Below are 66,595 nucleotides of genomic sequence, written 5' to 3'. Positions count from 1 at the left end.
CCCCCCCCCCCCCCCCCCTCTTGCATGCCTAGAACAATCGACTAAAGATTGACAATATAATATAAATTTCAAATATCAGATAAACTAAGAATTAGAATATGATTGACTCTAATATCATGAAGCACCCATAATCATAAAAAAAAAAAAAAACTTGTATATTAGTTCTCTACCAATATAAGATACTTTAATGTTGTCACACGTCCAAATCTCTAGAGTGTGAATAACATATATTTTGAGAGCTCAATATTGAAAAACTCAATAATGGAAGGATCTCTCTTTGATATTGTGTGAAAATATGGACTTGATGCTAACTCAAATTAAAGTTAGCTCATGAAGCGAGAATTATCTAATGTCATATAAATAAGAAAATTAACAATTATGATCCCTCATTTATTTATAAAATCAAATGTTGATCCTTTAGATATATGACTGACACATTTATCCTTCAAATAATTAAAATATAACAGTAGAAAGTAAAATCAAATATTCAGTAATTCTTCCCACTTAATCACACCATCATTGTATCTTCCAAATTAAGTTTCTAGTTTTTAATAAAATTGATTATTTATGATGATGAATTAATTAATTTTGATTACCAATCCATAGAATAATCATAAAGAAACATACCAGAATGTCTACATTATTAACGAAGAACAAATAATTGTTTACTGATAACTAAATTTTCCTTTTCAACAACTTTTTAATAATTTGTAAGTTCTTGTAAATGCAAAGCTAGATAATTAGCACTTTATAATTACCTTGGTAAATATTAAAAGGACTAATAAATAAAAAAAATTGTCCCTTTTCTTATGAAAAAAAAAACATATCAATAATTAATTTGGAGCTATAAAAGTTTTAAATAAAATTTGATAATTTAAGTTTCTTGAAGGTTCTCAATTGGGCTATGTCACTATGGGCCGGATAGGAAATTGGCTCGAACCCGACAGTTCAACATATTTCGCAGAAAATCTCAAGTTGGCTACATCACGTCTACGCTTACTATTTTTCGGGTTTGGAAACTCAAGAAGGAATTAGGACAATAACAATAAATATCTATCTTCTGATTTTACTGCCAAAATCATTCAAAAAGCCCATGTTTTATGTTATTAATGTACAATGAACCCATAGCAAAAGAACAACAAATTGCCAATTTGTTCTTTTGTCCAAAAAAAGACTAGGCTTGTTGTCCACAATTTGTAAGATCAAGACATATCATATGTAATGTGACTTTCAGTTAATAAAGTGGGATTTTTGTCCCCTTTCTTGATAGGCCTATTTGTCAATATATTCACCCTCATGGTATCCGTGACATTCATGACGAAGGGTGGGCCGATAAGGAATAAGTTAAAAAGAAGGATAGATCGACTTTTAAGTTGAAAAGCTTTTGAAGAAGGGGTTCACAATGCATGCACGTTTTTGAACTTAATAATGACGTAAGTCAAGGGATATTTCATGAGTTTTTTTAACTAGAAAGGGCAATATGTGTTATGGACTTGAATCGTGACAATATCATTTCAGTTTGTGCCATATGCTAAAAATATGATTCAAATCTCTAATAAAAATTATGTAATTTTAGAGTTTTTTTTTAGGTATGAAACTTTAGGTTAAAAGGCACATTGGAAAACATTTGGTCCAAAACCATGATTGTTAATGGCTCAAAACTTACCTATTAACCATTTTAATGATTGAATATAACTTGAAATTTAAAATTGTACTTTCCCTAAAAATGAAAAATATGTTTTTCCTTTTTGGTCAAAAGGGCAAAATGTCATCACGCAAAGGAAAGTAAAAATTTTCCTTTTGCTTTTAAACTTGAAAGAGTAAATGAGGAATTTGACCAATATATATATATATATATATATAAATGAGGAATTTGACCAATATATATATTACTATATAAGAAGAGGGAATAAGTATTCACCACAAGTCAACATGTGTTTCAATAAGAAGAGGGAATAACCAATATATTTATAAAAAGAAATGACATATAAAATAAAATGGAGAGAAATTTACAATAAATAATAACTTAAAATATCTACAAGACAACAAAAAAAAGACTAATTTTTGTACTGCTTGTGTCACATAAATTAGGATTGGGATGATTTTAAAATTTTAATTTTGGTTATACATTATAAAATAGCCGAAAAATTGAATGATATAATTTTTTTAAAAAAAACCAAATGAATCGTCCTATCGATAACCCTAATGTTACTTCTACTCTGTTTATTTTTACTTAAATTTAGAAAGATATGCTTCATTTCTACCCTTAATCTTATCGCTACATTTATTTGCTATTTAAAATTGAAATTAAAAAGACAAATGACAAATAAGTTTCTATATTAGCTCACTTATGAGCAAAATATATTATAACAATCTTTACTAATTTTATAACAATACATAAATTATACTCCCTCCGTCCCGTATTAGATGGGCACTTCCAACTTTACACGGTGATTAAGAAATCATTAATAAATTGGAAGACTTCACCATTTTGCCCTTTATTTATATCAATGCACATTGAAATGAGTTACAAAAAATACACATACAATATAGGAATGGTCATATTAATTGTAGGGGTAAAATGGAAAAGAATTAATTAATTCTATCCTAATTTAATAAGTGCTCAAATAATATGAAAAAAAATACTTTTAGTAAGATTCTCATCTAATATGGGACGGAGAGAGTATTAGTTTTTGAAAATGGAAAAGGACAAAACACATATAAAATTAAAAGACATATAAAAAAAAGTTGGTTTAACTCTCAAACATAAAAAGTAACATATGTTATTAAAAACTTTAATAAAAAGTACTATAATTTACAATAAATAATAACTTAAAATATCTACAAGACAACAAAAAAAAGACTAATTTTTGTACTGCTTGTGTCACATAAATTAGGATTGGGATGATTTTAAAATTTTAATTTTGGTTATACATTATAAAATAGCCGAAAAATCGAATGATATAATTTTTTTTAAAAAAACCAAATGAATCGTCCTATCGATAACCCTAATGTTACTTCTACTCTGTTTATTTTTACTTAAATTTAGAAAGATATGCTTCATTTCTACCCTCAATCTTATCGCTACATTTATTTGCTATTTAAAATTGAAATTAAAAAGACAAATGACAAATAAGTTTCTATATTAGCTCACTTATGAGCAAAATATATTATAAAAATCTTTACTAATTTTATAACAATACATAAACTATACTCCCTCCGTTCTATATTAGATGGGCACTTCCAACTTTACACGGTGATTAAGAAATCATTAATACATTGAAAGACTTCACCATTTTGCCATTTGTTTATATCAATGCACATTGAAATGAGTTACAAAAAATACACATACAATATAGGAATGGTCATATTAATTGTAAGGGTAAAATGGAAAAGAATTAATTAATTCTATCCTAATTTAATAAGTGCTCAAATAATATGAAAAACATATTTTTAGTAAGATTCTCATTTAATATAGGACGGAAAGAGCAACAATATAACTTTATTAATGTTGGGCCCGGACAGCGCCCGGGCTTTCTTTACTAGTATATATATATATATACACTATATAATGTTGTCCGTGCTATGCACGGTCCCAATAATATAAATGATATGTTTTGGGGCTAATAACCGAGGTTTTGAAGCGATTGTTTGCGTGGATAAAGGAATAAGTTTTTTTTATTACAAACCTGTACTTTCTTTGACGCTATTTAAGGCATAATAAGACTACCCATATACAACATTTTTGAAATATTTTATGTTGTCAATAGATTCACTTCAAGAACCAGTGGAATTTTTTATATTTTTTTGAAAACATATTTTATATTGTCAATTATCATGATTTATAGTATTTTTACGCAATTTTTAAATATAAAAAAAAATAAGACAAATAAATTAAAATGGACCCAATATATGTTATTTTTGTTGTCTTAATTTATGTGACACAAATGAAATTTGGAGAGTCATCCAAATTTTCAGATTTTAAAAAAAAATGTTTTAAGTTATTAATTATTGTGATTTGTAGTATTTTTATGTAACTTTCAAATAACGTACATTACTGGTCACTTTGTCCTAATTTATGTGATATGGATAAAATTACAAAATTAACCCTTTTAAAATGTCTTTCAGATATTTTAAGTTGTTTATTATTATTATTTATAATACTTTTTTGGTAATTTTAAAATGTTGTGTTATTTTTTCTGTCCCAATATATGTGAGCCTGATAGAATTTTGAGAGTCAACGTATTTTATTATATAGCTTTTAAATATTTTAATTGGTAATTATTGTAATTTTTAATGCTTTTTAAGTCATTTGTAAACGATATATGTTGCTTCCTTGATTGGGACTTTTCCATTTGTGATATATATATATATATATATATATATATTTGGTGCCCGTGCCAGCACAGACTCAATAAATATTTTTTTTTTGTTTTAATTTATGTGATATAAATGGAATTTGAAGATCAATCGATTTTTTATATGTTTTCTTAAAAATATATTTGAAGTTATTAAATTGTTGTGATTTATAGTATTTTTGCGTTAGTTTTGAATAATATAGGTTACTCGTGTTTCAATTCACGTGAATAATCATAAATATTTTAAGTTGTTAATTTATTGTGAATTCTAGAAATTTTGACATTATTTTCAAATAGTACATGTTACTTATTCTATTCCAATTAGTCAACCAAATTTCTTATATGATTTAAAAATATTTTTAATTGCTAATTATTGTTATTTATAGCATCTTTTATGTAACTTTTAATAATATATAATTTGTTCAAATTCATATGACAATGATAAGATTTCAAGAGTCAACGCAATAAAAAATTAATTTTTTTAAAAAGTTGTACCTCTAATATATTTTGTAGCTAAAATATACTCTCTCTGTCCACTTGTATTTGTCATGTTGCACTTTTTGAAAGTCCATTTGACTAATTTTCAAAGTTAAATCAGATTGTATTAGTTCGATATTTTAAACAAAAAATTTAAATATGCAAAATCTATACAAAAAGTACTATAAATTGTACTTTTTTGCCTATGAATATGATGAAAAAACACATTGTAAAATATTAGTTAAAATTCTTATAGTTTGACTCTAAAAAGGAAATCATAACAATTAAAAGTCCATAGAGAGAGAGTAATAAATAGGTAATTAAATTTCAAGACGTTTAAAATAAAAGGTTGAAAAAAAGAATTAGATAGACAACATATATTGAAAATTGAAAACATATAAATAATAAATGGGCCCAAATGAGGTCAAACTTTTCAGCTAATAAAGTAGTAGGCAATTAATGGTGTTAAATTGTCCAATAATATAAATTTTAAAGGTACAACAATAAAAGAGGAATGTACAACACTATCTAAGCACATATATAGTAACACTTGTCATGTGCTAAGTATTAGATATTCTCACTTATTATATATTGTAATAATATAAATTTTAAAGGTACAACCATAAAAGAAGAATGTACAACACTATCTAAGCACATATATAGTAACACTTGTCATGTGCTAAGTAGTAGATATTCCCACTTATTATATATAGTAATATATTTATAAAAGAATAGTCGAATCGGTGCATCAGATTGTATCCCATAAAGAAAATTAGAAATCAGTCAAATTTATCATGTTGAACTTACCTAGTATAATTTACATATGTAATTTGCGAGCTATTATACATAACTAAGGCGCACCAAAAAAATAGCATTTGTAGTTTCTTTTGGGTGTCCTATTTTATTCAATTACTTTACAAGATTGCTAAGGATGTGTGAACTACTATAACAATAACATTATATAAGAAGTATTTGAAAAGGGCTATGTATACGTAATATTACTTTTAATTTTAAAAGGTAGATAGTCTATTTCTGATAGACCCTCAACTAAAGTAAATAATTTGAGATATACAACAATAATAACAATAGCATATCAGTCCAATCCCATAAGTAGAGTCTTAAAAGAGTAACGTGTACACAACTTTACCCATATTTTAAAAAGATAAATAGATTATTTTTGATGTTAGAAAAATGATTAGTCAACTAATAAATGATGTTAATAGTCAGTGAGTTCAACAAACATTGAATTGATTTTGTCCAAATTTAGAATTGGTAAAATGTCATAATGTTTTAAGTAACAAAATGATCTTTAATCCAAAAAGGGAAAATGAGTTGATAAGAATTTCCCTATAAGAAAAAAAGAAAGATCTTTAAACCAAAAGAGGAAAATAATTTTAATTTTCAACCCACTATAAATATGTTTGAAAAAAAAGTTTCAGAAAAGAACTCAAAATTATTTGAGAAAAAAATGATGTCCATCACTAAGCATTTGATTTTCTTCACTTTACTTATTTTTGTCATCTTTCCTGCTCATGAATGTAAGTATGATTAAAAAAAGTTAATTCTTCATTATGCCTTTTGAAATTAGAATTAGCTATGAATCTCGTTGTTAAATTGCTAGTTAGTTGCAGACATAATTATGTTATGATAATATGTTGCTAAATAGGATTAGCAACAAACTTTACTGTTTAGCCACAAAATTTGTCTCATGCTACTTCCTGTCTTTCTAGTAGGATTGCCTAATATATAACAAGATAAAATTAGTGTTTTATTTTATTTTTTCACTCGATATCTGGTATTAGTATTGTAGCTCTCATCAGGCCCATTAAAAGGAACAAATAACAATACTCCTTACTAGACTTATTTCATATTTATATATACAAAGTTAAATCTTTTGGCTTCTTGATTTCTTTACTTCTTTGTATTTTGAATTTTTTAAATGAAAATTTCGGTTCTACCACCAATAACCTAATTAAAGCTCGAACCCATTTCCGATTGAGATTAGTAGAGGAATTTTGTTCGTCTCACCATAATCCTCGATAGTAAATAAAATGAAATTAACTCTGATTTAATTATGTTGGCTTGTTTTTTTATTTGTCTCTCATCTTAATAATCATTTTTTTTTGTTTTAATTAATTTTATCTTATTTTTTAATGTAGGTGAAGAAGTATTTGATAAATTGAGTATCAAATATGGGAGAAAAGATGGGAGACTTATTAATCTTGGCAAGTGTTTCCAATTCACAATTAATCAATGGTGTTGTGATTCAACTACACCAGTAAAGTGTTATGATTCAATGGATCATTGCAAACAAAATTGTCCCCCATGGCCTACTACTCATATTTAGGATTAATTAATTAACAAATCCTCTTCAAGAGTTTTGTTAAACATCTTATGAAGCTTCATATATGAAATAAATAAGTTCTTGAGTTATTGCATAATTTCATTTTTGGTTCTTGTGCTATTCGATTAAGTATATCTAGCTTTTAATTAATCAATTGTTTTGTATTGATCCCTAAACTAATCGTACTAACGAAATTAAATAAAACTTGATAGAATTTTTAAGTGGAAAATTGAAAAACTTTGTCATACCATTTAGGCATAAAATTGTCCATATGGAAGCATACGAGAGCTAACCTTAGCGGAAGATTCTAGAGTTATGAAGAGATTTTGAGAAGATTCTAGAATATCCAAGAGAGTTCTTAGAAGGCCTAGAAGACTCTAGGCCTCTATAGAATTTTAGAAGTAGGGGGCGTATTTGTAAATATGTATGGACTTGTGTTACAATTTTTATTTACATCTTAGCCCCTAGGTGTGTAGTATAAATAGAGGAGCATTCATTTGTAACTCAACCAAAAAGAAGCAAACAAATTTTCAAGCAATACAAAAACCTTCTTACAAATTTTCTTGTGTCTTTCTTCATTCTCTTATCGGTTTAATTTGAAGAAACTTATTAGAGCTTACAAAATTGTGAAAGAATCGTGAGAATCATGGTAAAGTGATATCCCGTTAAAATCTCTTCGAAGCTTTTCCCTTAAATAGACAAATAATATGAAGTTGCACACCATTGTGTTGTCATTTTGCCGAAAGAAACATACACGACCTTTTTAATGACATATACATATACCTCTTGTACAAAAATGATCTCGGAAATTCATTACCTCGTCTAATAAGATATTTTGTGATTTAAGATTAACCACACAACCGCACATGCATGTGTACGACAAATGTAACACATATGTTGTTGATTTTTTTGATCTAACTCAAATTTAAATGTGGAGCAAAGAAAATACAACTGGCAAGCAAACAAACATTCATAAAGTCTAGACAACATAAATCATGTAAGAAATACCTTCCATTCTGTGTACAAACTTCCTCATGATATCCATTTCATAACAAAGAAACACGTTTTTGTATTGATGAGTTCTGCAGTACTTTTATGATGTTCTCATATGATGTGTTTACCAAAACATTCACGTTGCTCTGCACAAAGAAATTTTCACTTTGATATTACTGTAGCCACTTAAAGATACAAAAGAAATTATTGTATTACCGTGTTTCTGTCCGTTGACAATCCTTTGGAAACTTTAAATGTGCAACCATTGATGTTCAAGCCCAAACACTTTGTACACATCTCATTGAGATCCCGAAACTTGGACTCCTTTTGTTTCTTCCGTGAAAGTTATAATTAACAATCCCGGATTTTGAACGAGTGTGGCAGTAAAATTTAGGGCTAATCAAAATTTAGAGCTATTAGTACGAGTATAATATTCTCTGTAGCTAACGGATATAGTATAAAAATAAAATGGGTATTACAATAAAGTTAAAGAACTCAATCAAAATGTTAAGTTTATCTTCACATTACAATGGGTATTACCTTTGAAAAAGCTGATAGTATGGCGATTCTTTAAGAAAAAATTCACAAACACGCTTAATGTGGAGGAATGTTGAAAAAAAGAAGAAGAGTAAATCGCTCATTAGGCAGCGAGAAAAAAGAAGAAAAAATCTGGATCGTGTAGTGAGATGATAATTATTTTTTTTTTTAAAAAATGTTGTTTAACAATAGTTAAATCACAACGAAATATCCCTTTTGGTTAAACCAAAATTTAAATGGCCCTTTATACATTTTAAAGGAAAAAAATGGCCCTTTTATGTCCAAACTCCGCAATAAAGGGTCTAAACTTGAATCACAACACCATTTGTTTATTGTGTACTGGAAACACTTGCCAAGATCAATAAGTCTACCATCTTTGGTACTCAATTTATCAATTACTCAATTTAAAATATAAGAAAAGTGATTATTAAGATGAGAGACAGAAAATAAACAAACCAATTAAATCGGAGTTAATTTCGTTTTAATTACTACCAAAGATTATGGTGAGATAGTTCAGTCGTGTTATTAAAGACACCTCGTTGCATGATTTTGGAAATCATGGAGTTACTCTTTGATACTATACTTCCCCGTCCAACAAGAGTTGCCCACTATACTAAAAATAGTTGTCCAACAATACTTGTCCAACTTAGAAAATTAAAACATAATTTACCTTTTATGTCTATTTTACCCTTACTATTAAATATTATTTATCATCCAATACATTTTTCAAAGCATTAAATTTAATAAAGTCAAAGGATAATATAGCAATATTACTCTATTATTTCTTGATTCTTAAGGGGTGTGCTAAGTCGATAGTGGACAACTATTGTTAGACAGAGGGAGTATTTAATTTGGGGATGACACAATGAAAATTTCAGAAATTAAAACTTGACTTGGCTGATGTCATCTAGCATCGCCTTTCCATCTATTCTAACCTTAACAGACAGATTTACCAAATACTTATTACTGGTGGGGTGGCAAATATCCCGCGAAATAAGCCGAGATGTGTGCAAGCTAGTCCGAGAACCACAATTTGTATAAAAAAAAAAGACAGATAAAAGTAGAGGATATCTTCAATAGTTAGATTTAGAACATCTTCATAGGGTGGTATATTCAGTCAAATACATTCTTCTCTACAAGTACCTTAGAGTTCAGTTCATACAAGTGAAAGCAGCTAAGAGGCTAGTGCTTATTCTGTTCTGCCTCATTTCATCTCTTTTTCGTTTCTTCATCCTCTCTTGCATCAATTTCAAAGCATATACAACGTCCTTCATAGTTGGCCTCTTGTCTGGATGATCGAGATTCAAGCAGAGGAATGCCAGAAGTGTGATCTCAAATGCATTTGAATAATCAACTTCTTCGAAGCACTCATGAACCAAATATCTTTCACCATGTTTAGCCTCATCTATAACAATCCAATCCAGCTGATAAGGACCTCGACAGATAAACTCATTCTTGGCTATCAGCTTTAGCAGTAGAACGCCAAATATATAAACATCAGATTTCATTGATCGTTTACCTGTATCCATCCAGAAAATATAAGTACAGAACTGCATTTAGTAGAGAAATTACAACAATAACAGCATATCCAATGTAATCCCACGAGTGGGGTATAAGGGAGGATAGAGTGTAAGCAGACACTACCCCTACTCCGACGAGATAGAGAGGTTGTTTATGATAAACCTTCGGCTCAAGTAAAGCAGTTCAATATGTAAAAAATACAATGCCATATATAACAACAAATATGATGAAAATTCTCCACAAAGGGAAAGCTCAAGAAGCCATAATTCTTAATTTGGACGTATCCACACTAGCTCTTTCCTGTTTCAGCCAAATACATAAAAATATGAGGGTCATTGCACCTCACTAGCTCTTAAGTTATCTCGTCGTATCTAAACCAGTGAGACATCAAAGTTCGACATATACATTCTTATTCCCCACCTCCAGGTGAAGGTCAAGAAAAATCATCAAATGAATGAGGTGTCCAAAGGAGGGCTCAATTAATAGAAATCACAGAAGAAAGTAGTATCTTTTGGCATCAGAAATCAACAGGGGCGGCTCAACGTAATTTGAGGCCTAAAACAAAATTTAAGTGAGGCCTAAAATCTATATAAATATCAAATATAGTTGTTTATTTTTTAAAACTTTTTAAGTGCAAATTATTACTTGATATCTTTTCTTAAAATGATTTTTTTAATATCGTTTTTAATTATTAATTTTAAGTAATATTTTATCAATTCAATATTGAAAAATATTCTTTTACTGAGGCAATCATTATATAAATTGTTAACATAATACTATAAGTAATAAGTTGACAAACTTTACATAAAAGATAAGAATTAGAACCATAAAATCTGATACAAGAAATTGATAACTTGGTATAACCCTACTTTAATATGTTTATGTAATACTTGAATATTTAAGAAGAAACAAACAAAAGAAAAATTGTAAGTCACTTTGTTGAATTTTTTCGACTATTAATTTATATTTTTGATAGTGTATTACTCTAACTTATCAAAAAAAATTTAAAAGAAAGTGCAAAAGAATTTTAAAAAGATAAATAATACAAGTGTTAGCGAAGAGAATGTAAACATACAAAATAATGTTTTCTTAATTTCTTCTATTTGATTGGCGTTAAAAATAATAAAATAATATATATTTGTTTAAAATTATACTTTTTAAGCAAAAATAATTATTTTTTAATTAAAAAAATTAACACATAATTTTTTCTTGATGAAAATTTGAGGCCCCCAAAAATTGGGAGGCCTAAGGCATGTGCCTTAAATTTATCAAGCAAGAGCCGGCCCTGGAAATCAATAATGCACAAAAGCAGGTACAAGAAAATAGCAAAGAATGGAAGATGGCCTCTCTTTTTCCCTCTTGGAAACATGTTCACAGTTTCTTTTCTTTTTTCCCAACGACCTCCCTATCAGACCCTCCAAGTCCATTTTCAGTCCTAACAAACATATCCTAATATTCTTCTTTAGTAACTTACTTTTCCGATAGTGGGTTTCTGTTTCTTCACATGTGCAGCATCTCTTTAAATCCTCTACTATTTGCATGATATCCCCTGTGCTTCTTCAGCTTCTCCAACGAGAGCCAACTGTTTGACTTGGAGAGTAACTTATGCCTAGGATACAGTGACTGGACACGTAAGACAAGCTATCAGTCGGATACTGAAGACACAAGTTCAGAAAATTCTCAGTGATACAGATTGGTCAAAAGAAGGAAGAGCTTTATCACTCGGATAAGTGGCAGCACAAACATTTTGGCTTCAGATATGATTTCGGCTTTGATTATTCCCACGGGCTATTGAGGCTTAAGGAAATCAATCAATCCCTAATTACAATAGAAGCAAATTACGCTACCTACTATACATACATATAGTCTAGAATATTCACAATAATTCTAACACTCCCCTCAAGCTGGTGCATAAAAATTCTATGTACCAAGCTTGCTACATATATAACTTGTACTCCGAGTCATTTGACTATTTGGGTTTATCTCAATCATATAGGTCTTCTATCATAGTTTCATAACTAACCATGGTCTCTATCTGGCATATATTCCAATTAGAGAATAACAAAGAGAAGAACGCAAAGAAATGGAAAAAAGTTGTGAGTTTTAATTGATGAAACCTAGACCTCAAACAAACAGTGTTGCATCATGTAATACAGAGAAAACTATACGAAAAAACTTAAATCTAGAGCATGAAATTATCAGAGGTCAGAGCAAACATGCCTTTCCAAATCTCTGGAGCATCCGAGCCAACACGAACTTTTACAGGAATATTAGTATCTTCGTTCACATGATTTGATACGTACCCAAAGTCAAATACTTTTATGTTTACTTCCTGCAAATCAAACCAATGTGATAATAACACATGAAAATCTTGAGATATCTAAAGGATATAAAAGTCAAGATGACGACCAACTGTTCATCAAACTCACCTCATCTATCATAATGCATGAAGCAGTAACACAACCAACTGCAGTCCCCTTATCATGCAACCATGAGAAGAGATCTGCAAGTTGGGTTGCCACTTTCATCCGATCATTCCACCCAAAGTCATCTGAGACGAGAAAAAGAAAATATAAAGAATGTGCTAAAAAGCACACAAAAGTCGGAGAGAAGCACACAATAGTACCCGATAGAAGCACATCCGACAACAGTACACTGGTGAATTTTGCATCGTAGACAACTGCAAGCCTCGTATCAAAACAATACCTATACAACTTCACCAAATTTGGATGTGTATTTGCTCTTTCATCTGTTAATAACTCAATCTCATCCTACAAAAGAACCTCTGACATCATTTAACCAACAAAAAAATCAGACAAGAAATCAAATTCAGACCTATCTCGCAAACATACACAAAATTTATCTAGACGTGGAGCATTCCCAGGTTTCATAGGAAGGAGATAATCCCATGTCTTTACAATAGCCGGTCTTGTTACAGATCCTTCAACAATAATGCCACGGAACAGTCTTCCTGTAAAAGTTTTTTGAATTTCTGCAGGATTCTTGAAATTAGTCATCTTGTCCAACTCAGAGTAGCTGCAATGCTTCGCCTCACCAACCATCGTAGGCTCAATGGAGAAGTCGAAGCTGCATTTTGGCAACCAGAGAAGATCAGTGAGACAAGAAATAATAATATCGCGGATGTCTAGCTTGTGAAATAGGACATCTCAAGGTCAGGGAGAAATTTGGAGCAGGTACCATTTAATCCCAATCAAAAGGTACCAAGGTCGTCAGTGCTTGAACCAATTGTGCTTTAGTGAGAAAGGTGCAAACAAAAAACGAAAACATATGATGCAAGAAAAATAACTATAATTGTATGAGATAGGAATTAGAAGTGCATCTAATTGAAAGAAGAGAGAAATTGACATAAACAACAACAACATGCCCAGAGAAGTCCCACAAGTGGGGTTTGGTAAGAGTAGAGTGTACACAGACCTCAACACTAGCTCAAGACATGGGCTCAAGTGCAAGCAACAAATCCAAGTAAAAGAAGTGGGAAATATAGCAAGGAACAATAATAACAACTATAAAATAGTGTGATAATCAAAACATAGCAAACAATTTATACAATACGAGACCTCCATACCTTCCTATCTAAAGTCACTCAGTCATGTGTTAGTATCTAATCATCTAAAGTCATGTATGTTAGTATTTAATCACACCGACAAAAGAATAACACCAACCAGAACCCTATATTCCATACGAAAACTTGAAACTCAATCAAATATCCATCAATAAAACCTAAAAAGAATTCAAACCCTTGGTAACGCTTGCATTCTTCATAAAAACCATCATCATCATCCATTAAAACTTCACGGCTGGAACTCATGGACAAAGGGTAAGGCAAACGGGAAATATCTCTAAATCCCTCGTGTAAGTTGTACATTTGGTACTGATAAGGCCAACACCCCCATTCTGAAAACTTCTTTCGGATTGCCTCAATTGACACACTCTTCTTCTCCTCGTTTCTCATCCCGCCGTTGTCTCGTCGTCGTTGAGTAATTTATACCTTTATTAATATACGAACATACATTACATCCTTGCAAATAAAACGGTTTGAAATTGGAGATTAAATTGACTTTAATTAACGATTCTCTTAAATGAGTTAGAACTTGAATGAGTTAAAATTAAGGGTAAGCTACATAAATCCCGCTACTTTAGATCCTAATTACTAGGAATCCCACTAGTTTTCAATATTACTTCTTATACCATTTTTCATTTATAAGATACATGTTTAATAAGTCGTAAGATACATGACTCTATTAGAATTCAAAGGACGTGATACATGTTTTAATTAATTTGAATTAATAATTGTAACTTAATCCCTTAATTACAGGAGTAAGTTATGGAAACTCAACAACCAAAACGTAATTAATGGATCCATTGTATCAACTGACATCATAAAAAATAGTAATCTAAAAGTGAGAACTTCATCTTCTTCATCAATTCATTTTTTGAATCTTAAAATTTTCGAGATCTCTTTTTGCAAATTTGTTGAGACATTCGGGTTCTTGGGCCTCTGAAATTGAATATGAAAATTATAGAATTGATGGAATACTTTTGAGAGCTAATGCAAACTACAACGATCTAGTGGATGGTATTTCAAAACAAATTGTACTCGAAAAAGGATAGAGATCAGATACACGAAGGTAATCTAACTCCAATGAAAATCTAAAACGAGATGGACATGAGGTTTCATATGGAATTGAAAAGAAGTCAAACAAATTTCGGGCTGTATCCATTGTGCATAACAATAAAAGATCACAATTTTGGATGTAGCATTAATGATGAAATTTAATAGCTGGAATAGTTGCTCCAAAATATGAGAATCATAAAGAAAGCATACTCCAAAGGACATTCAGGAAGATGTTAAACGTGACTTCGGAGTAGACATTAATTACATGAATGCATTCAAGAGGAGGCTTAGCAAGTTCAAGAAAGGGGAAATCTAAAAAAAGAACTTCAGATGACTAATATATATTAATGTTTTCAATGTCATCTGAAAGAACAAACGTGCTCATTGGCTTAGGAGGTCTTCGTTATCGCTAATTGAACCAGATGAGGCTTTTGATTCTCATAATTCCATAAAAGTGCACCGTATCTCGAACAATGTAGATCAACATCAAAATTTGCTGATGGTATCTGTTGTCCATCAGTCAGATAATCAGCATATGCAGCTGTATATAATCTATAGTCCCTGACAAATGAACATTAAATTAGTAATATGAAAAATCATAACTAATAAGTAAAGATATTTTAAAGGTGCAGAAATGAATACATTGATTCCAACTCTGATTCAGATACATGATACGGTTGAAACAAATATACAATAGGAATAATCTTACTTTGTTGCTTTAACTAATGTTGATTATGTAGAGTTGGATATGAATTTAGTACATTCAAAATGTGTATTGAGATGGTTAATGAAGAAGGAGTAATGGGGGATGTGTGAGAATTACGTGGGGGAGTGGGAACAAGATACAAACATGTTATGGGATTGGGGATGAGGGAAACGGCAGAATTGGAGAGAGAAATTAATTTTAATTGTTAATGTCCCACTAATTAAGGAGATGTAATTTTAAGATAATTATTAAATACCATATTTAAATGGATTGTGTATCTGATTTAACTTTTTAAAATATATGGTATAGTTATTAAAAATTGGTATTATATGAAATATTTTTAAAGTAGAGATAAAATATGTATATATGGTAGTAAAGTATGTCTTAATAGGTAGTTTTTCTAAAATTAAACCCAATTCAAATTATCTTGAGTCCAACCCATAAAATTATGGACGGATTGGACGGGTTACCTACAATTTGGCTCAATTTTGACACCTCTAAAAGGAAGTATTACAATTATACTCCCTCCGTCCCAATTTATATTAGTTTGTTTGATTTAGTAAAGAAAGAAATATAAATTGACACATGTATTCTAAGAGTCCGGTATGCTATAGGAAAAACGGGCACAATACAATTACAATTTCATAATTCAATCCAAACTAATTCAGCAAATACCTATTCTTCCAAAATAAAGTACACTTCATGCCCACTTTATCTATATCTATATCTATAATATTTTATATATTATCTTACAAGCATAAATTTCTAACTTGAATGTTAAATTACTATAATATCTCTAACTTAGGTTGTGACTTTTTTGATGAGTTGTGATTTTTCTGATAAGTTGTGACTTTTTTCAAAGGGTTGTAATTTTTTAATGAGTTTTGACTTTTCCGAAGAGTTGTGACTTCTCGAAAAGGTCAAGACGTTTCAAATAAGACACAAAAAACACTTGTTCATACTATCATTTGTTGACTATAAATAAAGGGATTTCCTCTCATTTTTCAGCCACAATTTTTTTTAAAAAATCTTCTACTCTTCTTCTTCTTTCACTTTAAAAAATTTCGTGTTATTATTGTCGTTGCTAAGTTCGAAGTTTAGCGGAATATGAGGTACCACTATTCTGATGAAGTAAATTGTTCTATAGAGGGTATATTCAATAACCTCGAGTACTTGACGAAAATAATTTTGATGATATAATTATTATTTTTTGCTTAATATATACATTAGTACGTAATGTTCAAATATGTGAAGTTAACATTATATAGTCTAAATTCATTTGTTTTTGTTAAAAATTTCTCTTGTGATGTAGATATATGCTTTTGAATATTTTTTTTGAAAATTATTAAACTTCTCAGGATTTAGAGAATTGTCACGGTTTTTTTTTTTTTTTTCAAGACAATAATGACTTTATATATCAATGTTACTTATGTGATTTTGATTGTCATGAAGTTTGCTTCAAAATAATTATTATATAAACTTTGCCCTTTTGTTTTACTAATTTACTATATCTTAATATTTCAATATTTTGGATGAAGAAAAATTCATATGACTTGTAATAACGCCAGCTGAACTTTCTATTAGTTTAATTTTTATTATTTATTTAATAGATAATTTATATGAGATAAATATTTTCATTAATGCAAATATATATATATATATATATATATATATATATATTTGGGTAGGTATTTGTATTTAAATTAAAGTATTATGTATGCCACGAATGTGTTATCAAATTAACAAGATCTTCTAACTTCAAAATATATTATTTTAAAATGTTCCGAGTTCTTTTTTAAATAAAAAAACTAACAAAAAATATGAAAATATGTATTCATATATGAATTATTTAAAATTAATCATTTACAAAAAAAAATTATATTTAGTAATATGGAATAAACATTTTCATTTTGTCCCTACATAAAATTAAAATCTAATAAGTAATAACTATAAAAAAAAAATAGTAACATTAATTAAAAGTCCTATTTATTTATGGAAGTATAAAATTTATTAGAAATTCAACTATTGCACATTAATTCTTTGGTTATAACATTATCAATTCGCTTCATTATGACTTATTATTGCAAATATTATTCACACTCTTTTACATTCTTTAGTTATAATATTATGAATTCTCATACTTATTACATTAATTATTTCTATCTTTCATCTTTCATTATATTAACTTTTGACCAATAATTTTTCATACTATTATACCGTGTCTATATATGTAATAACACGGTATTGTTATTTTTCCTTAGACGAATCATGCTTAGTTGAATAAATTGAAAATCGATTACAAGTATATGAACTATATCTTTGTTGGGTGTCAGATAAACATGCTATTATATATATTATTTCTCATATAGAATATATTCTTTAATTTTAATTTTTAGTTTTTTTATAAAAAAAAAAAGAGAAGGAAACCTTTATCAGTTAACTATGAATAGTCAGATAACTATATTTGATTTATGTACACAGTCAATCGATAAGTCAAATATGAAAGCCAACAACAAGAACGTCATCTATTATGTTATAACTTACAAAATAAAATTAATATACAAAAGATAGTTCTAAAAAAATAAAATGAAGTTGTTCTCTTCACATGTTCATATGACATCTAAACAGTTTAATGTGGAATACACGTGCAAAGCACATCTGGTTAGATGAGAAAAAAAATACACAATAAATATCATCTATAAGGTAATATTAGTGAGATACGATTAATTACATGATTTAACCTCATCAAATTGAAATAAATATATACATTATTGCATATAACTAATAAAAATTTTCACTAACCATCTTCATAGGTTCGCGTGAATAAGAGATATATATGACGATCCACATCGAACATTCACTAAAGAATCTGCAATAGTATTTTGTGCAAAGATAATTATTCAAATCTTCGCTTAAATAATCAAATACTATTTACTATGGCATATATTTTATGAATTGATAATCACACGTAACACACGTGTCGAAAAACTAATTTATTCAAAATGGTCCAATTCGCAACTAATTGGTTATGCAGATGCAGGATATTTGCCTGACCCATACAGAGGTCGATCTTAAACTCGATGGAAAATGAAATAAATCCTGGTAGTAGTTCCAAGTTCAACAGAAAATGGGTTAGTTGGTGGTCCTGAGGGGGTGCTGTATCCTCCTATACTAGTTAGGAGTACAAGCAAGTCATCAGTTCGTTTAATGGGTGAATTTGGTGATGTGACCATTGAGCGATTTCAGCAAGAGCGGTCAGACAGACTACTGTAGTGAGTCTATAATAGTCAAATTTCTCTACAATAGCGTCATTCGTCTGGATATATTTTGACTACTATTGTAGTGAGATGCTGTTATAGAAAACATATAAATAACATAATATGGAAGTTGGTTTCAAAGGAAATTTGACGGTTATAATGAAATGTTGTTATAGAGATGAGTGATGAACCTGTAGAAGTATTTTGATAGATTTTGACTATTCTATTCTGCCTCATTTTCATCTCTTTTTCGTTTCTTCACCCCCCTTTGCATCATTTTCAAAGCATATACAACGTCCTTCATGGTTGGCCTCTTGTCTGGATGATCGGGATTCAAGCAGAGGAATGCCAGACGTGTGATCTCAAATGCATTTGAATAATCAACTTCTTTGAAGCACTCATGAACCAAATATTTTTTACCAAGTTTAGCCTCATCTATAGCGCACAGATCCAGCTGATAAGGACCAGCACAGATAAACGCATTCTTGGCTATCAGCTTTAGCAGTAGAATGCCAAATATATAAACATCAGTTTTCATCGTCCGTTTACCTGTATCTCCATCCAGAAAATATAAGAACATAACCGCATACAGAAATTACAACAACAACAACATAACCAATGTAATCCCACGAGTAGGGAATGGGGACGATAGACTGTACAAAGACCTTACCCCTACTCCGAGGAGATAGAGAGACTATTTCTGATAAACCCTTGGCTCAAGTAAAACATTTCAAAAGGAGAATGTACTAGTAAAGTAGACAGCAGATAAACTATGTAAAAGTTACTATGCCATATAGAACAGCAAACATGATGAATATTCTCCACAACGGGAAAGCTCAAGGAGAAGTTAGAGAAAAGGTTGGCATCACGGCAGATGCAATATTTGTCAATGGGTGGGAGATCGATACTAATTAACAGCGCGTTAGACAGCATTCCAACTTACTACATGAAACTATTTCCTAGATCCAGCAAGATATATACTGAAGCAGATTGATAAGGATCAGGAGGAATTGCCTATGGGAGGGTAACAACAATTTTCACAGGCCAAAACAATCGGGAGAATTGGGCATAAAAGATTTGGTTCTTCACAACTAATGCTTACTCATGAAATGGTTATGGAGGTACACTCAGATGGGACAAACTCTATGGAAGGAAGTAATCAAGGCAAAACATGGAGTCCAAAATCATTGGTGCTCCAAGCTGTCCAGATCCCCTCATGGTGTAGTGTAGGCCTATGGAAGAGTTCAGATGGAGGAATCCCAAGTCTATTTCAAATAGCACGTGAACCAAATTCTTCCATCTCTCGGAACAAGGCAGACAGCACCTGGAATTACTATTCAGACTGGGAAATTGAAGAAGTGATCAACCTGTTCTCTAGGCTAGAAGGCCAGGTGATAAATGTCCAGGAAGCAGACAAGTTAAAGTGGGGCAGTGACACGGATGGTAAATACTCAGTGAAAGCAGGCTATGCAAACTCATATGCTCCTAATGAATTGCTTTGTAACCGGTCACGGAGTTGATATGGAACAAAGATCATATGCTTCAGCTGGATAGCCCTTCATGAAGCCTGCCTCACTCAAGACGAAGCTTAAGAAAAGAAAACTTCAAACTGCCAATAGATGTTACATGTGCCAACAAAACCTTGAGTCTAACAACCATCTATTTTACATTGTACAGTCGCTGCTGACTTATGGAGTCTGTTTTTGTCTATATTTGGTATTAATTGGGTAATGCCACATAGCATCAAAGAGGCCTTCGAATGCTGGTGCATAAAAATTCTATGTACCAAGCTTGCTACATATATAATTTGTTCTGGGACCGGCTAGGGACTTTTCAAGGCTAGGCATTTGACTATTTAGGTTTATCTTAATCATAAAGGTCTTCTATCATAATTTCACAACTAACCATGGCCTCTATCTGGCATATATTCCAATTAGAGAACAACAAAAAGAAGAACACAAAGAAATGGAAAAAAGTGATGAAACCTAGACCTCAAAAACAAACAGTGTTGCATCATGTGATACAGAGAAAACTACACGAAAAAACTTAAATCAATAGCATGAAATTATCAGAGGTCAGAGAAAACATGCCATTCTGAATATCTGGACCTTCCCAGCCAACACGAACTTCTACAGGAATTTCAGTATCTTCATTCACATTATTTGATACAAACCCAAAGTCAAATACTTTTATGTTTACTTCCTGCAATCCAAAACCAATGTAATAATAACGCGTAAAAATCTTGAGATATCTAAAGGGTATAAAAAGTCAAAACGACGATCAAGTGTTCATCAAACTCACCTCATCTATCATAATGCATGAATCACTAACATAACCAAATGCAATCCCCTTCTCATGCAACCATGAGAAGAGATCAGCAAGTTGCGTTGCCACTTTCATCCGATCATCCCACCCAAAGTCGTCTGCAGACGAGAAAAAGAAAATATAAAGAATGCGCTAAAAAGTCGGACAAAACAGTCATTCAACATAATATTCAAAGAAGTAAGTACCAGCCAGAAGCACATTCGACAACACTCCGGTGAATTTTGCATCGTAGACAACTGCAAGCCTCGTATCAAAACAGTACCTATATAACTTCACCAAATTTGGATGCTTATTTGCTCTTTCATCCGTTAATAACTTGATTTCATCCTACAAAAGAACCTCTGACATCATTTAACCAACAAAAAAAATAGACAAGAAATCAAATTTAGACCTATCTCACAAACATACACAAAATTTATATAGACGTGGAGCACACTCAGGTTTCATAGGAAAGAGATAATCCCATGTCTTTACAATAGCCGGTCGTGTTACAGTTCCTTCAACAATGGTGCCATGGAACAGTCTTCCTGTAAGAGTCTTTTGAATTTCTCCACGATTCTTGTAATTAGTCATCTTGTCCAACTCGGAGTAGCTGCAATGCTTCACCTCACCAACGATCATTGGCTCGATGGAGAAGTCGAAGCTGCATTTTGGCAACCAAAGAAGACGGATGACTCAGAGAAATCCCACAAGTGTGGTCTGGGGAGGGTAGAGAGGTTGTTTCCAAATGAAACTCCGCTCAAGTGCAACAAATCCAATCCAAGTAAAAAGACAAGGAAAATATAGCAATCAATAAAGTGCAGAGCCTACAAGAAAGTAGTGCAAATTTATCTCCTTATCATACAACAAGACAACACTCCCCTACCTGCTTAACCACCTTTTGCATGCCCTAATATGAGACCTCCCTATCTAAAGTCATGTCATGTATGTCGTATCCCCAAATACTAGACAAAAGAGCAACAACAGAACAGAACAGAACCCTATATCCCATACCAATACTTGAAACTCAAATCAAATAACTATTCAAACCTTTCGTAACGCTTGCATTCTTTAAGAAAATAATTCATATAAAGGTCAGGGTTGGGACGCTTGTTGAGAGGGTGAGGAAAACTGGGCAGAACTAAAGATCCCTCGTCCAAGTTGTACATTTGGAACGCATAAGGTGAAAACCCCCATTCTGTAAACTTCTTTCGGATCGCCTCAATTGACACACTCTTCTTCTCCTCTTCATCTCTCATCTCACCGTCCGTCGTCATATCCATTGTTTTTTATAGCACACACGGTTCAAATTCGAGATCTCGTGAAAGGGTTATGTTTATGTATTATTATGCCTATGAATGGGAGTACGGAAAGGAAAATTGAGAGGTTGAAAATCGAACCATCACAAAGGTGAAAAAGTTTAATTTTGGCTTAATCATTATTGGATGTGTATGGTTGTTACGTATCGTATCCTTTCATAATGTATCGTATTATTTTAATGAATACAACATCTTATTTAAGGGTCATGACCTCTTTCCATGACTTCATTTTATGATCGTAAGGATCCATTCATATTTCACCATCTCAAGACAATATAGAGATGGATTACATCATTTCCGTTTATTACATAATGGCCACACATCAACAACATGAAGAATGAGTTTACAGCGGTTGCTACATCAACAACATAGACCACATTCATTTAGAACCTACTTTGACTATTATAAATCTTGAATTCGCCTCTGATTGTGACTAACTATATGTTGACACCAAATTTTGTCCCTCCTTTCTTCTACTTTATTTCGTTGAACTTCTAAATTACTAATAAGTTGAATATTTTATAATTTACTATTATTTGTCATTTATCACTATCGTTGTCGTAATTATCTATATTACTTTAACTTTTATTATTTTTTATGATTATCATCTTTAGTATCATTTTCACTATTTCAAAATTATATTTTTTATCAATGTTACTATTAGTACTTTATTGTCGTTTTCTTTAAAATAGATTGTCGTTACATTATTTCAAATTTTTTACTTACTAAATTTTTTACGTAATATATATTATACTAATTATTGAATTAGAAGCTCAATTGAATTAATTTAAAGGAGAAAAAAGGCCCAAAATGCTCCAACAATTCAGTAAATTCGGCAATATTCCAGTCCATTTACAAGTCTAAAATATTCAACAATTTGGCTATACTCTACTTCAGCCCAACGCAGCAGCCCAACTAAAAGAACAAGTCCATTACACTTGACATCTTAATATAGCCCTATTTTTTAATACTACAGATCAGCCGCTACAAGTTACATACGTCATTTTTCTCCCTCTTCTATTTTGGTGAGGAAACGCATACAACTTTCAACAATGGCAGACTTCAACCATTCCTTTTTCGTGCAAGTCTCGACAACTTCCTCTCCTTCAAAGATTCAGTCAAACATGAGTCCAAAGAACTTTTAAAACTTCTGATTTTCCTACAGAGAAGGCAGATTCAACAGCCTTTTCTTTCAAATTTCAAACGGGTCTTTTGACTCAACCAAACCTTTCAAATCCCGCCCAAAATTTCAGCTTTCATCTCCAATAAATACGACCTCATATCTTCAACAAAAGGGGGACAGAAATACTCACAAGAACATCACCATACAAGGTCGAACTTATACATAACATTTAGCTATCATCATCCCTGAAACTCTGGCATTTTCTGTTTACTTTCTTTAAAACTCATTTAGTTTGAAGTTCCGAATTTGTTCATAACGAGAGAGTAGATTCAAAGCCGATGGCCTAGGTTCACTGCCCCGCAACAGGTGATATTCACCTTCCCATTCTCTCTGTTTCTTCATTACCGTGTTAAAATGTCTGCTCTCTTTGCTTCTTCATTACTGTATTACATGTGATGCTTATTTGGAAAAGGTTATGTATGTAAAAAATGATCTCTGCTGGCTTTAGTCATAATAATAGTGTTGTTGGTTTTAGGATTACATATTTACATGAATTTAGTTGTTGCTGTTGTTTTTAATATTTATCTGGTGACTTTATAAGAATAAGGAATTTGTAGTTTATTTTATTTTTTCCTAAACAGAAGCTTGTTTTAAAAGGATTTTCTTATTTTTCTTAGTTATAGATCACGTCTTTTGATATCATTTTAGCTTTGTTTCATGTTTGTGAGAACACTATTTTAGACCTTCGGTGTATATTCGGTTAGCATAAGCTTGTGCATAAGTTGTCATTTTTAAGAGAATCCCATAATATTCTGCCAAGACTCATGCATCGTATTCCATTGTTCATGCTTAATAGAAATGATATTTCGTTTAAAGTTAAAATCTAATATATTTGAGATTTAGCTTGTACTAAAAATAGTTTTCTTTTTATGATATAGCCATTGTTAGTTGGAGAAATCATCAATGCTAATTGAGTGTCTTGTTCAGATGCTTGTATATTTCTTGTTCTAAATAGTATCTTTGATATATAGTTTTACTTGATCTTATATCTAATTTATTTAAAGTCGAATTGCTTTACTAATCTCTTCATTCTCGTTTTATTTGCATGAACATTTCCAGAGCAAAAATAGAGTCTTCACTCGGGACTCTAGCAAATTCGAGTCTCATGACTCGATACCATCATACACGCACATGGAGTCTATGATATTTCATACTGTCCAAATAGCAAACCAAGCAAATTTACTTGGGATTGTCTTCTATAGTTTATATTTTAGCATTATTCATTTTTATGTTTTTTTTTTTTTTTTACATGTTTAACTTGTGTGATTTGAATATGTTTGGTTTTGGTTTTTTTTTTCATGGATAACTAACGTAGAAGAAATGAGCATGTTAGACATAATCACCTAGCTATTCATAAATTAGTTATCAATATATTATTCTATGTAACCATAGCTTTCCACTTCCAAAAGATTTTAAGAGGGAATCAACTTTTGTTTTCAAATTGATTTTTAAGACATTTTTTAAAATATACAAATATCTGTAAGTACAAATTAGATTTTGTATTCCATTTTTAAGTCATAGACTTTGGAGGCTAGTAAAGTTTGTTTTATGCTAATGGTTATTTCCTCTTCTTTTTTTTTGTTTTTTTTTACTTCTGTCATTTATTTCAAATCCATAGAGTTCGTTCAAGTTTGCAAAAATGTGATTAAACAAATGTTTTCTAGCCAATTTCTTTGAGTCTTTTTAATTCCTACTTTTTTACACTTAGCCTAATTAAATAATTTAAGTTCGGCCGGTTAACCATTTTTAATGGATCTTAAAGGATGTCTAACCCCTTCCCTTTAGATTAGTTAAACCCTTACCTAGAATCTTAAGTTTAGTAGACCTTAAAATGAAGTTAACTTTAGAAAATAACTTTAATCAATTTAGGTGTCCTAATTCACCGTAATAATTAGGTGGCGACTTCTTGACTTAGTTATTAACTTTAGAAATCTCCAAAATGTTGTACACTATTTTAACCCGGTTAAAATGGAGTATAACACTATATATGCAAAATTGCTAGATCAACAATGAGCAGCCTATGATTTACACAATATAGTGAAAGCAAAACTAGATATAATTGTGTCAATATTTTGCAACTCCAGCACTCTGAGCCTTCCCTAAAATCGACTCGATGCTGCCATGAAAAAGACCTAAGCTTTTCGCTAAAGCAAAACCGCTATACATGCCATCAACAGCTGCACTTACTATCCCGCCAGCATAACCTGCTCCTTCTCCGATAGGGTAAAGCCCTCTTAAGGACGTGCACTCGTAAGTGTCAGCACTTCGCGAGATCTGGACAGGGGAACTAGTTCTTGTCTGTAATGAGGAAGAAATGAAAAGTTACCACTTTGGTTCAAGAAGCAAGAAATGTGCAAGTTATTAACTCCAATGCTTTGTTTAAAAATCGAGTTCATCGCTTAAATGGTCATCAAACTATTGGAAATAGGTGAACAAAGTTACTTTTTGTATCAGAAAAGTTATTAATCTTTTGTTATAAACTCGAAAAGTCATATTTCTTTCTTTTGTATCGAAAAAGTGGCTTAGTTTTTATTTTTCACACAAAAGGTCAGTCTCAATCCGGAAAGTGATATATCTGGACACTTTTAAAAAGAAAAAAAGAAGAAAAAAGCAACCTTTTGAGTGAAATCGCAAAAGGTACTAGCTTTCCAGATACAAAAGAAAGAAAAAAAGACCTTTCGAGTGAAATAACAAAAGATAAGTGACTTTTCTGATACAAAAAGAAATAAAAGGGACTTTGTTCACCTATTTCCTATAGTTCTGTTTAAGCAATGAACTCTCCGAAAATCCATATGTAAGAATCGATTATATGCTTAATGAATTTAGAAGCATGTAATTTCCGAAACATAGAGCAAGTAAGTATATGATTAAATAAGTTGGGTATCACAAAGAAAGGTATGCATTACATTACCTCTACTCCATGAAGAAGAGCACTACTTGAAATAAATCCTGGTAACTGTAGTTCCAAGTTCAACAGAAATGATGTTAATTTTCCGAGACGAACATTTAGTGATAATGATATATCATATTCTCAAGACAGGAAAATACCTCTTTGTCAAACTTCAAAAGTGATTGTTGTAAAGAGCTGGTTATGTGACTAGGGAATAGTTCATGGAGATTTGTTGCCTTTACTCCTAATCTATAACTGGACGATGGCACTGACGTACCTGTAAAATGAATTTTAAGCCAGATAAGTATTTCTTGTCCGCTTCCTGCTCTTCCAATTCAAACGGACTTGTCGTAAAAAGTGTGTAGTTAGTAGTCCCAACAGGGGTGCAGCATCCTCCTATAATAGTTAGCAAGAGCAGCCAGACGGACTACTACAGTGAGTCTAGTATAGTCAAACCTCTCTACAACGATGTCATTTGTCTGGATATATTCCAACTGTTGTAGTGAGATGCTGTTATAGGAAACATATAATGTAACATAATATGTAAGCCGGTTACAAAGAAAACTTGACCGTTATACTGATATGTTGTTATAGAGGATGGATGTGATAGAGGGGTCTAACTGTAACTAAATGAGTGATGAACCAATAGAAGTGGTAGCCATGGGTATTTACTCCGAATATTTAACCCCCAATAATGCCACCAACCCCAACAAAGAGGTTTACCTGACAATTTCTTGTCGAGAAAATCGGTCACCGTTTGAACAGGTACCACGAAATTGCCTCCGCCCATTGCAGCTGCCCTTCGCTCGAACATCCTCTAAAATCATATAGTCGAGATGTAAATACTTGCAAGTAATTTATTAGCAAATGATAAATGTCTTTAGTTTTTACTCGTTTTTCCATATAATGTTATGGCTTCTATCTTCTGCCATCAAGATAATGCCAATTTTTCCAAGATAAATTGACTTTATTTCTCTTTCAATGTTAGAAATTACTCAAATCTTCAGATCTCGTTCTATTTGATGCATGCCAATCAAATCAAAGTACACGAAGTAAATAAGCAATCAGCTCAACCGTTTCTCTTTGAGGCAAAGACGAATTCTTATAAATTGATTGTTCTTCCCAAAATGTTGGTAATTATCTGCTTAATTTTCATTAATTCTCAAGAAGTTTGATGTGAACCTCAGAATTCCAAAACGAGTTCATGATTACATGTTTATTTCTAAGCGACCAGTATGGACAGTTAAGGAGTACCTGAAATTCAACACCAGCGAGAGGTCCGCGCAAGTCCAAAGCAGCAAAATCCTTTGACGAGACTGTAACAACAAGTGCAGCATTTGCCCATTTAGATGACCGTCGGGAAAAGGACATTCCATTGATACAGAGCTCCGATGGATTAGTACTTGTTAAAACTACCTGCCAAAATCTTGCCAAGTAAATTATATCGAAATCGACACTACATGTCTTTCGGATATCACCAACTTAACATAGGCATATAAACATTTCTAGTTGTTGTCATCACTAATCTACATTGTCTGTAAGTTGGGTCTGGAGAGGGTAGGATGCACGCAGACGTTTTCAATAAACCTCAGCTCAAGTGCAGCAAATCATAGTTATGAAAAAGGAAACACGGCAGTGAATAAAAACATGACAACTAATAAAGAAAGCAGGTTGGATTTATGTAGCACGAGACGGAATAATATAATTAGAAAGTTGGAAAAGCATAAGCAAATGACGAATCATTATATGTCATCAGCAATTATGAACAAAAGCAATTGTTGTACCTGGCCACCAGGACACATGCAAAAGGAGTAACAACTGCGATTTCTTGGTGCAGAATTTGAAGGCAAAGCAATATCATTTGTATTAACATATTCAACAACCTTGTAATCAGCAACAGGAACTTTTCCGCGTCCACTTTGAACTTCATTGGCCAATCCAGAATACTGAATATTATTGGACCAAAAACACGAATTGTTTTCATGTTAAATGCCACAATATAATTGAACTTAGAGAGGAAAATAACAAATACTTGCTCACAGATAATGAAATAGCTTAGGAAGTCGAAGGACAAGTCTGAAGTGCCAGAGGGAAAAAGTTAATATACTATCACAAATAAATTAAAGATTGATTGTGTTCAGTAACAAACCTGTATGCTGTTTATTAATTCTTGAGGATGCTCAACCCGCAGGCCGACCTGCAATTAATACGATTTATTAGGAGAATGATTGTATCTTTGCCGATGATGGAATACCAACGAGATTATAGCAAAAATCAGAAACACGAGAGTCAATACTAATGAACCAAAGACATCAAGGAAAAAATAACGGACAAGCTCACACACAACACAAAGACAGGATTGCAACCCCAGCATGCGCTACCAAGTAGTCCAAGGAATTATGATATCTCAAAAATAAAGGAAAAAAGAAAACAAATTGTTGATAAAAGTGAGGTTTCGATAACAATATAAAGATGAATACAAATCAGACATTTCCTTACTTCCGCTAACCATATTTTGGATTAAACTCCACAAGTGAAGTTTCTTTTGACAATTGGTAAGTAGTATTCTTCAGCATTAAGGAAATGTTGGCCAGTACCAAGGCATAAAGCTATAAGCATATGTACACTTTAGATAAAACACAAAAATTATAAATGGAAAGAAAAGAGATATAAACTAAACATATATATTAATTATGGACAGGAGCTCACAGCAAAATCCTTTTCAACAAGGCTGACCCCATGAGAAAGAAGCATCTGATAGGTATCGCGTGCAGAATGCCCAACTGCGAGAACCACTGCATCGTACCCCAACTGCTGGTTCATGGAGTGCGAGCTGTTCTCTCTTGCATCAGAAACTTTGACACCCACCACATGCTTATCCTTGACAAGTAAATCATCTACCCTTGTTCCAAACATGATGGTGACCTGACCATATCAGCAATAAACAAAAATTCTTACAAGTCTAGAACTTTCACATTTCTTTCCTAAGAGGCATAAGTTAAAAATTACTTACACCCAACTTTTCAAGGTATCGACGGAAATTTTGAAGAAGTGGAACCAGTTTATCAGTTCCTAGATGAGGTTTTCCATCGACCAAAATTTTCTGTGGAGCTCCAAAGTGGACCAATGTTTCCAAAACCTGGAAAACAAGAGCAAGGTTGAATGATAAGGATAATTGACAGAATAAACACATGTTAATGAGCACATAGAGAAGACTGCATATGTAAACAATCAAAAGTGAAATTTTCCAGGATTAAGCAACTTACTGCTAAAACACTACCACTGTTTCTTCCAATTCTAGTAACTAGCTTCCCGTCGCTCCAAGTACCTGCACCACCCTGTCACACATAAGTCCTTCGTAAATAAGTAGCTAATGAGAGCCAATGTCTGTAACACCATACAATCTATTTGACATCACAAACCAGAGGTGAAAACCAGTAAGGTGCTGAAATTGCATACATATCTAAATCACTGAGAGCAGTTACTCGATCCAACCTCTAAAACATCTCTTTTCAAATCTCACAGTGCAAGTACAGAAATACAGATTTGATTAGAATCTGATTTGACATCAATCTATTTCAAAGTAAAAAAAAATTGTTCAAAATTTAATATATGGCCTGTACAACATCATGTACATCTTAAGAGCAAGGAGAAGATGAAGTATGGAAGAAACACTGAACCAGAAATATTATCAATTTAAGGGCAGCCCAGTACACTAAGTTCCCACTATGCGCGAGGTCCAGGGAAGGGACGGACCACAGGGGTCTATTGTATGCAGCCTTACCCTGCATTTCTACAAGATGTTGTTACACCAAGCTCCCCTTCAAATATGTCTATTTATACAAGAGTTTAAAGAATAAACAGAAAAATTATTTTCATTTGTTTGAGGGCAGTCCTGCTAGTTTTCACATCAATGGGCAATGTACTGGTTAATAGCATAATAATGAGTCAAACATCTTATCCTATAACTTAAACAACCAATTTGCTACATATTTTACTCCAATAGTTGAAGGTGATGAAAATCTAAGTGCAGCACAAGACATGTTAGTCCTGTTACAATTAAAGGAGATCCTATAGAATTTTAATCAGGTCTAACAGGAAGGACTATGGCAGTTAAAGTCTGGTATTATTCGGAATACAATGAAACCCCAAAAGAATTCTACTTCGGCCAAAAAGTTTTGCGTCCAGATCTAGTGAGTGTCAGCTTTCACATTGAGTGTCCATGTTTTGGCATTGCAACGACGAAAATTAGTTCTTGAAAAGTATTTCGAAATCATTAAGATCAAAATCAGTCATTTATTCGGTATTCTTGCCTAAAAATATTTGCCCATTATATATTTGTAATGTCATGAATACTTTCATGTGCTGCAACAATATAAGTCAAGGATAGTTGCACAAAACAAACAGAGGCAAATTGCAGAAATTAATCTCAAGAAGCTGGAAAAACCTTTGAAGGAAATAAGTGAATCGGGATATAACCTCCCCAAAGCAAAAGTTGCTCTCCTCTTGCAATATCCGTCGAACAACCAGAGCACCAATGTCACAGCCCCTTTTCTCAACGGCTTCTCCCCTTTCCATCAGTGTAACATCTGCACCAAATTCAGCAAGCACAAGAGAAGCAAACAACCCTGCAGGCCCACTTCCAACAACTGCAACTTTTGGTTTTCTATGACTTGCATTCGTATGTGATCCATTGCAGAGATTTCTATCTCCGTGTTCTGAAGTAGTTGCATCCTGACCCGATTTTACGCAAGCATGTACTATGCTCATTATGTCACCAGAAGTCCTGTCTTGAGGCAAATGCTCAATTAAGCCAACCTTGGGTTCCAATTCAGAGATGAATTCCCAAGTACGAGGCTCTAAATTTAGTAGTTTATGGACATCCACGTCAACTGTATAAACAAACTTCTGTTCCTTTTGCAACTGCAATAAGGTTAATGTAGAAGTTAAGTATATCACCAACTGTACCTATTACATATTTTGTTTCAAGCAATTCAATGCTAATGCTACAAATCACTAGCATCATCGTCCCTACAGTCCTACACTATAATCAAGGATACATCACATAATAAGCTCAATTACATGAGCATCCTAAAATAGTAGAAATAAGTATACGGAAATCATTGATAGAATATGCTCTAGGTCTGAATATGGTCTCTTATTTTCCTACCATCTTTCCTTCAATTCAATACATTATAGCGGAATTAACTTAGGACGGTCAATGTTCATTGACAACTGGAAGGAAATAAAGCAAAGAGCTAATGATGGAGAAAAGAGAACCTGGAAAGCATATACTAAGGAGCTACCTCATCCTCATGTATACACTTAAATATCTTAATTAGATCACAATAAACAAGATCCTGTCAAGTTTTTGCTTGGAAACATGCAATTGATTGAAACATTTTTTTTATAAGGACAATTGATTGAAACATTTGAATCTATTGAACCACTTTAGTGCTTGGTCCAAGAAGTTCTAAATTCGGTTCTCCTAAGTTCTAATGGAAGGATGCAAAGATGTATCTTGCATCTCAGCTTAAAGAGCTTGAACTGCTATAAATAAATGAAACTATAGATGGTGGGGTATTTGGATAACTTTTTTCTGGTCAATGTGATCATGATCTTTTCGGTTTTCACCTATGCCAAATCATATTCTGGATTAAGCACATTTTTACAATGGACAGAATGACCCTACAGATTCATAGTCTAGATTTTTCACTTAAACATGGTCTTAGAGCACCATATGGTGGTTATATTGGAATGTAAGATGGTTAAATATATAATATTAGAAAAAACAACGTGTTACTTGATACAGAAGCAAGAAAACACAAGCTGATATATAAAACAAACTCAGCCTTGATATAGAGGGAATATTTCAAAAGAATGCTTTGAGGGAAACGAACCTTGCGAGCATCAAAAGATTTTCTAACAATTTTAAATGCCTCCTGTGGCAACATTGAAGCAACCTACAAAATAGATAAGAAGAGCACTTTTTGACATCAAATGCAAAAATAATCTAAAGCTGACTGAATCTACCAGAAATCCAAAATTTAAAATACAAAAACTCCCTCTGCCTAATGTTGACTTTTGAAGTCAAAACAATAAATTTGACTATCAATTGATCTTATATGTATCCTTTCTAACTAAATACATACTATTGACAGTTTAGACTTCAAATATTTCTATAATGAGTGAGTAAACGGACCACCAAAATCAAATTATGTTATTTAATATGAAACTAATTGAACACAAACTCAACAACCAATTCTCATTTTGCAATTTCTATTACTTTCACTCAACAGAAAACTCAAGTATATTCTAATGCTCACTGAATTTATTTCTACAAAAAATTGCTCAAATGGGAGACCAAAATCAAATTAGGCTACTAAGTGAGACTAACTAAACACAAACTAAAAACACAATTTTCATTTTGCAATTTCTACTACTTTCACTCAACAAGAAAAAATTCAAATATATATTCTAAAGTCAACTTTTAACGGAAATTCAAGAACTTTAGCAATTTCTACTACTTCCATTCAACAAAAAGAAACTCAAATATATTCCTAAGTTAACCTTTTTACCGGAAATTCAAGAACTTTAGCAATTTCTACTACTTCCACTCAACAAAAAACTCAGATATATTCTAAAGTTAACTATTTAACCAGAACAACAACTGTAGCAATTTCTACTTCTTTCACTCAATAAAAAAACCTCAAATATATTCCAAGTTAACCTTTTAAACAAAATTTCAAGAACTTCAGCAATTTCTACTACTTCAACTCAACAAGAAAACCTCAAATATATTCTAAAGTTAACATTTTTACCATAAATTCAAGAACTTTAGCAATTTCTACTACTTTCACTCAACAAAAGAAAAACTCAAATATATTCTAAAGATAACATTTTTATCTGAAATTCAAGAACTTTAGCAATGTGTACTACTTCCGCTCAATGAAAAACTCAGATACATTCTAAAGTTAACCTTTTTACCAGAAATTCAAGAACTTTAGCAATCTCTACCACTTTCACCAAACAAAAAAAGCTAAATATATTCTAAAGTTAAATTTTTTACCGGAAATTCAAGAACTTTAGCAATTTCTTGGAGTAAAGCATCTGAAACACCTAAGAAATCTTTTCCAGGGTCTTTATGAACTGAAACACTAAGCTTTGAGAGCCTCCAAATCCCTTCAAATTTGTTTTCAACATCAACTTGAGCTTCTTGTTGCTGTTTTAGCTTCTTTTTCTCAGATGGGTACCTCAATTTTCCTCTTCTTTTTACCTTCTTTGAACATGTAATGCAAAAGGGGTTTGAGTATAATGAAAAAGATTGAGTTTTTGGGAATGTGAATTTGGGATTTGAATTCAAGAATGAAAAATGAGAAGGGACTAAATTCTTGGTAGAAGCCATGGACATGGTTGAAAATTTGGAGATAAGATTTTAGTTGGGATGTGGGAGGTTTTAGAAGGGGTTTTGGTTATTGATACAAAATATGTAAATTTCTAAAAGTGGGTGAATTATTATAAATAATTATTCCAGATTAGTTATTAACTAGTAAAATTATTTGCACGAAAAATTTAATATTATGAAATTTATAAAATAATACATAAAACATATAGTCATTAAAACTTAAACACTATATTATCTTACATACAAGATTACGTAGTAACAAACATTAATAATGTAAAGAAAAATGAAAATTATTACATCTTATCATTTATCTTTAATAACATAAACATAAATTAATGACCGTAAAAATACATACCAGGATATGTAACATAAGCAAAGGTGTCAGTGAGTCACTCAACAGGAGAAAAATACACAAATATTTAATTGTGAAAAAGAAGAAAGAATTTTCGTTGTTTTAAAATAAGAGAAAATCTCTCTATTTATATACAACAAAATGTAGTTTGAACAAATATTTATTGTGCCTTATCAGAAATGTTACAACTATTTGAAAAAGTTGCAACCCTTCAGAAAGGTCACAACCTTTCATAAAAGTCACAATTTTTCATAAATTTCACAACTTTTCATGAAAAAGGAACGCTAATTTTGTAAATAAATAAATTAAAAGGGAATTCTAATTTGTGGTGGCGCTATGTTATTTAAAAGAGTATAATAATCATGAATTAAAAATCGTTGTTCGCCTTTTGAAAACAAGTATATTATTTAATAGATCGTCGCGACTGATATTTCAATGATATTTAAGATTTGAGCTTGAACAAAGTTAGACACATATTTCAATGATATTTAAAAAATTATTATAACATATAATTACAAACATTTATAAAAGAAAACATATAGGTACATATTTTATTGTTTGAAACGCCATAAGATATTCAGATATCTTTTTTATAAACTATAATTTGCTCATTCAGAAAGATCATATCATACGAGGATTGAGAAAGTTTAGATAGTTTTCATAAATTATAAGATATTCATGTTTATTAAGAAAAAGTACTAACTTTGTTTAAGACAATTTAAGCTTCAAAACATGATTTTTTTAAGCCAAAACAACCCTTAATTTGATGTTGGCATTACCATAAGAAATACTTAGCTATATTGCCACATCCCACAGCAAATGAAGAGTTATAGTGATAGTAAAACAGAATGAACATGACAATGGCAATAGAAGCCAAAATTTGAGAATCAAACCAAAACTATTAACAGAAAATAAGCATTCATCAATTTCAAGTAGAATATACATAAATCAACTTAGGAACCTCTCTTTTTTACACAAACAGCTAAAACAAGTTTCCTAAATGCTTCTTTTCCCAAGGAAGAAGACCGGGGAAACTGCAGCTTCCGATGATTGTAACCGACAAAATTAGGTCAGGGAGATGTTTTCAGCTTTCACCTCTTTCTCTTGGCAGCAGCTCCAGAACCCCGGCCACCTCTCTTACCTGAGGATTCAGCGCTTGCACTGCTAATAGAACTTCCTCTTCCTCTTCCTCTCCCTGCAGACGGCTTCTTGCCACCTGAACTCCCGGCACCCTTCAAGTCCATGTTTACTTGGATCCCTGTTGTAAAGGAAAAACAGATCAAGAGAAAGACGAAAAAGTGTGTTAAATAATTGCAGAAGAACACAGAAGAAGATGGAATTGTTCTAGAATGTCACTAACCTCTCGAACTGAGACTCTGAAGATCCGACTGCAATTTTTTCCCAACATCTGCTGAGTTAACCGAAACATGCAATAACATCATTAAATACAACTCCCAGTTATGGTAAAAGAATTACACTCTTCTTCTATATTAGAGAAATATCATGACCTACAAATGTTCTGAAAAAAACCGGTATCCCTAATGAGAAGTACAAACCTCATTGAAATATGAAATGCTTACTGCAAAGACACTAGGGAAGAAAACTATAATGTACATGATTCTTCGCAACTGCTATTTTCTTAACTATAAGATACAACTCATACCGAAGGAATTATCTTATCTTTAAGAATCTTCAGTCAACAGTAATGGTAAAATTATTGAATGGTACATTATCACACGTCCTGTTAATGGGCAAGCTGAGTAGGGGGTATACCTATGTCTTCTGTCTCTGATGAATTCTCTTCATCTTCAGCCAGTGTTTCATCATTTTCTTCAGCTACACCTTCATCTAGTGGCTCCAGCATTGCAGCAACGCGCTTTTTTGGAGCTTTTTTAATTCCAGGAAGGGTAATTAAATCTGCTGTGCGAATTACACGTGATTTGCTTCCTTTGTTGTATGCCTTTGTCAGCGCCGCTTTCACAGCAGGCTGTACACCATCCAGAAGATTCAGATGTCCCTGGTGCAAATGCAGTCAACACATGAGCAGATTTCCAAAGTGCATCACAAAAATTAGGAGAAGACTGAAAACAATGGTATACCTTGAATTTTGATATCTCCACAATATTATCAAAGTCCTCCTGGCTTATAGAGTATGAATCCATAAAAGCAACAACATTCTCTACAGCTTCATCCTGGATATTACATTCATATATAACTACGCAAACAAATATACACAACGAGATTCAGGTTAAGCATGAATAATCCACCTTAGGCAGCACTTTTAATGGATCTGTCAACTTCTTTCCAAGAAGAGAAAAGTAGTCAAGTCTCAGGTTTGCCCTGAAATGTATGAGAAGATATAGTAAGCAACTGCCACGGATGCATAAAGACTATTTCTGCCTGTGCAGGAAGAAATGACTGGAAGGAACTTTGACTGACTTCCAAATTTTGGAAGAGAAGTGTACACAAAACATGAAAATCCTGCCATAGGTAATACTTCAAAAGTTATTTAGTCAATCATTAATTCTTCAACAATCGATTAACACTATCACCCATGCAGAAGAGGAGTAGGACAAGACAATGCATCATGGAAACCCCATTCGCTTAAGAAGATTATCTATACAGTTCTAACTTCAACTACACTTATGTAGGCATTGAAAAAGAATTTCAACAAGTTCTCAATCTAGAACAATTGTCTGAAAGAAGGATGTGCTTGTGTACCAGATCTTAATATTTGTATTTTGGGAAATTAGAAAGAACTAGAAACAAAATTAAATTCACCATAAGATGGAGAAAATTAGGAAACAGTGATAACAATAAAAGAGAACATGTGCTCTGATAGATCAGATTATTGAAAGCACTCAAAGCACAGATCGAATGAGATGACATGTATCAGGTTAGAAGACAAGTGAGAAGAAAACTAATATGTTTTAAACTAAATACAGAAGAAAGTACCTTCCCAGATATGATTCACGAGATGCGAGTAGGTGAACATGCAATTCCTCCAGGATCCGGTAATTCTTTCCCATTGTAGAGTTCTTTCCTAGCCAGCCACCAAATCTGTTAAAGTTGCGCTCTCCCTGCAACATTTAACACCCACTGAAATTTAGAAGGCCTCAAACAAGTCCGGATTGGATCACAATTAAATTATATTCAAGTGAAAACTCTGGCAAAGCTGAAAAATGGCAGGCAAAGATTATCATAGAAGAAATCATAGGATCATACTGAGACAACACCTTTGAAATACAACTCAACTTTTCGGCATTAAATACCAATACCGAAGCACCTGTAATTATCTAAGAAAGCTAATAGTATAACAGTATCTCTAGACCAACTTAAATTCAGCCATCAGAATTAAGAGAAAGGAGCAAATCAGAAATTAGAGATGGAGAACAAGAAGCAACAATCACCTGCTCAAGAGTCTGCCTCTGTCCGTGCAACAAAGAAGCACTAAAATGAGGGAGAAAAAAAAGAAGAAAGGAACGATGAAAGAGGCCACCAACATAATAAGATAAAGTCAACTTACAATGCAACTAAACACAAGAATCTTAAAATATGTCTTACGGAATTATGCAAGACGAAAGGCAACCAGCTGGAGAAAGTTGCCACTGCTGGTATCTTCGAATCTGTACATTTATTAAGTCACTATTTGCAATAGAGTCAGCAGCATGCGCAATTAGGCTCATCCGCTTTAAATCATTATCATCTTTGCCAGCAGAACTTGGTTTGTAGTTGAGATAGTTCTCCTGCCATCACATTCAGAAACAGTTATACAAAAACATATGGAGGTCTACTCATAAAATATTTTAAAACCATATTGACACTTACTCCGAAGCTTTGAAATCCCAATATACCAATGACAAACCTATACCATTTAAATATTAGCTTTATGTTGTCTACGACTCGTTTATAAGGCAATTGATACAGGATAGATGATACAAATGAAAATCAAGAACAATAGCGAGTAACAAAAGGAGGAGGTACACCAATACTGCAGAGAAGAATGGGCATGGAAAAGAAAAAAGTAAAGTGAACCATCTGAAGCATACAGTCAGCTTTATAGTATAGAACCTAATACAACACTGCCCAAACATCTTGCAGGAACAAAGCCCTTCAGCACTTCTACAGACAACTGTCTTCTCTCAAACACAACGAAGTTATCAATATGTGGAAATAAAGCAATCTAAAGGACACAATTAAGTATGCAAGACAAATTAAGGATGGAAGCAAGACTTAAAGTTAACACATATTTTCATAGCTATCATATAACAGCAGTAGTGTCTTAGAGAATAGGAACAACTAACAAAGAGGGCCTAATTATACTAGCTTAATATAAGATACAAGAAAACTGCCAAATTGTTTGCTCAGGCCATGTCATTTTAAGATGAATGATCAGGTAACAAACTGGGAAAATTCATCCAATAAGAGAAATTAATTAGGACAGACAAGATGGAATACGAAAACTTAAAAAGAGAAAAAAGATAGCAACAAAGTGGCCAGTTTCGACTGATTATATTATTCCTACTTAAATGAATACTCAAAGTTCTACAAGGTCTCAAAGTGATATACAGAAAACTAAGCAGGGACATTTTAAAAAAATTAACTTAAATAACAGTAAATTTCAAGAAGAACTAGTAACCTTATGGAGTCTAAAGTACCTGGACAAGAAGCGGGACAAGATCTGGGTCGCTCATACTTAGGTCAATTCTTTGATCTATTTTCAAGTTCTTGGCATTAAAATCAAACAGCCTATCAACACAGAAACAAACACAACTGGTCAGTTAAGAAATAAAATTTATGCCAAGACCTGAGTGTGAAAGTACGATGCAATAGAAATGCATGCTGTAGTCACATGAAAGTACTAAAGTGAGATCTTTCACCAGGAAATTGCAAGCTATTTATGGCAGAATTCGAAGTAAATGCAATTAAATAGAGGCCATATCTCAAGAAAATGTAAATTTGTAACAAACTGCAATATCCAAAGCAAGTGACAAAATATACCAATCCTATCAGAGTACAATGTCCATAGAACATGTTATGGATACTCCCACAGGACATGTTAATAGGGAATTTCTGCTTAGTTTCAAGCAATATTGGTATGCTGAGTGATGTGAAACATCAAGAACGTACTTCGTATTCAAAGCCATTGAACTGAGCTTTAGAATTTAGTCAACAGGTCAGGTTGTATTATAGGGCTATTACAAATACCACAGTAACCCTTCGGGGTGGCCCAGTGGTTTGGGCTTGGGACTTCCTTGTTGGAGGTCTCAAGTTTGAAACCCCTTGCCAGCGAAAGTAAGGGATTTGCCTTCTAGGTCGAGCTCGTCGCACCGGGCTTGCCTAGTGCAGGTTACCTCTCCTATGTGGTTCGCGAGCTATTGCATAGGAGCGGGGGTTTTACCCTGTGCGCACCCAAAGGGTAGCGGCTGCGGGTTTCCCTAGTCATCAAAAAAAAAAAATACCACAGTATATGGTTATGAAAACAGAGCTGTTTTATTGTTGTTACCTATTGTATTGTATTGTGTTGTTAGTTTAAATACAATTGCTACTTAAATTTATTGTATTATATCGTTGAATTCATCATTCTGTTACGACGAAAAGTTCCATTTTGTGTAACGACCGATTTGGTGCGATAGTGGTGTTACCTTTTGTTTTACTTATTATTTAATAATCATATTTTATCCTTTATCCTACCTTTTTATAGTAGCTCTACCCCATTACCCCATACCCCATTTTAGTATGAATCTCCCGTGAATGAAATATGGATAATTAGAGGAGGTAGATATTTGTTTAAGTGCTTTATTCCAAATATTACTAATTATTGTTTAATCTGTTCAATAGCACACAAGGTAGTGGAGATGGTGATTCCCACATATATTTGCACACAGCACTGAGAGAACCCAACATAGCAATGCATATGTGGGAAAAAGCTTAGCGATTATATGGCAAAATACTAGAAACGGAAGTTGAATCTAATACATGCATACTTTTCTACAGCTTTGAACGGTGAGATGTCTTCATCCTTTGAACTGCTTAGAAGGCGGCGTCTTATATCATCGTATTGGATGACAGACTTGGAGAGACTCATGTATTGCAATTGATTTAGAGCCATACGCATATCTCCTCCAACACGTTCTGCCAATTCCTCAAGAGCAATCTAGAAAGGCAGAAGAAGAAAAACAATCATGAATCTCAGAAAGTTGATGGGTATCTGTCCAGACAACAAAAAAGGAATTTCTTTTCCCAATGTTTTGTAGTAGCACCACCAAATTATATATGCTATAACACATTTATGCAGGAAAGATCTCAACCAGGTCATCTTGTCACCAATACATGTCGCGGTTCCCACCACATGCATAAATAGAAAAAGGTTTTAACTGTTCAACTATTATTGGACATTGCTTACTTGATTATTTTTTTTTAAAAAAAAAGATCTCTTATTATTTTCTCCGTAAAAATTCATAGGTCTCCATCTGGGTGTTTCAGACCTGGATTACTTTATCATGCACTTCAACAAACCAACAATATCAAACCAAAGTATAACAGTTCACAAATGTGAACAAGTGAAAACAACATTTTATCAGGGATGATGGCTTTTGAACTCAACAAGACAGTTCCAAATATTTACTATCAACATTTTCTTCAACATGTACTAATAAAAACTTGTACAAGTTGGTGAAAGAGAATAAACCTCATTGACTTGAATGCCTTCAGCATTTGCCACTTGCTTTAACCTCTTTGCCATCTGTCAAAGAATACTCTCACTATTAGCCATCAAATTTTCAACCAATATTTTCACCTCATGTCTATCATAAAAGATCCAGAAAGGAACACCAGAAACATCGTTGATAGAGCACATTACGGGAGCAAGGATGGTTTGGATTTTGTCCATAACGAGGCAATATGTGGAAGGTAAACTGACTAGCATAGAATAGCACACAATTTGGCAAAAATTTAGTACTAAAATTCAAATCAAGTAAAGATAACAAACTGTCAGAAGAATGAATATATCATCCAACACTACTACTTATACCATCTTATTATTGCTCTTGTGCATTATATTTTTCTCACGAGGATAACCAGTTCCATACGAACATCCACAAGAAAATATTAAAAGGAATAAATGTTATACATAACCTGCTGCTTAGTTGGTTTACGGAAGACAATCGGTAGGCAATAATTGACAAGGCTCTTCAATTTCTGACTGTAGCGATCATTGCAAATGCAGATAATAGGAATTTTCGAGATCTTGATGCTAGCAATAAGATCAGCAACACCACCTCTATCTCCAGCAGACATGCCATCAACCTCGTCCATAATCAGAACAGTCTTCTCATGGTGTGATCTGCAATTATCAACATGGATTGTGGCATATCATACTTTTGATTTTGAACATCCAAGAGAGTAGAGGTATACCTGCCAATATTAGCACTTAGAGATTCATTGCTAACAAGTTCTTTTATGGAATTAGCAGTACTTCCACTAATTCCTTTCTCAATTTTTGAGTCAGCCTTTCCACGACTATCACTAGCATTTACCTAAACAAAGGAAGGTGCTGTTATATTAATCCAACAGAAATGGAAGTGCAAGTAAAAACTGACTAAATTACAGTCTGCAAATTTTCACCATTTAGAAGGAAGATACCTCGATGGTTTGAAAACCCAGCATCTGACTAACCACTTTTGCTGATGTAGTCTTCCCTATACCCGGCATACCACTCAACAGAACTGCTTTTTTAGCACCAGAGTCATTCTGTTTTTTCCCCTTACCCTTACTAGCTGCCTTTAGAAAATGCCCATCCCAGCTCTCTAGCCAACGCTGAATCTGCTCCACCTGAACATGTACCACATAGAAGGTAAAGTTACTCCAGGTGATATCTTTTAATTTAAAAGTATAGCCATTAAAGAAAGAAAGCAACGTAGAAGAATACCAGTGACTTGTTTCCTATTATGTCTACAATAGCTTTGGGCCTGTATTTTTCTGTCCATGGTAGTAAAGACTCTTTAGCTTGGGTTTTCCTCTTGGCAGGAGATGCACAACTTTTGGCAGGAGATCCACTACTTTTGGCAGGAGATGCACTAGGTGCCAATTGTTTGGCAGCTAGAATCTTTGTGGCAGTGCTTCCAGTTCCATCACCTAAAAAACCAACATTGTCGATTTTAGACCATGAAATCCCAAAGTCAAGAATGTGAAACTATCACCTCAGTATAAGAGGCACCAGAAAGGCAGTAACACAGTGCTCTATTGGGTGCGCCCATGGGCGCAAAACCCCTGCTCCTATGCAATAGCTCGCAAACCACATAGGAGGTAACCCGCACTAGGCAAGCCCGATGCCGACCCAAAAGGCAAACCCCTTGCTTTCGCTAGCAAGGGGTTTCGAACTTGAGACCTCCAACATGGAAGTCCCAAGCCCAAACCACTGGGCCACCCCGAAGGGTATGGAGAGCCTATTTTTGTTGTGTCGCTATCTTAGTGTCTTAACTTTCAAGCATTGTCTTTTATTAGAATCAATTCAAAGTCTTAACTCGTAACAGACAAAATTTGAAATGTAAATGATGGTTTCTTATAGTCCCAATCATTTAAATGGCTACGGGAATTGATGATATTCTTTTCTTTTTCTTTCTTTTTTTGGATGAAGAAAAAATGGATGCTATCTTTTTCTTTCAGTAAACCATTAAGACTTTTTGGTATTCCCAAGTAATTCTTGTTTTCAAGAGTTCGGTCCGACATTTATACTCTAACATTCTCCTGCTTTCTTTTCTTTTTGAAATGCCTACTGAACTTTAGAGGACACTGTTCAAAAAAATCATAAACCAATTCATCTCTTATTTAAGACTGTCTATATCATCACTAGAAATAAACAAGTCATTAACAAAATAAAAACGGAAAGCAAAAGAGACTTGGAATTACTTGTATTTTGTGAATTTCTCTTTCCAGAAGAAACAATGATGTCCGCAGATTTCTTTGATTCGGGTTGTGTAGCTGATTTTGATTTTTTCGATGACCGGATCAATTCAAACAAACCATCCTCAGTGAGAAATGCAGTTCTAGTGGCAAAAGTATAGGATATCAATATTAGTGCAGTAACAAATGAATAAATTAGAATATGCATTGACATTGGACAAACCCGAGCTCCTTGGCTTTAGAGGATTTCCGCCCCTCGACGTCTTCATCACATAAAAGATAAGTCTACAACAGAACCATATGAAGAACACCGTAAAACACTTAGGCTTAGCAAACAAAGAACCATTAGGTTTAGCAAAATTTGTAAGCAAAGACAATACCGTTTTCTTGCTAACAGATCCTGTGACACGACCACCATGGCGTTTAATCAAATCCTCAGCTTCTTCTCTTTCTAAACTGAAAGAATGAGAAAGAAATGCATGTCAAGCTTTATGTCATTCACATATCAAATCCCGAGATAAGTTAAAAAAGTAACACAGACGAAAAGACTTGACCCACTACATAGTGCACTCTTGCAGTGGGTTCTACATGCTTATAAGCAATAAAGAAATTTATGCAAAAATTCGTGTGCAGTGCTTATCCCCAGACTATCGCTCAACAATATACAACCAGACTAATGAGGTACCTGTCGAGAGTTCCACTAATTACAAAAGTCAAACCAGCTAAACAGTCTGGGGCACCTTCAGGAACTTCCTGCGAAGCAGAAAGACCACATTTTTATTAACTCAGACAACTTCTTACCAAAAGAAGTTAGCTTCTGCAATGATTCTACCTTTTCCCCCTTGTGAGGAGGGTCTTTTCTTTCACCAAAGTTCATGAAACCTCCCCGTCCTCCACCACCTCTACCTCGTCCACTGCTTGGTGCTGCAGATGGTCCTTTACCACCACGCCCTCGTCCACCAGATTTGTTGTCCTTGACAGCTGAGGCATCATCTTCACTTTCATCAAGAGGGACACCCTTTCCACTGGTCTTAGCTGCCCGTCCTCCCCGCCCTCTTCCACCAGGTTTGAGATCAGATTTTTTGTTCTTAAGATCATCGTCACTATCATCACTGATCACATTTTTCTGCGCAGATCCCCTTCCAGAGCCACTTACCGACTTTTTGCTGGGAGTGACATCTCTGGATCCCATTGCAGATACCAATGGTACAAAGTCATCATCATCCTCAGCTTTGTGAATTTTTTTTGCAGCTGGTGGCTTCTCATTAGCTGATGAACTTCCAGCAGCACTTTGAGCTTTTCTTTTTGCTGACACTTCCTCAACTTTTTCTTCTTTTGCCTTCACCTTGTCTGTAGCAAAATATTTACTAGTTTTCCTTCTGTTGGTAGTCTCTTGTCCTTCTTGTACCTGGTGTCCATTAAATGGAAGAAAAAAAATAAGATTAACAAAAAAAACAAAAAAGAGGCTGATGTCTATCATAGGTTCTCAAATTTAGAAAATTGTATTTGATGATTCCAGTAGAAACATTCCACCATCTCAAAAGCTCTACCTACTATCTAAAAAACCCAACAATGAGATAATTAAAAAATTTAAAGATCAATCATATTCTTTATTTGTTGTTGTTGTATTTAGAAAGATAAATTCATATATTGATGTGTTCTAAATCAACAAAGATCAATCATATTCTACAGGACTAATTGATGGTGACCACTTTTTAATTTACTGCAAAAAAGATAGAAACAAGGAGTTAATGTCAGAAGTTTAAGATTCTTAGTGCAGAAAACACTAAGTTCTCATGGAAGTTCCAAATTATATTAAACTAGTAAAATTACCCGTGCTTCGCGCGGGAATTTAATATCACAGAATATATAAAATAATACTTAAAACCTAGCCACTAAAACTAAAACACTATATTATCTAATATTAAAAATTCATAATGTAAAGGAAAATGAAAATTACTACCTTATCATTTATCCTTAATAACATAAGCATAAAATAATGACTGTAAAAATACATACCAGGATATGTAACATAAGCAATGGTGTCACTGAGCCACTCAACATGAGTAAAGTACACAAATATTTAATTGTGAAGAAGAAGAAGAAGAAGAAGAGGTTCAGAATTTTCGTTGTTTCAAAATAAGAGGAAATCTCTCTATTTATAGACAACAAATGATAGTGTGAATAAATATTTATTCTGCCTTATCGGAAAGGTTACAACTATTTGGAAAGTTGCAACCCTTCAGAAAGACCACAACCTTGCATAAAAGTCGCAACTTTTCATAAAAGTCGCAACTTTTATAAAAAGTTGCAGCTCTTCATTAAAGTCGCAACTTTTCATAAATGTCACAACTTTTCATGAAAGGGGAGGCTAGTTTTGGAAATAAATAAATTAAAAGTGAATTCTGGTTTGTGGTGGCACCACGTAGGCGGGCCTAAGGTTCTGTTTTATATATATATATATGATATATGATATATGATATATGAAATAAATAAATTAAAAGTGAATTATGATTTGTGGTGGCACCACNAAAGTTGCAGCTCTTCATTAAAGTCGCAATTTTCATTAAAGTCGCAACTTTTCATAAATGTCACAACTTTTCATGAAAGGGGGAGGCTAGTTTTGGAAATAAATAAATTAAAAGTGAATTATGGTTTGTGGTGGCGCCACGTAGGCGGGCCTAAGGTTCTGTTATATATATATATATGATATATGAAATAAATAAATTAAAAGTGAATTATGGTTTGTGGTGGCACCACGTAGGCAGGCCTAAGGTTCTCTTTTATATATATATATATATGATTAGTTAAATTTCCCCTTCCTAATCTTCTACCATAATTTCTAATACTCTGATACTCCATTCCATTTCATTCTTTCTGTTTCTCCTTAAATAACTCATGTAGAACCCTAGGGTCAAGGCAATCATAGAAAATAATTTTGTCCCAAGAAATCTCAAAACGAAGCAACAAGCCAGCCCCGCCATTCCAGGCAGTCAGAAAAGTTTCCAAGAAACAGAATAAGAAACAAACCAGTAACAACATTATCAAACACTTAAGTCATACAACCATACCAGAGTAAATATAAAAGCAAGTGAACTCGGAAAAATGATCCACATTCAAAATACTTACCAGGTTTTCTGGCTTTGGACTAGTGGGAGAAGGCTTTTCTGCTGCACTATTCTTGGACATACTCCCATTACCCGTGCCTTTGTCATGCTGCTTCATGAACCATTTCCTGATATCTGACTGTATTACATAGAACTATACCATCAAACTCTCAAACCATGCATCTCAATTTCTAAATATTTTTAATTTTATTTTTGTTTTTATGCCCGTGGTGTTCGGGCCAGATTTCGCGCACCTCGACTAATTCCACAGGATACCTACGACCTCCCACCATCAACATATATTGGGTAACTCTATCCACCCAGGCTAGAACAGATGGGAAAAATCACCTACTGTTTTTGACTTTTTGTCACTGCTGGGTATTGAACTTGAGACCTCATGTTGCTCAACCCACGTCAATGACCTCAAATTCTAAATATTCGAAGAACACATCTTTAACCCACATACATCAATCTGAAAATCCCAGCAACCACAACTTAATACTTGCTATCTGTTAAAGGTACATTCTATAGGTGTGCAACTGTATGTGTTTGAAAAGGTATAGTGGAAAAAGTGAATTGCACAAAGTACCCAAATATGATTTGTTATGAAGTTTAAGATACTAGCATTTCTAATACACAAGTAGTTTATGAAAATGTCAAAAAAAAACCTAATAGTTTGTTTGGCCAAACTTCTAAAATCAACTTATTATGAAAAGTGGTTTTTCCAAATGTGCTTTTCAAGAAAGTACTTTTGGTGAGAAGCAGCTTGGCCAATAAGTTTGAGCGGCACTTTTAAGCAGCAATTAGTAGTTGACCAAACTTTTTAGAAGTGCTTCTAAGTATATTTTCCTCACGAGTGCTTTTCAAAGGAGTATTTTTTGGGGAGAAAAAAGCTACAACTTTTAGCTACTGAATAACAACTTCTACTACTCTCTGGAAGCACTTATTTTCTCCTAAAAATTTGGTCAAACACCTCCCTCCTCTTAAATATAGCCATTGCTAGCCTCCCAAAAGGTTGGCCAAAGAGACTATTAGTTTGGTAGATAAAAAGATGAACTTTGGTTAGTTAAGCATATTAGAATCTGGGACAACTTAAAATTGGCACAATACAGAGAAATTTAACAAGGGGACTAAGTTCGGTGGAGAGTAAAAAAATTGAATTTGATTTAGTAAAGGCATTATAGAATCTGAGACAAGTTTAAATTAGTACAATACAGAGAAAATTAACATTCAGCTTACCGCAAATCAAAAAATGCTCAGAATCCCATGTATTAAAATCTTACAAGCTACTGAAAAATAATGCAGAATAATATTTACCATGTTCGTGATCTGCAATTAGCAATGTCTCCTTCAAAATTTCAATTTATCTTCAAACTCCCAACCTATATACAAAATAATGAACCAAATGTATGAGTAATTTCGTTATACAAACCTCGAAAACCGAGACAATTGCATGGAAAATTGCTGCGAAAAAAGGGGAAAGTAAGAGCATATTACCAATCGCAGTAGGTTTCCGACAAACTATGCAGTCACCGACGACGAGTTAACCGGCATTTACATTCAACGTCGCTCCGGTGAAGTAGGGTTTTGAGAGTTGAGACTTTTTTTCCGGCAGGGGTTTAACCGGTTAATTGAGAGAAATTGGAAAAATAGAATTTCATGGGCTTTAGAATAGAGTAATGGGCCCAAGCCCAATAAATTCAATTTTATGGGCTTACTAAATATAGATATATTTTTCTTTATTTTACTAAACATAACATATTGGAAAAAATTGAAATGGTAAAAAAAATAAAAAAATTTGGAGTAAATCGTTGAAATTAATAGGAGATAAGGTGATAATCAATGGAAGATTGAGGTGAATAGAGAATTTTTTTTCTACGAATTAAAGATAGGCCTTATCAACACGGAGAATTTGATTTCGTCGGAATCAGAGCTTTGCGACTAAGAGGAATCTCGACCAAAACTCAAAAGAGACGCACTAGGCCTAAAAGCCTTGAAAGTCCCATCAATAAAGTACTTAAGGTTTATCATTGTTCTTAGAGTTGAAAAAAATATATGTGGATTCAAACTCAAGAAATGCTTGAACCTAGCTACTTCACGTTTAACTGTTGTTTCAATGTTTGCTCGTTTAGATTGAGCTGCCATAATAAGTGGTAAGCAACTGAATAACATCCATCACCAACCTCTGGAACATGATCAATCAGAGAAGATTGAGTTGGTGGAGGCACTTGGGTCTTATTTTCATTCTCTATAACAACATTGGTGTGAATAATCGAAAGATTAGTTGGTGGGATTGATTGTGCAGTTGAAACTGTGTAAGGCACTAGCATTAGTTGAATAGCAACATCAACATGAGTAAGAAGCCATTTTCCTGAAAAGCATGAATAATCAACACATTAGAAAGTTCTTAGAAACCTTAGCTCCGTTGGCGTAATAAAAAATGTTGTGGTTCATAACTGTGCGGCCTTCACTAGACATGGTTCCATAGACACGTGACAAATTTCTAAAGACTAAGTTTTGATATCAAATTTGTCACACACCATTCAATCCATTGTGATCGATATTTGATGTTGAGGAGCAGCACCAAAACAATTGAATAATTATACATTTGGGCCATTATTATATTACACTAATAAAATCCTTCTGAAATAACAATATCTCTTTACCTATAGGCGTTGAAAGTAAAAATAATCTTTTATGTCTGTTTATAATTTAAGTTAAGAAAATAACTATTAAATCGAAAATTATTTTTATAAATTTCATATATTATTTTTTACCGATCTCTTGTGAAACGTGGCAAAGAAGGTTACCCTTTCAAATGGATGTGCATGTTAAATACACGTGACTTGTGGAGCCCAATTACTTCTAGTCTTATCCATTTTGTTTGAAATATAAAATAATTTAAATCTTTAATTATAACTTATAAAATAGTAAATAAATTTCCTTATAACTTATAAATATTTAATTATAGAGTTTTTTAAATTGCAAAATTAAACACCATGTCAATTTTAAATATAAATAATTTACGTCTTAACTAGCCACCAAATATAATATTACTAGTGAGAAAAATAACCTTACTCATCGCATAACAATTCATGCATCGTGATGTCTGAACCAATTTACACTCACATCGACTAATGTCACATGACACATGCTACCTCCCACCACTACAAGTATCACGTAACAATTTAATATACATAGATTATGATAGTTTAAGTAAGGGAAAGAGATCATAATAGTTGGGATGTGAAACTCGTGAAAAATAATAGTTTAAGTGTGTTCTTGACCATCAACTCTAATAATAATAGATAAAATGCAAATATTTGAACATTACAATATACCCAGTGAAATTCGATAAGTGGGCTCTATATCTAAACATTACAAAATAGCAAGTGAAATCCCATAAGTGGGGTCTCGAGAAGGTAAAGTGTACGTAGACCTTGCTCCTACCTCATGGAGGTAGAGGCTGTTTCCCGAGGAATCACCCATATACAACATAAATAAATAAAATTGAAGTATGAAAGATCTCCAGCAAATAACAAAAACTGGTGTATGTCATTTTTTAAGTTAACGACTGCCATTATAATCATAGTTCAAGATGAGAATCTCCAGTTTTTTCAATTTTCACCAGCAATGAAGAATCCCAGCCATTCAATATTTTCATACCATCCAAATAAAAGGCGTCTCCATCGACGTCCCTGGATGCTTATATACATGATATTTTTTCTCTCGTTATAGCGTAAGAGACTCAAATTTTGGCAATGAACCTTCATGGAAAGTCCAGCTTTCACAATCCCGCAAACAGGATTAGTCTTTTTGACCCTCCACCGACTGCACGATTCATCCAGATCTGCACGAAAGAACCAGTTTAGATATGAAATGCAGAAAGGGGCATGTGGCAGGTTGCAGCTCAATGAGGTAAAGTTGAATATTGGAAGATATTGATGGAAACAAAAACTGCATATTTAAGTTATGCTGTTTTTTTCTACTCATGGATAGACATATTGCATTCTGCGGTCCCATCTAGGAGGATATCTCTTCAATAAGGTGACCATGATTAGAGACATCTTTGTCTCTGCAATTAATACTAAAAGTAAGTGGCTGCACTAACAGCTAAAAATGATTAAAACTTCGATTGAGACAACTGGCTCATTTTAAGCCAAATCATAAAGGATTATCTAATTAAAACCCCTATAAATATCATCTCATTTGTGTTTGTAAGGCATACAATCCACCTTATCCTCAAAACACTACTTCTATAGTTCTATCTAAGCATCTTGCACCTTTCCCCTCAACTGCAGTCTCTTTGAAAACTTACAAAAGAAGATGGCAAATGCTCGTATTGCTAGGTTTGTTACAGAGGTAGCACCACCACAATTTGTAAATGTCATGAGAAACCGGGCCTCAAAAATGCTAGAAACCATCAAAGAGGAGGAGAGAGAAGCTAGCACAAGCGAGTCACTTTCTCTGAAGAGTTATTCGCCTTCATCGTCTTCATCATCTTCAGCTTATTCTGCTTCATCATCAAATGTAAAAAGTTCTAAATATTTTCTCAAAGAAGTTCAGAGGTCGTTTTCTGTATTTGGCAGCTAAAGTATATACTCTAGCTTGCTAAGAATGCTTTTAATTTTTGACCAGTCTACTGATTCCTTGTTTCAGCAAATTCTCTCTTTCTTAGTAAGAGAAGTCCGCAAAGCTGTGGACAGAGTCCAAGCTCTGCTGAGACTAGATAAGTATTGACTGTATGTAACCTCTATGGGAAGATGAAAATTCCTCCTTTGAATTATCAGTAAATTTCTGTTGCTACTTTCTGTAAATATTACCAAATTTACTTCAGTACGGCTATGAAATTGTTATGCACATCTTGTATCCTGTTTCTTTTATACATAATTAATATATGTTATTCTACAAAACAGGCACTAAGGAAGGGCTTTACAAGCATACGATAACATTCTATAGCACAGTGAACTCAAATGCATCTAATTACAGCAGAATGAGAGAATGTAGTAACATTCATACTAAAACAAACAATTGAGCAACTTTACCTTGAAAAACCTTATTGCTCCCCCCTTCCCTAGAATATAATACTAACTGATCATGCACCCAGCACGTCTTCCTTTTTGTTCTAAAAAGGTGCTTTCCTCTAAACCACAAGAAACATCCTCCCTTACTTTCCCCCTCCCCGCAGTTTTCCTCTGTGAATCTAGTATACTTGGACTTTTAGTTTTTTCTCCGCTTCCTTATCTCTCCTTCCCACCCCACCCCACCCCACCCTCACCCTTCTACCCTCAAAGTCTACCCTTTTGAAGCTTACTCTCCCTTCCATAAAAAGTTCCCTCGTTCCCCCTGTTCCTATCGCTGTTTCCTTGCTATCAGGAATTCACCCTCCTCCTCCTCCTTCGAATTTTTCATTTAAATAATACATCATTAAAGAAAATTAACAAAAACAACACAAAATTTTAAATAATTTCATAAATAGACTAAAGACACGTGGGAGAAACGTTTTAAGGATTATTTTATTTCCAAGTTCTGACTGACAAAAAGCTAACTGCTGATGACATTTGTGAAAATTACCGTGCATAAACACTCTGCAGTGATGTTTTACCATTCGGCTAAAATTTTCTAAAGACAGTGAGTGTCTCTTCTTTTAGCGACGTTATAAAGCTTTACGTAATCCTGGGTTACATTTTCTTTTCTGAGTTATATTTACTACCTGTCCCACGTCTTGTTTCATTTAAGGTCAGATCAAACAACGTTTAAATTTTACATATCCTCATATTATTAACCTGTACTAGTGGATCCAACTACCATTCTTAGCACATTTTCCTCTTGTTCTAACCTTTCATCGTCACCTATCTACTGAAAGAAGAACGAACACAGTTAACAGAATCACAAAGCTTTCTCCTCCAAAACTAGCAGCAACAGCGATAATCAGATTATTTTCCTTGTTTACCACAAATTTGAGAATTTTTCCCAACAAAATTGATATTCGTATAATTATTTATCATTTGTCGAAAAGAATGAAAAGCCAGAAGTCCTGGGATTTTGTTCAAGACTATCATGAAAAGGCTGATTTAAACTCTTAAGCGAGTCCACACCCCTCTTCAAAAGCCATGACATTGAGAAGACTCTAGAAAAATGTAATGTACATCTCTAAAACCAGAACACCAACAAATAGTTAAATTGAACTTTGAAAGTAGGTTTGTAAAGGAGAAGAAATGAAGAAGTAAAAGAAGAATAGAAGGATATACAGAGGCTAAAATTCTACAAACCAACAGAAAGACTGGAGAAGTAAGCAAGAAATTAAACAAGACAATTACAGGAGAGAGATGGGGCAAAATAATGGTGAAAGTGGGACCTGCCTGACCATAGTAAAAGGCAGAGCAGCACGAGTTGAACTATATTATTAAGGTTAAAATGCCATTAACTAAAGGTTCTTCACACAAACAAGTTAAGACATGGATGTTGACATTATGTTAGAATGGTGATAAGTAAGTATCTGAAATATATGTTAGAATGGTGATACGTAAGTATCTGAAATATAGATTTCATAATGAACAAGTTTCTAGTATATAACCCACATAGAGGGATTAAGTGATGCTAATCAAGTTACCAACTGCAATTCTAGAAAGATAAAAATGTGTTTCGTCTCTAGTGCAACCCTTTGTTACATGCACAGAACCAATAACAATAATTTTTCATATGCTGTGAATCATTAGATGCAGAAAGGGCATGTGGCATTCAATCAGCAGGTTCCAGCTCAATAAGGAAAAGTTCAAATTTGGAAGCTTTCAAAGGCAGCAAATACCGCATATTTAATATGTGTTGCTTTTTCTACTCATGCATAGACACATTGCATTCCGTGGCTCCATATGAGGATGTCTCATCAAGAGGATGACTATGATGATAACATCTTTATCTGTTCAATTAAGACTAAAAGTAAGTGACGGCACTAACAGCAAAAAATAATTAAAACCTCGATTAAGATGACTGGTTCAATTTAAGCCAGACAATAGAAGGATAATATAATCCACAACCCTATAAATTTCACCCCTTCTGTGGTTTTTAACTCATACAACCCACCTTCTTCTTAAACACTACTTCTACAGCTCTACCAAGCATCTTGGACCTTTTTTCTCAACTGCAGTCTCTACCAAAACCTACTAAGAAGATGGCAAATGCTCGTATTGCTAGGTTTGTTACAGAGGTAGCACCACCACAGTTTGTAAATGTCATGAGACACCGAGCCTCAAAAATGCTAGAAACCATCAAAGAGGAGGAGAGAGAAGCTAGCACAAGTGAGGCACTCTCACTGAAGAGTTCTTCGCTGTCATCATCTTCAACTTATTCTGCTTTATCTTCAAATGCAAAAAATTCTAAATCTTTTCTCAAAGAAGTTCAGAGGCCTCTTTCTGCATTTGGCAGCTAAAGTATCTACTTAGGCTGGCTGAGGCCTGAGAGTACTTTCAATTTTCAATTTCCTGACCAATCTACTGATTTCTTGCTGTTTTCCTTCAGCAAATTTTCTTAGTTACAAAGTCAGCGAAGATTGGACTGTAAACTCTTATTGCCAGATATATTGACTAAATGTAACCATGTGAGAAAGGAAAATATCTCTATCGAACTATCAGAATACTTATCGCTACTTCTTTAAATTTTCCCAAAGTTACTTCAGTCCAGTTAAGAAATTGCTATGCACGGTATCTTTGTTTCTTTTTTACGGCAGTGTCCAAGCCAACTTCTGCGCACCTTGATTATACCACTGGGTGCCTGCTGCTCCCACCAACCTACGGGGCACCCCTACCCACCAAGACTTGGGTAGATGGGAAGAAATCACCTAGTATCTTTTGTCTCGGTTGGGAGTTGACCTTGAGACTTCATGGTTCTCCTCCCACTTCATTTACCACTAGGTCACACCCTTGGGTGCCAGTATTTTTGTTTCTTTTATAAATAAACAAAGTATTCTATTCCACAGCATGCATTTAGACCAGAACACGAGAATGTAGAAACATGCATACTTTATATGAACAACTGAACAATTTTACATCAAAAGAACTTGCCTACTGGTTGTCACACATCATTGCTTCCCTTTGTTCTTAACTAGTGCTTTTCTCCCATACCAAAAGAGACAATATGCTAAATTGGATAGTCAGTTTACCCTCCAATTTCAATATACCCGACCCTCCCCACTTCTCCTTACTCCTAGTTTTTCTAGTCTAGTTCCCTTATCCTCTCTTTCAGCTTATAGAATACCAGCAGTTCCGCTAGAATCATATGACCTTCAAATTCTAATTAATTTTATAAAAACAGTGCAACTTTTTAAACAAAAGGCAGAATGATATCCACCTTATCTTAATATTTGCATCGAATTGATGAAGATAGCTGCAATAGAAAAAGAGCAAAAAAAATAATACAAAAAACATGAATTACCACTGTCAGGAGAAACAACATTGGAACACTTTTTTCTGTACTCTTTTGTGTGGCATCAACTAGAGAACCAAGAACAATGCTAACAATCTATAGGCAAGCAGCAAGAAACATAATGACATAAAAATGAAAATAACACAATAATATCAAAATGTAGCGACTCACCATGATATCATAAACTGGTTGCAACAGAGGACTACACTGCCTAGGAAAATGGAAGTTATCACCATGGACAGCTTTTCACTTCTCCTTTCTCACATTTGAAGATTTCAACCTAATCTTGCTTTTCTTAAACTTTTCTGATTCAACATTCTCTCTAAGTTTCTCCAAAGCTAGAAAACAATGAAAAGAGGTTCAATTAAAAACACAGAATAACTGAAGATAATTGCAGAAATAGTTCTAATACTTTATTTTTCTCCAAAAAAGGCTAATAGGAGATCTCAAGGTTTAAGTATCAGATCAGGTAAATGAACTACTGCTGGTTTCTTCATAATTTCAACATATAGTGCTCCACTTTGATTGCCAAGTACTTACAAACATGTTGAAAATGGAAAAAGAAAGTACCTGAGGTGTACACAGAGCGAAGTGACTCTATCACTTCAGAAGAAGCAGAATAGGTAGGGCAAGAGTTACAGTCAGCTTTTTGTAGCATCTTCTTGAAGCGCTTGATCTACAAAAATTAGCATTGGAAAATTTCATATTTAAACAAGAATTTGCTGCAAAAGCAAAAGAAAGTTTAGTGCTTCAAAGTTCCAAGCCGAACTCCTCCATCGAAAAAGTATATCGCGGAAGGGTTGAGAAACTTGGTGGTATGCACAGTTAATAGTCTGAGATTAGATCATTTATTTTTACAAGTATGTTCGTACATCACAAAGTATCCTAAAACATTGAACACTCCAAGTGCTGTGACAGTTAGGATAACAATATGAATACAAGCACATTGAGAGTGGAGAAGTGTTTAGCTTTTATGGCAGCTTATGAGAGACAAGATCTGACCTTTTTTTTTTCCAATTTTGTGACCATTTGATGGCAGTGAACCAGTTCAAATAATCAATTTTTTTAACCAATCAGCTCAAGTAGTCATTACTCTACTGTTAGAGCAAAACTTAATTTAATGAAGTACCCCAAAGAAAAAGGTACTTATTATGTTAATAGCATGCTATAGTCAGATTTACTATATCAGGTAATTTACAAAATTTTAGCTTCCTTAGGGGCCAGAACTTAATGTCTCAGTACGAAAAATAGATCATTTAAAGTTGGAATCTTTAAAACATTTACTCCCCGTCATTTAAAAAGACATACCTCATCTTTATGCATTAACATAAAGCAACATCCACTTAGGCCCGCTCTTGCAGTTCTGCCTGCCCGATGAATAAATGTTTTTATATATGCAGGCATATCATAGTTTATGACATTTCTCACTCCTTCAACATCCATTCCACGAGTCATAGCATCAGAGGAAATAAGCACTTGCACTTGCCCTGACCGGAAAGCCCTCAACGTCTTGCTGTAAGGCAAAAGTTCAGGATATTAAGTTGCAAGATGGTAGACTTAAATATGCAAGACCAATCACACAGGTGGTTCACCACAAAACGTTTCCCAAATAAACGTAACATCACCTTTCAACAACGTCAAGTATAAATATGACGACCAATTATATTTAGTTTTTCTGTACTTCGTTTTCTTTTTTTAACTTTTCCATTAATCCAACTGCAAGTCTAAAGCTCTAGTAAACTAACTAAGATGGCAATCAAGACAGAACAATACCAAACATGCCCTTTCTTCTCCAGAAACCTATAAAGGTTAACAGCCTTCAGCGGTCACTTGGATTAGGTAGACAGATTTCCAGTGAGATGCAGACATTCCATATGGTCAGAAAAGATTCTCTGATGCATTTCTTGATCACAAAAATTGTCTCTGATACATAATTTTGGAATACTGGAAACTATCCTTTTTATCCAAACCCCAGATATTTGTGTACTTCTAATATAGCACTTTGGAAACCAACTAAACAAAACAGATTTTTTAACAGTGTAGTAGTACATTACAGCTTTTTGGCAACCTAGATGGCTCCACGCATGACTACATTCAGATAGCTTCAGTATAATGTGGGCTCATGCAAAAACATCATTATACAGTTGACTGCAAACTTCTCTAGCAAATTACATAATGTAACAGCTCAGGGCTAAACTCAAGTTGTTAAGCGAATGTATCTAAGTACCTTCTTACAGATTGCCGTTGAAGACGAGAATACTCCTTGAACTCAATTTGCAAATTGTCAAAAAACTTGAGCAAGGTGCATAATCTATGAGTGGACTCCACAGATGATGTGAAAACAATTGATTTCTCCCCTTGCAGACTTTGAAGAAGGGAAACTAGATAAAGTGGCTTAAGCTTCGATTGACATAGCTACACAAAAGGAAGGTAAAATCCCTGAGATCAATCATCTGCCTGTGAGGAACAGTGTGGCACAAAATAGCACAAATCCAATGGGAGGGAAAAGTGAGACGTCAGGTGCAAACTTTTCAAATTGAAGCACACAATGCATTGAAAGCACAAAAATTACCCAGTATAAAAGAATTTAGTACTTGTAACACTGAATTGCAAACTTCAGCATCCAGAATTCGACAATGAAAGTATTTATTCAACAGCTCAAACAAAACATCATTAAAATGTAATTTGGAGAGGAGTCCTAATACTCAAATAGCAAAAATCCCTATTCCCCCCACCCCACCCCACATTTTATTTTGAACTGGGCAAAAAAGAAGAGGAAAAAAGAATGGTTGGTTTCTTTTTCATCTTTCAATGTCTGTTGAATAATCGACTGCTTCACACTAGATAAATTACTTTCTGAAGAACACTGCTTCCTCATGAGGCAACAACCTTCACTTCGCATTGCTCTGTTGCTTCGGTTTTTAGATAAACCTTCAGCATCACTTTGTCCCTTTAAGCAATGAAGTGATGGTTTTTAGACAAACCCTCACTTTGCATCGCACAGTCACTTTCAGCAACAAAGTGCTGGTTTCTAATAACAGTGGTTTGGACTTTAGCAATGTAGGGGAGACACTCATGTCTCAAGACAATCCACAAGGTTGATGCACAACACAGTTTAAGCCAATGCTTTTAGATAAAGTAAGGTGCTGCTAACAAACATTTAGACCACACTGAAGCAGTAATTTCTGCTATGTGAGCATATCTACAGAAAACAAAACAAAGTTCCTCCTAGACAACATTATGGTAAATTAGGAAATTCCTTATGACTTGGAGACAACAAACTGATTCTTTTTTCCCTTCTTTTTGACAGATTAGGCAACAATGACTTCTAAATATTATGGAATAATAATAATTTTTGGAATAAGAAGATCAATCATCAAGATAAATGACATGCAATAATAAACGCATTTTCAGGCATATCAGGAAAAAGAAGATAATATATAAATAGACCATATTTCATTCAAGTAGCATAGACCCACCACTTTAAATGATTTGAGTTCTTCAGGAAGCTTGTAACGTCTTTCTCCAGTCGTCAAAAGAAGAGGATGATGCAAATCAAGCTGAGCAAGTTTACTTGGGTCTTGTGTTAGTGTGGCTGATAAAACCATCTTTGCCAGCCTTGGATAGGCTTTTCCCTTGAACCCTCTTTCGGTGCCCCTGCAATAGTTTTAAAGCAATGCTTCAGAAAATCCCACACGTGAAATGGACAAAAAGAAAACAAGATAGTGAAATGCCTATGTGCACTTAAACCTATTCGATCCTAAGGAGCAAACACAATGAACCATCAATTGATTAAAGGTAAACCTTCCAACAAAGTTGGATCCACTAACAAAATAATACATTATGCATTTCTTTTTGGATGACAGTGGTGTCTGGGCCAGCTTGTGTTCACCTCGACTTTCCACCAGGTACCTGCTAGGCTACTACCTCCCGTCACCACACGTATCAGGCATTCTGCCCATCAAAGTTAGAGTAGATTGAGAAGAAATCACCTAGAATTTTATTTTTTTACCTCTGCTGGAATTTGAACTTGAGACCTCATGGTTCTCCACCTACTTCATCAGCTACTAGGTCACACACTTGGGTGCAAGGATAGATACATTTTCATGATCAAAAGAGTAAGCAACTCAACATTGAAAACGATATGACAGTCAAAGAAAGAATCAAACAAGACTTGAATAACCAGACAATTACTTCTTGATTAGAAAAATGTCAGATTACGACTGAGAGAAAGATGTGCATCAAAAGAGGATTCCACATATAAGCAATTCATAAGGAATAGGGGATAGGCATAACAACATACATTCTTCTGATTGTCTTCAATGAACCATAAGTGCAAGGAAGAAGATCAGCAGCAGAAGGGAAGTTCCCATCAACAGAAGAGCTGGTCAACTGAATGACAGTAGGAAGCCAGGACTGATAAGCTTCCCTTAATAACCTATCAGTTTCATCAACAACCTACACGGTACCAAAATGTAAGTCAAATGGTTTCAACAAAGTATAATGAAGAAAAAACGAGCAATATCATAATATGTACCTCACACTCACAAGACCTACAACTACCACTTTGAAGTTTAATGATTAAATTGAAACAGATCTTAATTGTCTGAGTTATTAGCATAGTAGCATTCCAAGTTTTCCTTTTCAAATAGGAAAGAGGCATTGAAGTGAATAAAATAACAAACATATATTGATAATTTAATCAAGTAAATATAATTTTATTGATACTGGGAAAGCTCCCACATACAAAAAGTAGGGTAATTACAGAAGGATGTGATTCTCTACAAAAGACACCCACGCTCTATGCAAATAGAAACATCACGGATGCACAAAAAATACATTAAACAGGAAGTGATTCCTTAGATGAAAAACTCAGCTCTTTTGCTTCAAAAGCTCTACTATTTCTTTCATGTACAGTTATTAATGATTGATCAATCCATTGTTATAAATGAAGATGGTGGAAAGACATGAGAAATCTATTAAACATAAAGACAAATAGCCAGCACATTTGCTGCCAAAACATGCACTATAGTTGTCTGTTTGTTTTACCTCGGTATCACTCTACTTCTAACAAACTTCTTTCAAATTATCAAAGGTAATTCCCTGCGCTTTGTTTTCCTAGTGACCTAATAGACTAATGAGATAACAGACATGCAGACCCTAAGGAAAAGCAAAAAGTTAGCTGGGACACTTGGCTTCTTAAGATGATCAAGATATTCTCAGACAGAAATGCTTTATGCCATGATATTAATCGCAACAAAGAAATACATACTAAGAAATTCTAAGCAACTAAATATATGCAGCTTACAAGATAAGATAGATGCTCAAGCGTAAAACCATCAGTGTTATTGATGTGGTCCATCAGTCTTCCAGGAGTTGCCACTAATATGTCTACTGCACTTTGTAACTCGTATGAGAATTCTTCAGGATCATAACATATGCCATACTCAACATTGGGTTTCTTGATGAGCTCGGAGATTTCATCTGAAATTGATGACTGACCTACTGCCAAGCCGACAGACAGACCTACTGCAGGTGCAAGAGCAGAGAAGACCTCTTTGACCTGCGAACGGAAACAAATGGTAAAAACATAATCTTCCTCTGAGAAGCTAGTTATCTATCTTTGCATGTGAAAGTGCAAATAGAGAGGCCTTAATAAATAAATAAATAATTGCATGTGCAAATGCAAATGTAGATATGTCACTGGTGTGAAGAACCCACTTAGAAGTTGGAGGTATTCTTACAAAAAGCCTCTGAGTCACTATGACAAAATTCCACCAATTATTAGATTGCAAGTAAAAGAACTCAGCCAAAGTATGAACTTGTAGTGTTTTTTCCTTTTGTGATAGGTAGCATGAAGTCATAGTTTTAAGGCGACGAAAACCTAGGATGATCATTGACTTGCCCATCAAAAAAAGAAAAGGCCAAGAAGGAGGCAAAGTTGGAAAGACAGTTGATCCAAAGATTTACAGGTAACTGAGAATTTGTGTAATTATGCACTGCGCATTTTCCAAAACTAAAACTAAAACTACAGTGAATAACCTGCAATGCAAGGTCTCTAGTAGGCAAGACCACTAGTGCACGAAGACATTTAACAGAACGTGTAGACAGCATCTGAACAATTGGTAAGGCATAAGCAAGAGTTTTCCCGCTCCCTGTAGGTGAATTTATACAAAGGTCTCGTTCAAAAGAGCCAGGTCCAATCGTCTCTTGCCAGACAGCAAGTTGCACGGGAAAGAGTGAAGTGATGCTCATATTCTTCAAAGCCACCACTAACCTAGCGAAGAAACATGTATGGGTAAGAGTAAGTTGGAGTGGAAGTGTACAAGATTCAGTATGAAGTGTCAAGAAAGCATAAGGTATAAGTGTAACAATGCTTCAACTGCAATCATAGGAATTTTATTATAAACAGTAAAGCAAAGTAATAAACTGATGATATTTTGGATAAGAAATGAATTATTAATTGTCGAAACTGAGAGGTGATCATTAACAATAATTTCCATTTTGTTCATTCCTTATCCTGGAGGAATGAAGAACTTTTCTCTTTTGAGATGGGGTTTGCCAACTGGCCATGCTATCGATTGGGAACCAGCAGACAATACAAACGATTGAAGATTATGGATGAGAAACATTCATATCTGTCTGTACAAATATAACAACAAGAAGGAAACAAGACATTCAGAAATTTTGTCCCACACCAGGTCATATAGTTCTTCAGCTGTAAGATAGTATTAGATCTCAGTGATCGTATTCTAAATGATGCCATTAATAAATATACTTTCAACACAATTTTCTCAACCCGTTTGTATTCCATCCTTCCCATATTATGGGACACCATTTTGGTGCATGGAGTTTAACTTGTTAGTTTATGTTGTATAGGATACAAGTAGTACTTTAAGTTGAAAAGTTAGTTTGATAAATAGAACATACAATATACCATCAGAATTTAGTATTTGATTAGTTAAATAATTTGAATACTTGAACCTGGTAAAAGGCTATAGAAAGTAACATTATTAATAAAAGGGAACCAAAAGATTTTGCCACATCCCAAAACAAAAAGAATGTCGTATAGATTGTAAGACGAGACAGAAGGATGATAACCGAGAAACCACGAGGGCAGTAGCACTTTTCTATAGTTTTCCACTTAAATACCAAGCTTCCGAGGCAGGGTTTGAAAAATTACAAGAAAACCATATAAAAACTACATTCCCAGAAACTCAAAACATCTTCTATCAAGAAAATGCAAAATTTACAGAGCATAGAAAAGTAAAAGACATTGTTAGCTCTATTACAAAAGGCTAATCTAAAATTAAGGAGCTAACAAAGTCCAAAAAAGCTTCAGGAGCTACAGAAAATTGTAAAAACTCGAACATCTCTAAATTCTGGGATATTTAAATCAAACTACTCCTACACCAATAGTATAAGCTTCCTAACCGTCTATTCTTAATAATAATAGAAATGTGACGCTATTTATCAACAATAAATCTCCTATTGATGTCTTGCCATATGTTCCACATGATGTATAAAGGTATTCGTTCAGAATCAACAAGGGTTCGTAGATCGAAGGGAGTGTATAACTGGGATTTCATTCCATTTTTTTGTTCGTAATGAGGAAGAGATAGAATGGAGTTCTTCACAAATGATCTCTCCAAATTATCTTAAATCTTCTGATCACAACCTGGTTCTGCCAACATTCATATAACTGTTTGAACGAGTTACTAATATTTTTAAAAGATAGAACCTTTATGCAGTTTCTAAAGATGTACTCACTCCATTTCAACTTCTTTGTCTTAATCTCCTTTTTAATCCATTTAAAAAAGAATGTATATTTCCAACATCAAGCCTATTGGAACTAGATAGAATTGATAAGATAACTCCAACAATTTCTTTGTTGTTAACGCCTCTTAATTTCCAGGAATTAGCACTTCAATAGCCTTCATGAACTGTATTAAAAGGGTATTTCATCCTAAAATTTGGATTATTTCTTGGCGCAAATATTCACTTGTAGCATACCATATTTCAATTATTTGTCAACTCTTTAATTCCAACTTTCTACAAGTCATGTTTAAGACCACGAGATTAATGAGCATTTGGTACAGTCAATGTGTTGACCACAAAATTTGTCTTTTTTTTTAGTTTCTTAAAGTTCGTGTCAAGTCAAAACCACATAAACAAATTGAAATGGAGAACTCAAGATACTCAGAACATCATGTTGTTTTTTTGGGGTTGAAGGGAGTAATGCTGAAAGAGTACCTGAGATCAATAAAAGGCAAAAGATCCAGAGAGCATTGATCAAAGGTAGTAATATCAACTGGGTTTCTCATCCATGGCAATACAGGGATGTTTTTCTTCTCTTTCTTCAACCCCTTATCTTCTTCCATTGTCAAGCTCACTTTTTTCAGCTGAAAACTTAAGGNCCACGAGATTAATGAGCATTTGGTACATTCAATGTGTTGACCACAAAATTTGTCTTTTTTTTTAGTTTCTTAAAGTAAGTGTCAAGTCAAAACCACATAAACAAATTGAAATGGAGAACTCAAGATACTCGGAACATCATGTTGATTTTTGGGTTGAAGGGAATAATGCGGAAAGAGTACCTGGGATCAATAAAAGGCAAAAGATCTAGAGAGCATTGATCAAAGGTAGTAATATCAACTGGGTTTCTCATCCATGGCAATACAGGGATATTTTTCTTCTCTTTCTTCAACCCCTTATCTTCTTCCATTGTCAAGCTCACTTTTTTCAGCTGAAAACTTTAGGAAAATCCAACCAAAAACGCCCAAATTAATCTCTAACAACAAAAAAAAAAACACCCAAATCCCATAAAAAGCAACAAGTAACAGGAAAAGCTTATGGCAGTTTGAACACCCGAAATAAAATAATGTTGAGGCAAAAACTCAACATAGCTGGTCAGAGAAGATGAACTTTATCGGAAAATTATTTCAGTAACTAAAAAAACATAAAATAACAATAATGATGGCCGGAGTTTAAACTCCTCCAGCCAGACATGAAACGCAGAGAATAAACAAAGCTAAATATATATATATAGAAGATTACCTGTTTTGCCGGAGTTGGTGTCGCTGGTTCACTGGTGAAATTTGGTTGTTATCGGTTGCGCGAGCTTCGAGCTCGCTGGCTGGTTCGTGTCGGAGCTTGAAGCTTCACTGGTTCACCGGAGACAAAACCTCTGTTCGCCGTTAATGGCTGCTTTACAGCGGCGCGTTCTGTTGGGGAGGGCGGCTCTATGTTATGCAAAATAAGGTATATGCATTAGGCCTCCAAAAAGAGGACCCAAATTTTTACTAAATTATTATATTTTTTATAGGGAAAAAGGATAAATATAATCGAATTATGGTAAATAGTATGCACATACCCTCAGTCATATTTTTGTTATATTGGTGCCCTTGTCATAAAAAAACTAGAGCATATATGCCCTTCACTTTAACGAAAAACTAAATAGGGACACGTAGCGCAATCTTATCTGTCGATCCGATATTTAATAAATGTCGGGTTGATGGATAAGACTATGACACGTGTATGTCCATTAGCATAAAGGGTATATATGCTCTAATTTTTGGACGGCAGGGGCACCAATGTCCCAAAAGTATGAAGGAGAGTATCCCCCTGCTCGGTAGTTTTGTAGCAGGTTGTTTCGGACGCACCACTGAAGAGCGGGGGATTTCGTGACATTTCTGATTGGTGTCTGCATACCGTTTATGATGTTTCGGGGGTATATTTGTCCTTTTTCCATTTTTATATAGAAAAAATAATTATTTGTGATAAAATATAATATTAAAAAAATAATGTATGTAATATTTTTATCAAGCATGTTGGATAGTTCAGTAGATATTGAAGGCGCAAAAAATACATTGAGGAGGTAGGTATGATTGAAACTGAATTGTTATAGATATACACGTTTTCAATCAAATTGATGTACCAAAAATTGATAGGTGTCCAACTTATTGTGCCTTGGAGGAGATTAATGTGCAACAATCCAGGATTATCAAAGTGGTTGTTCATCTTATACGTGACTATTCATGCTAGGCTATATACTAATAGGATGCTAAAATGGGGAATGCAAGTATGTCTTTTATGTCCTCTCTATGATATTGAATCGGAAAATATAGAACACTTATTCTTTGAGTGATTTGTAGTTTCCTACGTGTGGAGAAGAGCATTGGCAAGTAATTAATCGACAAGCTATGAACTGTGTGGAGAAATACAATGATATGAAACTATGTGCAATGGCAAGGGCAATGCTGCTATTTCTAGAATGACACTTGCTGCCACTGTTTATGAGTTGTGGATGGAACGAAATCATAGAGTTTTCAAAATACATGTCGCTTCGAGGATATTATTGTGAGAAAGATTATTCAAGAGGTTTATGTTCGAGCAAGCATGCATGGGAAACTAGCTAGGTGTTTGAATTAGCTGAATTACTATCCAGTTTAGCAAATTGTGGTTAGGAGATAGGGAGATTATGCATAGTGATTTACTAGGCATGTCCGCGGAGTTGGAATAAGGCCGATTGCTATTTCCTTTTTTGAGTTGTACATTGCCGCTTTGGTAAAGCCAGAAGTGTGATCTCAAATGCAGTTGAATGATCAACTACTTTGAAGCACTCATGAACCAAATATTTTTTACCACACTTAGCCTCTTTTACAACTATCCAAGGCAACTAATAAGGACCATCACAGATAAACTCATTTTTGGCGATCAACTTTAGCAGTAGAATGTCAAATATATAAATATCAGATTTCATCGATCGTATACCTGTATCCATCCAGAAAATATAAGAACAAAACACTACATTTAGTAGAGAAATTGCAACAATAAAAACATACTCAGTACTATAATCCCACGAGTGGGGTCTAGGTAAGGTAGAGTTTACGCAGACCTTACCCCTACTTGATCAAGAAGGTAGACAGGGTCAACCTAAGTGATATCGTCTACTTCTACTTAATGTAACTATAGAAAATCGAATGGAATACTACAAAAACAACCTTAATCTGCTCTTTCATTTGTTAACAACTCGATCTCATCCTACAAAAACAACCTTAATTTGACATCAACTCTTAGGATTTGCATACACTCTATTAGCGTGTTCACTTCTTCTTTGAGAGTTTGCTACTCTCCAAAAGAATTTGGTATTCATGTCCCATTTTTTCTTGTTTGTGATCCTACAGTTTATGAATAGATGATTGACTGTCTCAACTTCTTTACCACACATGTAGCACAATTTGAGAAGTCGATTTTTCCCTTGCTAAAGTTGATATTCTTAGTGAATTGTGGAAAATAGAGATAGCTCTTACGTGTTAGCAATTATACGATTGTAAACTCCAAATGAGTCAAGGACTTATAATGCTCTTAGTGTGCACTAACTAGCTCTGCCATGATCCTCATATTTATCTATTTTTTTTCGCTCTTATACAATTATGTTTCTTATATGTTCTTATACACAAGTGAGAGGACCATGAAATCTAATGTTTATTTTTGTGGTATTCTACTGCTGGAGCTGATGGTCAAAAGGAAGTTTAGTTTTCCATAATGGTTTTGTTAATGTGAAAACATTAATTGCAAATGCGGCTAATTGTGGTAAAAAATATTTGGTTCACGAATGCTTCAAAGAAGTTGATCATCCAACTGCATTTGATTTAACACGTCTGGTGATCCTCTGCACAGATTTTGGTCCAGACAAAAGGCCAACGATGAAGGATGTTATAGACGCTTTGAATGCAATGGGAATGAAAGGGCAGAAACGAAAAAGAAATGAGAACGAAGTAGAAACAGAACAAGTACAAGTTGTTATGCTGCTTTTACGTTTTGTATAAAGTTGTTGTATTTGAGTCGAGGGTCTTTTGGAAATAACATCTCTACCTCC

At 33.7% G+C, this 66,595-nt stretch overlaps 6 protein-coding genes across 13 annotated transcripts; all 6 read right to left on the bottom strand.

Moving 5' to 3' along the window:
• Positions 1–9,798: 9,798 nt before the first annotated feature.
• On the bottom strand, positions 9,799–12,161 carry LOC125877951 (probable LRR receptor-like serine/threonine-protein kinase At1g51860). Its single transcript, XM_049559241.1, has 2 exons — positions 11,705–12,161; positions 9,799–10,228 (listed from the first exon to the last, which is right to left on the bottom strand). The coding sequence occupies exons 1-2, from the start codon at positions 11,769–11,771 to the stop codon at positions 9,861–9,863; spliced, it is 435 nt and encodes a 144-aa protein (XP_049415198.1). The 5' UTR covers positions 11,772–12,161; the 3' UTR covers positions 9,799–9,860.
• Positions 12,162–12,195: 34 nt separating this feature from the next.
• On the bottom strand, positions 12,196–14,205 carry LOC125877950 (PTI1-like tyrosine-protein kinase At3g15890). The gene is made up of 5 exons (XM_049559240.1): positions 13,989–14,205; positions 13,083–13,317; positions 12,857–13,001; positions 12,660–12,781; positions 12,196–12,562 (listed from the first exon to the last, which is right to left on the bottom strand). Exons 1-5 carry the CDS (start codon positions 14,201–14,203, stop codon positions 12,413–12,415), a joined length of 867 nt encoding a protein of 288 aa, XP_049415197.1. The 5' UTR covers positions 14,204–14,205; the 3' UTR covers positions 12,196–12,412.
• Positions 14,206–18,180: 3,975 nt separating this feature from the next.
• On the bottom strand, positions 18,181–22,448 carry LOC125877949 (probable serine/threonine-protein kinase PBL18). Its single transcript, XM_049559239.1, has 7 exons — positions 22,184–22,448; positions 21,563–21,797; positions 21,340–21,481; positions 21,131–21,252; positions 20,920–21,031; positions 19,021–19,378; positions 18,181–18,441 (listed from the first exon to the last, which is right to left on the bottom strand). Exons 1-6 carry the CDS (start codon positions 22,414–22,416, stop codon positions 19,053–19,055), a joined length of 1,170 nt encoding a protein of 389 aa, XP_049415196.1. The 5' UTR covers positions 22,417–22,448; the 3' UTR covers positions 18,181–18,441; positions 19,021–19,052.
• A 3,173-nt stretch (positions 22,449–25,621) lies between these two features.
• On the bottom strand, positions 25,622–33,987 carry LOC125876723 (uncharacterized). Of its 2 annotated transcripts, none has more exons than XM_049557951.1 (13): positions 33,595–33,987; positions 32,426–32,488; positions 31,005–31,448; positions 29,792–29,863; positions 29,539–29,664; positions 29,235–29,450; positions 28,675–28,722; positions 28,310–28,471; positions 27,780–27,941; positions 27,249–27,342; positions 26,684–26,802; positions 26,547–26,591; positions 25,622–25,933 (listed from the first exon to the last, which is right to left on the bottom strand). In XM_049557951.1, the coding sequence occupies exons 1-13, from the start codon at positions 33,934–33,936 to the stop codon at positions 25,700–25,702; spliced, it is 2,127 nt and encodes a 708-aa protein (XP_049413908.1). In that variant the 5' UTR covers positions 33,937–33,987; the 3' UTR covers positions 25,622–25,699. The 2 variants fall into 2 exon arrangements, with proteins under 2 accessions (XP_049413908.1, XP_049413909.1); XM_049557952.1 differs by lacking the exon at positions 33,595–33,987 and adding an exon at positions 33,104–33,145.
• Positions 33,988–35,266: 1,279 nt separating this feature from the next.
• Positions 35,267–47,947, bottom strand: LOC125875888 (replication factor C subunit 1). Of its 3 annotated transcripts, XM_049556946.1 has the most exons (24): positions 47,791–47,947; positions 47,611–47,675; positions 46,316–46,432; positions 44,385–44,594; positions 44,019–44,333; positions 43,872–43,939; positions 43,567–43,642; positions 43,410–43,471; positions 43,193–43,329; positions 42,213–42,418; positions 41,927–42,115; positions 41,699–41,820; positions 41,420–41,627; positions 40,974–41,027; positions 40,270–40,439; positions 38,941–39,031; positions 37,847–38,028; positions 37,693–37,732; positions 37,238–37,362; positions 36,550–36,622; positions 36,382–36,474; positions 36,056–36,299; positions 35,643–35,693; positions 35,267–35,540 (listed from the first exon to the last, which is right to left on the bottom strand). In XM_049556946.1, the coding sequence occupies exons 2-24, from the start codon at positions 47,611–47,613 to the stop codon at positions 35,374–35,376; spliced, it is 3,003 nt and encodes a 1,000-aa protein (XP_049412903.1). In that variant the 5' UTR covers positions 47,614–47,675; positions 47,791–47,947; the 3' UTR covers positions 35,267–35,373. The 3 variants fall into 3 exon arrangements, with proteins under 3 accessions (XP_049412903.1, XP_049412901.1, XP_049412902.1); XM_049556944.1 differs by having other exon boundaries at positions 44,019–44,594; XM_049556945.1 differs by having other exon boundaries at positions 35,643–35,690; positions 44,019–44,594; positions 47,791–47,946.
• A 1,816-nt stretch (positions 47,948–49,763) lies between these two features.
• Positions 49,764–63,970, bottom strand: LOC125876431 (DEAD-box ATP-dependent RNA helicase 1-like). Of its 5 annotated transcripts, none has more exons than XM_049557617.1 (11): positions 63,772–63,970; positions 63,312–63,460; positions 60,757–60,991; positions 60,023–60,277; positions 59,018–59,172; positions 58,194–58,371; positions 56,942–57,129; positions 56,023–56,227; positions 55,285–55,390; positions 54,724–55,052; positions 49,764–50,143 (listed from the first exon to the last, which is right to left on the bottom strand). In XM_049557617.1, the coding sequence occupies exons 2-10, from the start codon at positions 63,437–63,439 to the stop codon at positions 54,961–54,963; spliced, it is 1,542 nt and encodes a 513-aa protein (XP_049413574.1). In that variant the 5' UTR covers positions 63,440–63,460; positions 63,772–63,970; the 3' UTR covers positions 49,764–50,143; positions 54,724–54,960. The 5 variants fall into 5 exon arrangements, with proteins under 5 accessions (XP_049413574.1, XP_049413571.1, XP_049413573.1 ...); XM_049557614.1 differs by lacking the exon at positions 63,312–63,460 and adding an exon at positions 62,968–63,123; XM_049557616.1 differs by lacking the exon at positions 63,312–63,460 and adding an exon at positions 62,968–63,123 and having other exon boundaries at positions 54,886–55,052.
• Positions 63,971–66,595: the final 2,625 nt, after the last annotated feature.

Source organism: Solanum stenotomum, chromosome 9 (assembly GCF_019186545.1).
Source record: "Solanum stenotomum isolate F172 chromosome 9, ASM1918654v1, whole genome shotgun sequence".
NCBI lineage: Eukaryota > Viridiplantae > Streptophyta > Magnoliopsida > Solanales > Solanaceae > Solanum > Solanum stenotomum.
The sequence above is the reverse complement of the archived record's forward strand: the minus strand, read 5'-3'. Positions and strand labels throughout refer to the sequence as shown.

Coding starts and splice junctions, on each gene's coding strand:
- LOC125877951 (XM_049559241.1), bottom strand. CDS start 11,771: ATGCAAATAGTAGAGGATTTAAAGAGATGCTGCACATGTGAAGAAACA. Junction 10,229..11,704: donor AGAAACCCACTATCGGAAAA/GTAAGTTACTAA, acceptor GGATGGATACAG/GTAAACGATCAATGAAATCT.
- LOC125877950 (XM_049559240.1), bottom strand. CDS start 14,203: ATGAGAAACGAGGAGAAGAAGAGTGTGTCAATTGAGGCAATCCGAAAG. Junction 13,318..13,988: donor GAATGCAAGCGTTACCAAGG/GTTTGAATTCTT, acceptor GCCAAAATGCAG/CTTCGACTTCTCCATTGAGC. Junction 12,782..12,856: donor GTCGGATGTGCTTCTATCGG/GTACTATTGTGT, acceptor TTCTCGTCTCAG/ATGACTTTGGGTGGAATGAT.
- LOC125877949 (XM_049559239.1), bottom strand. CDS start 22,416: ATGGATATGACGACGGACGGTGAGATGAGAGATGAAGAGGAGAAGAAG. Junction 21,798..22,183: donor GAATGCAAGCGTTACGAAAG/GTTTGAATAGTT, acceptor GCCAAAATGCAG/CTTCGACTTCTCCATCGAGC. Junction 21,032..21,130: donor CATGCATTATGATAGATGAG/GTGAGTTTGATG, acceptor TTTGGATTGCAG/GAAGTAAACATAAAAGTATT.
- LOC125876723 (XM_049557951.1), bottom strand. CDS start 33,936: ATGTCCATGGCTTCTACCAAGAATTTAGTCCCTTCTCATTTTTCATTC. Junction 31,449..32,425: donor AATCTTTTGATGCTCGCAAG/GTTCGTTTCCCT, acceptor ACCTTATTGCAG/TTGCAAAAGGAACAGAAGTT. Junction 26,803..27,248: donor TCTCGACAAGAAATTGTCAG/GTAAACCTCTTT, acceptor TTCATTTTACAG/GTACGTCAGTGCCATCGTCC.
- LOC125875888 (XM_049556944.1), bottom strand. Junction 41,821..41,926: donor TGGGTTTTCAAACCATCGAG/GTATCTTCCTTC, acceptor TCCTTTGTTTAG/GTAAATGCTAGTGATAGTCG. Junction 39,032..40,269: donor CCGTTCAAAGCTGTAGAAAA/GTATGCATGTAT, acceptor CTGTGTTGATAG/GCTGTTTGATTTTAATGCCA.
- LOC125876431 (XM_049557617.1), bottom strand. CDS start 63,439: ATGGAAGAAGATAAGGGGTTGAAGAAAGAGAAGAAAAATATCCCTGTA. Junction 57,130..58,193: donor AACTCAAATCATTTAAAGTG/GTGGGTCTATGC, acceptor CCTTTTGTGTAG/CTATGTCAATCGAAGCTTAA. Junction 55,053..55,284: donor TCGCTCTGTGTACACCTCAG/GTACTTTCTTTT, acceptor ATTGTTTTCTAG/CTTTGGAGAAACTTAGAGAG.